Source organism: Zingiber officinale, chromosome 7A, assembly GCF_018446385.1.
Source record: "Zingiber officinale cultivar Zhangliang chromosome 7A, Zo_v1.1, whole genome shotgun sequence".
NCBI lineage: Eukaryota > Viridiplantae > Streptophyta > Magnoliopsida > Zingiberales > Zingiberaceae > Zingiber > Zingiber officinale.
Window position 1 is genome coordinate 76839364 of NC_055998.1, and position 72089 is coordinate 76911452.

The 72089-nt window shown below is 39.9% G+C and overlaps 1 protein-coding gene and 1 pseudogene across 1 annotated transcript; one reads left to right on the forward strand and one right to left on the reverse strand.

The window, feature by feature from the left end:
* Positions 1-11099: 11099 nt before the first annotated feature.
* On the reverse strand, positions 11100-13203 carry LOC122000196 (flavonoid 3',5'-hydroxylase 1-like). The gene is made up of 3 exons (XM_042554681.1): positions 12685-13203; positions 12130-12591; positions 11100-11786 (listed from the first exon to the last, which is right to left on the reverse strand). The coding sequence occupies exons 1-3, from the start codon at positions 13129-13131 to the stop codon at positions 11154-11156; spliced, it is 1542 nt and encodes a 513-aa protein (XP_042410615.1). The 5' UTR covers positions 13132-13203; the 3' UTR covers positions 11100-11153.
* A 21092-nt stretch (positions 13204-34295) lies between these two features.
* LOC122003145 lies at positions 34296-34472 on the forward strand (annotated as a pseudogene).
* The last annotated feature ends 37617 nt before the right edge of the window (positions 34473-72089 follow it).

The following is a 72089-nucleotide window of genomic DNA, read 5'->3' on the forward strand; positions in this document are numbered from 1 at the left end:
TCCATGTTGATATTGGATTAGGGATTTTGGATTGGAAACTATGGATATGAGTGAGAATCTAGAGGCGAATCATGTTGGAGTTTGTGATTGATTGAGGTTTGTATTGGGTTGGTATTTGTGGATATGGTGATTGGTTAATATAGATTGTTATGTGATCATTCTTTGGATTATTGGATTGATTGTTGGTTGGGTTTTAAATATGATGAGATTGATTATCAGATTTGTTGGTTAGAGGTGGGTCATGAGGATGATTATGCATGTTTGATGTATGATGTGTGGTGGATAATAATGGGATGTAATGGATGGATAATTTTCTGAATTAGAGTAGTGTCCATCTTGGAGTTTGTATTATGTTATGGTTTGATTAATTAGGGGTTGGTTGCATTTGATGAGTTCATGATTGTTATTAAGGATCATTGGATTATGTTTGGATTTAGGAAGAGTTGAATTTAAGGATGTGCCTATGATTTACTTTGGGTTGGATCATTAGGTGGAAACTAAACAGGGTTACCTAATCGACGTAGGATTAGGTATTGGGTTTAGTTTGTTGTTGATTATGTGATTAGCTAAACATTATATATATACCGTGTGATCGCAGGACTTGGATTCGGGACGAGTGTCTCGACATGGGATTTTCAGATGACGATCGACAGATTTAAGGCGGGTATTTCTTCCTTGACCTCTATGTAGATTTTCTTATACTTAGTGCATGGTTATTATTGGATGAATTAGGCTGCTTTATCTTATATCATGATCGGTTGTTGTTTTTCCTGCATGATACTTATGCTTGACCCTTGTGATGATCTATTTAAATCATATACAGTCTCTACTCTTGATATCTACTCTGTTGTGATTACACGTGTAGAGTATGTCTTGTAGGGATTGTCGGGTTGTTGGTATTACCATGCTGATCGGGTATATGAGGTTGACTGTACATAGGTGGAGATGTGTTATAGGAGTCATCTTGTTGACCGTGCATTTACATGGGGTGTGTACATATGTATTTGTCATGTACCTTTGGAGGAGTTGTGTTGATTGTATGTTTGGGGTATATACACATGTCTGTTGTATTTTTATTGGAGGATACATGTTGATTGTACTTATATTTTTGTGTACATGTGTCTGGTGGGATTATTGGAGATTTTTGGTTGATTATACATGTGTAGTGTGTACATATGTTTGGTGGGATACGTGGAGGTATCATGACGAGTATACTCTTGTTGGTGGTATTTATGAGGTTTGGGGTTGTTGCATGGATGATGATTATATATATATATCATGTTCATCATTCATTGCATCTGATGACCATTGTCTCCCTTGTGGTGAGAGAGTCGTCAGTTGGTTTGGGAATAGCACCGCACACTCGGCCACTCATGGGTAGTGGTAGTTGGAGCAGTTGCTGCTAGTCCTGTCGTGCCACCCGGTCACGAGGTTTAGTGAGATCCGGCGTTGTGAGCAGTCAGGGACCCTGATGCTATGTAGTTAGATAGCTACTAGCGGACTGTCCGCCTCGACCACTATATAGTGGGCTGGAGGGTAGTACAGTCGTCACAGACCCAAGCCTCTCGGCCATACAGGGGTCGTGGTGTTCGGAGAGGTGGCGGGGGTGACCATGGAGCATGCATGCACTTTTGCATATGATGCACGGTGCATCTGGGGGTTATATTTGCATACATGCCTACTAGATACTAGTTGCATGTGTTTGTGGTATGTTGCATTTGTTTGCGATATGATTGTTGCATTTGGTTGCCATGCTGCATACATGTCATTTATTTTACATGTATATTATATTGCACAAGTGTCACGGGTATATCTGTTGCGGATCCGGTGAGTTTACTGATCATTGTACCGTGTGTCGATTCCAGATTGGGTATGTATCCGTCATTATGTTAGTTGTGGTTTGTACAGTTTATGTTAGGTTATTATGTCAGGTATGTTCAGATGCATTGATTATGATGGTATGATCATGTTCTTATTCCCTACTGAGACTGTATACTTGTGATCTCCATGTTTTATGTATAGACCATGCACTATCTTTTCTATTACCCGCTGAGTTACCTATACTCACCACCGCATGTATATATTTATGTTTTCAGGTAGATGGTTGGAGTGTCGCTCGGAGTATCCTGTCTGCCGGGTCCTACGTCACATCCGAAGATCGTGATTGTTTTCTTTGTATATTCTTTTCTTATTTTTGGCATTGTATTTGTGTATAGCCGTGTGGCTATCTTATGGTTTTGGTGTTGTATTTGTTGTATAAGCCTAGCCGGCTAGCAGTGTGTTGATTGTGTTGTATTGGGCTTTCCGTTTTCATTTTTCCGCTGTGTTGGTTTTTAGTACAGCCGTGTGGGCTGTTTTGTATATAACTGCGTGGTTGTGTATATAAATATTCCAGCCGCATGTGGCTGATGTATTTTGCTTGTAGTGATGCTTCAGATTGTCACCGGTACAAGGGAGGTTCTGCCGGATTTTTGTCTGACAGGAACTCCTTTGGGGGCGTGACAATTTAGTGGTATCAGAGCGGGTACGATGCCTGTTTTGTTTTTGTTTTAGATTTTCGAGATTTACCTGATACCAATTTTTGGTATCAGAGTAGGTACGATACCTATTATTCGTGTTTTGATTTTCGTGATTCGATTTTCTTGATGTGACTTTTCGGGTTTTGGGACCAGGCAGCAGCAGGACATCTCCAGGCTATAGGAGGTATGTTTGCATATTGTTATCATACATTTCTGTTGGTGTATGTATTGTTGCCTATATAGTTATAATGTGTGTTAGTGTTCTCTTGATAGTACTTGCCTATTTGTTTGTAGCATGTATTGCATGGTTTGGGTCAATTACTGATCACGGTTGACCTAATGGAGATCAAGGATTACAGTCTCACGGGATTCATCATATCATACTACTAGTAGTTTAGTGTCTATTACTACTAGTTGGTTGAGAGGTAGAGTCGTATACCAGTCTCGGTTATCATTAGTTGTGTAGTGAATGATATCTGTATACCCATGTTGACTCAGTTAGTAGAGTATCGGTTTACTCCTGTTGAGGATTGATTTACTTGGTTGACTTGGGTAGTTATGGTTTGACTTATTACCCTTGTTGACTTTGGACAGTTGGGGTTTGACTTATCTTAGTTGGTTTGGTGATCCTATTAGTTCGGTCAGTAGAGGATTGATTTACCCTTGTTGACTTGGGTAGTGATGTATCGATTTACCTTAGTTTCATCAGTGGATGATTGATTTACTTTTATTGGATCAGTTAGGAGATGATCGATTTATTTTGTTGGTCCGACCAGTAGGGGACTGACTTACTCTATTTTTAGAGATTCCTATCTGTGGGATGTTTCATACTCGGTTAGATATTTTGACTTGTACCGGGGTAGAAAGGACTGAATTAGCCATATACCAATATCGGCTTAGTCAGTCTGTAGAGGATTGTCGTATCCGATTCCATGGGGACTTTGACTATGGACTATCTGTACCTGGTAGGATGACTTAGAAGGTACATTCAGATAGGATACCACACGGTGGGGAAAAGTGTAAAGCTACGTGCTTAACACTTTGAGATACAACCGTTACAAGGGGATATTTTGGAGAGTACATTCGGATATGATGATCTTTGAGGGTAGAGCGTCGATTGACAGATATTTTGATCAGTTGTTTTAGTTGTAGCGTCCCTCTATCTTTGTGTTCATTGCTCGATACTGGAGGTTGCTGAGCCTCAGGATGGAGAAATCGTAGTTTGATGGGGTACAAGACAATGGTTAGACGACTCAGCTAACATTGTCTCTATCAGGTGGCTCAAGACCTTGACCACGTGATCATTTTACCAGACCTTGTAGTCTATATCTCATATTAGAGGGTTTGACCTTTTATCGGTAATTGTCGAGGGACATTTATAGATGAGGGTTGCGGAGATACTTGCTTGATGGGTAGATTCTTGGTCAGGAGATTGAGTGACCCTTTGACTTTGGATTGATATTCTTTTACTATGAATATTTGATTATCAGAAAGGATGAGATGATGAGATTTGGCAGACTTTATGGACACATTTAGTTTGTTGGCAGTAGGTGTTGAGGGTTGGATGCTTTCATTTTTCTCTATCATTGTTTAGGAGACTATCTGGTATGATTGATTGATATTGAGGATGATTGAGATTGGTGGATATTGGGAGATCAGGTGTGGTGATATGTTATCTTTTGATGATCTATTAGTGGATATTTGATTTGATGATTTATTGTTTAGTATTTGATGCTGATAGAGACATGAGGAGTAGCACTTGTGTGATATTTATGGATTTGGTGATTTGTAGTTAGTGATCAGATCACAGATTTGTTGGGGATCTTATGGTTGAGAGTGTTTGTTATACGGATATTATGAGTCCTTGGTTTTACCATTTAGGCTTACAGTGCCCTAGATGTTTTTATGGACTCGATGTACTTGGTATCATTAGGGTGTTTGGATCAGTTTTCATCGTCTTTATTGGTGATGTTGTGATCTATTCTCGATCCGAGGTGGATCACGTACACTAGCTTCGCATAGTTCTAGGGATGTTTTGACGGGGACATCTATATGCGAAGCTTAGTAGTACGTATTGTGATTATCTTCTGCGAGGTTTCTGGACGCGTTGTCTTTAGTAGAGAGATATTAGTGGATCCATGGGAGTTAGAAGTTGTTATCAGTTGGAAGTAGTCATAGTCTATACCGGAGATTCGTTGTTCGTCTGGCTGGATATTATCGGAGATTAGTTGAGGGTTTATTCAGCATTATGCCGTTGACTGGACTGTCTAGGAATGGTATGAAACTTTCTTGGCTAGATGCTTGCGAGATCAGTTTAGATAGCTGCACCTATCTTAGCCGTACTTTCTAGTGTAGACGGATTTGCACTCTACACAGATGTATCGTATTTGGGGTTTGGTGTAGTTCTGATGTAGCATGAGCGGAGTAGTCTCGTACCAGTAGTTAGAATTCTCGTGTAATGAGAATGAGATTCTTTATTGCCATGGGAGATTATGTGTGTTTCCGAGTCACTTCTTATCCGGGAGGAGTTACTGCAGGAAACACATTGATCGAGATTTGTGCTACATTCGATTGATACCTGATGTATGGAGACTTGGAGCATTCCCTTTGGTGGAACGATATGAAGAAAGACATATCGCAGATTTTGTAGGTTGATGTCTAGTGTGTCAGCAAGTGGAGGCTGAACATCGGATATCAGTAGGATTGTTTCAGTAGACTCGTATTTTGGAGTGGAGTTGAGAGTCTGTTATGACGGATTTTGTTGTGGGATTACCCAAGACTCGGAGAGGATATAATGGTTTGGGTAATCATTGTTGGGCGACGACTTGCTCCCTAGCTATCGATTTGTAGGACAGATTCTTTTGGATTGAATAGCAGGATTATATTCTAGAGGGATTATCGGACTGGATGATGTGTCTTTGAGTATTTTTTTTTTTTTTTGATGGGGATCAGTGGTTTCATATCATGGTTTTGATTATGGTTACAACAGACTTGGGATTATGAGTTTCACTTTAGTATAGATTTTCATCTCAGACTGATGGATAGCTTGAGCGCTCTATACATGTGTTGGAGGATTTATTGATAGTGGATTTTGGATTTTAGAGGTGTTTGATTTATCCACAGTTGGCTAGATTGCAGAGTGAGAGTGATTGCAGAGTGAGAGTAGCGGGAGTAGGGTGAGTTCATAGCTCACAGAGTTGTCGCTAGTCACTTGGAGGAGGATTATCATGTTTAGAGATAGGTTTATGATACTAGGGTTGGAGATTTGTTTATGATACTTGGATGAGTAGCATATGAGTATGTTGATTGGTAGTGACCGTGGAGGAGGGTCCCTGAGTTGACCAGTAAATTTGGGGACCAAATTTTTATTAGTGGGGGAGAATGTAAAATACCATAAAATTAAATAATAATTGTTATTGGACGAAAAATCTTATTGAATTTTTCTGGAATTTTTAGAAATTTTTCGGGATTTAAACGGGCTCCGTATGATCCGTTTTGAGAGGATGGATTCCGGGTATAGAGGAGGCCTGTTTGGAACACCATTTAAGTGGGAGTTGATTAAGGAGAAAACTTTGAGTTTAATTAAATAAAACCTAAGTATTTAACTAAGCCCTAATTTCTATTCTCTTTTCATTCCCCGATTCCCTCCTTCACGATTTCCTTTCTCCCGAGCCCCTCTCACGATTTTCTCCTCGCCCGATCGCCGGCCACCGCGAGCTCACCGCCGGCAACGACCTTCTCCTCCAGCGTGCCTCAGTCGGTTCTCCCTCCGATCTTTCTCCCTCTTAAGGTGTGGAGCCTTTCTCCTCTCCTCTTCCCTGATTCATTGCCCCTTCGACAACTTCTCGGTTCAATCCATTCTTCACCGACGACGACGCCACAAGGAAGCCGATCGCCGGCAAGTGAGCATGCTTCCTCCATCCAGCGATTGCCTTCTACCTTGTGCGGGCGATCGATTGCGGGCGAGCAATGGTGGTCCGGCGGAGTTAGGGCACAACGAGATTGGGATTGCGTCGCCCTAGCCGATTGACCTCCTTCAGTTCTCTTCGGGATCCGATCACGGTGCATGCTCTGTGCCCTTCCCTCGATGGATTGAAGCGGGTGATCGGGTTAGGTAAGTTTCCGTTGGACCCTAGTGGATTCAAAGGTTTTATTGTTGTGTGATGTTCTTCCTGCTCGTATTGGAGGAAGGCTTCGGATCGAAGTATTGGAGGATTGCACTGATGCCGATCACCGCCACTCCAATCCTTGAAGCTGTGGAGGTCACGGGTGAGAAGGTAAGGGGCTGTTGAGGTGAGTTTGGTACTGTGAATTCGGGTTTTAACAAATCCTTTGCTATATGATTGGATTTATGGTTTGATCTTGGAAGAAATTCGTGTAGGGTTCTTGGTAGCGGTTAGCAGAGGTTCTTGTGGGCTGTGAGATTCAGGACTTGCTACCAAAAACCTCACGGTAAGTGATTCCCAGAGAGGTATCTCTGTTATTCGCATTAGTAAGGGCTAAATTAGGTTTTATAAGGGGTTGTAGGGTTGTTCTTACTCAGTATGTGTGGTTGAATCCATGTTGATATTGGATTAGGGATTTTGGATTGGAAACTATGGATATGAGTGAGAATCTAGAGGCGAATCATGTTGGAGTTTGTGATTGATTGAGGTTTGTATTGGGTTGGTATTTGTGGATATGGTGATTGGTTAATATAGATTGTTATGTGATCATTCTTTGGATTATTGGATTGATTGTTGGTTGGGTTTTAAATATGATGAGATTGATTATCAGATTTGTTGGTTAGAGGTGGGTCATGAGGATGATTATGCATGTTTGATGTATGATGTGTGGTGGATAATAATGGGATGTAATGGATGGATAATTTTCTGAATTAGAGTAGTGTCCATCTTGGAGTTTGTATTATGTTATGGTTTGATTAATTAGGGGTTGGTTGCATTTGATGAGTTCATGATTGTTATTAAGGATCATTGGATTATGTTTGGATTTAGGAAGAGTTGAATTTAAGGATGTGCCTATGATTTACTTTGGGTTGGATCATTAGGTGGAAACTAAACAGGGTTACCTAATCGACGTAGGATTAGGTATTGGGTTTAGTTTGTTGTTGATTATGTGATTAGCTAAACATTATATATATACCGTGTGATCGCAGGACTTGGATTCGGGACGAGTGTCTCGACATGGGATTTTCAGATGACGATCGACAGATTTAAGGCGGGTATTTCTTCCTTGACCTCTATGTAGATTTTCTTATACTTAGTGCATGGTTATTATTGGATGAATTAGGCTGCTTTATCTTATATCATGATCGGTTGTTGTTTTTCCTGCATGATACTTATGCTTGACCCTTGTGATGATCTATTTAAATCATATACAGTCTCTACTCTTGATATCTACTCTGTTGTGATTACACGTGTAGAGTATGTCTTGTAGGGATTGTCGGGTTGTTGGTATTACCATGCTGATCGGGTATATGAGGTTGACTGTACATAGGTGGAGATGTGTTATAGGAGTCATCTTGTTGACCGTGCATTTACATGGGGTGTGTACATATGTATTTGTCATGTACCTTTGGAGGAGTTGTGTTGATTGTATGTTTGGGGTATATACACATGTCTGTTGTATTTTTATTGGAGGATACATGTTGATTGTACTTATATTTTGTGTACATGTGTCTGGTGGGATTATTGGAGATTTTTGGTTGATTATACATGTGTAGTGTGTACATATGTTTGGTGGGATACGTGGAGGTATCATGACGAGTATACTCTTGTTGGTGGTATTTATGAGGTTTGGGGTTGTTGCATGGATGATGATTATATATATATATCATGTTCATCATTCATTGCATCTGATGACCATTGTCTCCCTTGTGGTGAGAGAGTCGTCAGTTGGTTTGGGAATAGCACCGCACACTCGGCCACTCATGGGTAGTGGTAGTTGGAGCAGTTGCTGCTAGTCCTGTCGTGCCACCCGGTCACGAGGTTTAGTGAGATCCGGCGTTGTGAGCAGTCAGGGACCCTGATGCTATGTAGTTAGATAGCTACTAGCGAACTGTCCGCCTCGACCACTATATAGTGGGCTGGAGGGTAGTACAGTCGTCACAGACCCAAGCCTCTCGGCCATACAGGGGTCGTGGTGTTCGGAGAGGTGGCGGGGGTGACCATGGAGCATGCATGCACTTTTGCATATGATGCACGGTGCATCTGGGGGTTATATTTGCATACATGCCTACTAGATACTAGTTGCATGTGTTTGTGGTATGTTGCATTTGTTTGCGATATGATTGTTGCATTTGGTTGTCATGCTGTATACATGTCATTTATTTTACATGTATATGCAGTCGTACTTATATTGCACAGGTGTCACGGGTATATCTGTTGCGGATCCGGTGAGTTTACTGATCATTGTACCGTGTGTCGATTCCAGATTGGGTATGTATCCGTCATTATGTTAGTTGTGGTTTGTACAGTTTATGTTAGGTTATTATGTCAGGTATGTTCAGATGCATTGATTATGATGGTATGATCATGTTCTTATTCCCTACTGAGACTGTATACTTGTGATCTCCATGTTTTATGTATAGACCATGCACTATCTTTTCTATTACCCGCTGAGTTACCTATACTCACCACCGCATGTATATATTTATGTTTTCAGGTAGATGGTTGGAGTGTCGCTCGGAGTATCCTGTCTGCCGGGTCCTACGTCACATCCGAAGATCGTGATTGTTTTCTTTGTATATTCTTTTCTTATTTTTGGCATTGTATTTGTGTATAGTCGTGTGGCTATCTTATGGTTTTGGTGTTGTATTTGTTGTATAAGCCTAGCCGGCTAGCAGTGTGTTGATTGTGTTGTATTGGGCTTTCCGTTTTCGTTTTTCCGCTGTGTTGGTTTTTAGTACAGCCGTGTGGGCTGTTTTATATATAACTGCGTGGTTATGATTGTTTCATTCCAGCCGTGTGGGCTGTTATTATAACTGCGTGGTTGTGTATATAAATATTCCAGCCGCATGTGGCTGATGTATTTTGCTTGTAGTGATGCTTCAGATTGTCACCGGTACAAGGGAGGTTCTGCCGGATTTTTGTCTGACAGGAACTCCTTTGGGGGCGTGACATAATGAGTTTGCACCAATTTGATGTTAGAAAGTAGAGCGAGTAATCTAGATCATATGACCATGGGGTCTCATGTGACAAGGGTAATCCTTTAAGAAGATTTTCTAGTATTACCATTTTGCTTAATAGTATTGAATTTGTGGTAGACACTATCGGTAATTTCGTTAAATCTCTACAAGTTAGTAAATATGGAAATAAGGAGATGAACAATACTTAGAGCATCAACTAACATTGTAGTGAAATCGAAGTCAAAGAATCATTCCTCCAATTCAATTTCCCCCTTTGATTACATGCTTCTTTGGACCTTCGTTGCTCTAGACCATCTCTCACACAACTCTCCCTCTCTCTCTTGAATGCACACAACTTCAATTATTCAGATAACTCGTATTTCAACTACGAGCGAGATCGTCCGTAGCCACGAGATCAATAGTATTGGGAGAGATCATGCAGGAGCGACGATGAAAAATTCGTTCCGAATGAATTTTAAAATTCGTCCGTTCATTATTTGAGGATAGATAAAACAAGGGAAAATTTGCATGTAGTCCCTATTGACAAACACAACTTTGCATGCACTCCCCAATGAAAAAAATCTTTGTTTTCACTCCCTAGTCTAATATACTTACCTAATTGCACCTGATATTTTAAGTATAAAAGGTCTAAAAATGAGTATAAATCCTCTTAAATTTAGTACATTAAACTAGAATCTAATATATTTTCTATCAAATTGAGTATGATTTTTTTCCACCTCAATTGGATGGAAAATATACTAGATTTTCTTTAAATGGTACTCAATTAGATGGAAAATATATTAGATTTTCTTTAAATGATAATCAATTGGATGAAAAATATACTAGATTTTTTTCAAATGGTACTGAATTTAGGAGGAATTATATTAAATAGGAAAAAAGTCGTACTCAATTTAATAGAAAATATACTCGATTCTAGTTTAAAATGCTGAATTTAATAGGAATTATACTCATTTTTAGACTATTTATACCTAAAAAATATGAAGGACAATTTTAATAGAAAATATACTCGAATATACTAGATTGTCTTTAAATGATACTCAATTGGATAGAAAATATACTAAATTTTCTTTTTACAAGATGCTGAATTTAGGAGGAATTATATTAAAACAGGAAAAAAATATGCTCAATTTAATAGAAAATATACTCGATTCTAATGTAAAATGCTGAATTTAAGAGGAATTATACTTATTTTTGGACCTTTTATACCTAAAAAAATTTGAATGGTAATTAGGTCATAATATTTGTATGAGGGAGTTGAAACAAATAAAACTTTACATGCAAAAAGTGAAAATAATATTTTTTATAAGTAGAAATTACATATAAAATTTAAATTATGATTGGAGATGTTTCTCTGTTTTACTCATAAAACAAAGGAAATTCACTGAATAAACAAAGGAAAAAAATTTCCAAAACGTGGAAACTTTTTCCTAATTTTTATTTCCGCATTCTGAAACCCAAAAAAAAAACTCATAAATAAATAGGAGCCGTCAGCCTTCGTACACATTCAGCGCAAGTCGAGGTTTGACAACCGCCAACACCGGCGCAGTCTTCTGCAAAGCGATACCAAACGTCTCGGCCATGTCCAGCTTCGCCCCCTCCGGCAGCTCCCAGTCGAAGGCATGGATGAGGGACCCCAGCATGTACTGCACCAGCACCACCCCCATGCGGACGCCCGCACAGATCCGACGCCCGGCGCCGAAGGGTATGAGCTCGAAGTCATTGCCGGTGGGGTCGACCTTGGCGCCCGGCCCTCCGGGCATGAACCGGTCTGGGTCGAACTCCAACGGGCTCGCCCACACCTTGGGGCTCCGGCCGATGGCCCAGATGTTGACCAGGAGCTTGGTGTTCGGGGGGATGTAGTAGCCGCCGACCTCGCAGGCTTGGGTGGAGAGGCGAGGGAGGTTGAGGGGCGTCGACGGGTGCTTCCGGAACGACTCTTTGCAGATGGCTCGGAGGTAGGGGAGGTTGGGGATGTCGGATTCTTCCAGCCGCCGGTTCCGCCCCACCACCACGTCCATCTCGGCCTGGGCTCGTCGGAGGATGGTCGGGTTCAGCAGCATTTCCGCCATCGCCCATTCTATCGTTCCGGTGGAGGTGTCGGTGCCCGCAGTGAAAAGATTCTAAAAATAAATAAATAAATAAATAAAATAATTATTTTAAATAAAAAAATATAAATGAAAAATGATATTTAGACGATATTATCCCACGAATCGTGGTATCGGTTGTGGAGCTGCTGAGTGGGAGACTCCACTTAAAAAAACGCATTCTCGCCCAATCTCAAATTTTTAGAAAAAACTACGTCTTACCGTTGCAGGGTGCCGGGGGCAAAGCCTGTCGTTTGTGATAAGGAGGGTTTCTTATTTTTATATTCTATCAACATTGTCACTCGTAACGGTTCGAAACACGTGGAAGTCAACGGAGAGCACGTGACCAATATGTAAAAAAAGGCCATTTTTGTCTTACCAAAAGAAGAGCCTTGATGTTGTCCGGCGTCAGCTTCTCCTCCTCCGCCGCCGCCGCTGGCAACGCCGATTGCCTCTCCATGAAGATGTCGAGCAAGTCTGACCTCCCCCGGCGCTCCTTCCTGGTCGCCTCGTGCTCCTCCACCATCCGTTCCAGCACCTTGTCGAACCGCTTGTGCACCCGCCGCATCTCCCCCTCCAGCCCCTGCAGGTCCAGCCACGCCACCGCCGGTATGAAGTCGCCGATGTTGAACTGCCCCGCCAGCGTCATCAGCTCCACCACCATGTCTTTGAACTCGTTCGACTCCGACCCTTGCTCCTCGAACACTCGCCGGCTCAGGATCACCTGCCCGATCATGTTCGCTATAGTGTAAATCAGCGTCGCCGCCACCGCCACGGGCTTTCCCTCGCCGGACGCCGACAGCATCCCCTGCAGCATCCGCCCCACCTCCTCCCGCCGGTACTGCCACAAAGCGAAAAAAAAAAACGCTAGAAAACTCCGGCGTCGACGCAAATTAAAATCACATTCACAGCACTGGTCTACACATGCACGCACCGGTCCCCAAGCGTTGAGCGCGCCGGCGCCGAGCATGTGGAGGTTGCAGAGCTTGCGCAGGAGCTTCCACTTGGGGCCGTAGGGCGCGAACACCATGTCCTGTCCTTCGTACGCCAGCCGGATCGGCGCGGCGTCGACAGGCCTGTCGGCGAAGGCCGCGTCGAGGGTCTTCAAGAACACCCTCGCGGCCTCCGGCGACGACGCCACCACGACATCCGAGCTCCCCAGCCGGAGCCCCATCACGGGGCCGTACCGCTCCGCCATTCTCGCCAGAGACACGTGCGGCGCACGCCCCAGCAGCGGCAGAGCCCCCACCACCGGGAACCCCCGCGGCCCCGGCGGCGGCCGCCGCCCGCCGCCCGCCACCCGTCGCCCTATCCACCGAACGAACCAGAACAGAGCCACGCAGAGCAGGACCTCGCGCACCAGAAACATCACCGCCGCCATAGGGAATCTCACACTTCTTGGCGATAGAATTCGTGGAAAGGGACGCGAATTTATAAGAAAGGGAAAGGACAGACGAGTTAATCGAAATTAATAATTAGAGTGCCATCGGAAATTTATATATAATTTTTGAGCAAAAACTTAAATAATATATTTTCCAAGTAGTAGATATGCATGTGCGCTCGCGTCTGTTGCACCTACCAAATAAACAGTGACAACAGTTTATCGGTAATAAAAAAAATAAATTAGAAAATATTTAAGAGTGGCGCATATACAATAAATTTTAATTTTAATTGATTTATTTGTTTCGATAATAATTATTATTATTTAAGTAATAAAACAGAATTAATATAATCTCTGTTGAATGATCCTATTTTTTATTTAAAAATATTATTTTCATATTTATCATCGGGTCAATTTCTTATAAGATTATTTCTTATTTGCTCCATGTAGTTTAGGTAAATTACTTACCCTTATAGTTGAAGTTAACAAATACCTAAACCCATACATAAGTTTTAAAATGATTAAATCACGTATCAAATTTTACTTTTTACCCCTTTATATTTACTCACACCTACCTTAAGCGATTGTTATATATAGTAATCAATTCTAAATAGTTATAAAATGGACAACTACCGTCTAATAATTGATTTAAATTTTTAATTAATAATTAAAAAATTACTGATCTCAGTATGGATGACTAGATAAACACATATAATATGATTTTATTTCTTATTTGCTCCTTGTAGTTATAAGATTATTTCTTATTTGCTCCCTGTAGTTTAGGTAAATTACTAACCCATATAGTTGAAGTTAAAGAATACCCAAACACATCTAGATAAGTTTTAAAATTATTAAATCATGTATCAAATTTTACTTTTTACCCCTTCATATTTACTCACACCTATCTTAATCGATTGTTATATCATAACAATCAATTCTAAATAAACTACCGTCTAATAATTGATTAAAAATTTTAATTAATATTTAAAAAATTATTGATCTTAATATGGATGACTAGATAAATACAAAATCTGATTTTATATCTTTTCGAACGCTCTAGGTCCTTTAATCACTTTTGGTTGAAATCAATTGATTAATTGATTGACTAGTCATTTGTATTCGTCTAATTTTTCTGATTATATTCATTTCTTCGCCCATAAATGTAAGTATTAATCTTTGGAAGGTTGTCCTGAGGCTATGGTGTAATGGAAGAATGTCTAGTTGTTAGGAACAGATTTAAGATTTTATATTTGAGGGTTGCATATTAAGTGATGAGTACCATCGGATCAATTATATATATTTAAGAGGAGCCAAAGTGAATTTCAAGAGAAATCTACCGATTAAATTGGTGAAATTCGTCTAAGGCTGAAGATCCTTTTCTTTATGATTTTTAAATCAAGAGTAATTGTTCTTTAAGCAAAAATGATATTGCTTATCTAAAACATCATAATTTCGTCGATTTCACAGTAAGATTATAAATAAATAAATCATGAAGGACATTTTACTTAATACATCGATTTTTTGTATGAAAGCGATCATACAACCAACAAAACATTTTACATATATTGAAATTTGATCTCATGATCTATTCAATTAAACATTATATATGTACTAATTATACCGACACGTGGAGATAATAATTATTTTTTAATAGATTTATACTAGTGGTCATCATTCTATGAATAATTTTCATCATTGTGTCACTTTCAATCGGTCAGCACAAATAATAGCCGAAAGAAAGCGACTCGTATATTTTATATATTTTGAATCTACGAGATTTCTGTTCCATTCCTGCCGATACTCACTGTATTTAAGACCACTATAGTATGATGGACTAGGCGTCCCCAACTGCTACTGCTTTTGACTTTGTTTTGATACCAGCGAATGCTCTTCATAAGATCCACGAAGCATTGCGAAGGGCATGTGATCATCTTTGCTTTAGTACTGCACGCACAAAGCTTTATCCTTGTCAAGAGGCCTCACTACCTTATTCGCAGATGGTCTTTTAACCTTTGCTATAGGCGCAAGTGTTACTCTTGCATGGACGGTTGCTAAAGACTGCTACCCTGCGGAGGCTAGATTAAATTAATAAATTCTGATTTTAAAGCCTATGTTCTATGTTAGTGTGAAAATTTATGTTAATTATTATGTTCGATGTTGATAAATATTTTTCATTGTCAAGTAATACATTCTTTTCAGTTCAACATGTATTATTTTTCTAGCGGTAATTTACGAAAAGACTTATGTAGAGATTTAAATTTATCAAAAGACATATATTATTTTGATATTTACTAAAGAACGTACTTTTTTAAGTACATTTCCTATTTTATCCTCCTAATAATTTGATTTTTTCTATCGTTTTCTTTTCTTCACTATATTTCTCTCTCTTCTCTTTTTTTATCAACAGAACGTATGGACAACATTAGACATTTTTTCATAACATTTTAATATATTTGAAAAAATAAAAATAAACAACGAATAGCATATTTGAACTCCTTGCAATTTCAGAAATCCACTGGAACTAAAATGAGTGCAACCGGAGCTCTCTAGGTCGATCAGTGAGTTTCGGTCAAAACTCACTCATGGACCTAGAGAGCTCCGATTGCACTCATTTCAGTTTCTATGGATTTCTAAAATTACAAGGAGTTCAAATATGGTGTCCATTATTTATTTTGACTTTTCATAGATGTTAACATGCAAAGTCAAAGAATCGGTAAAAAAGCTCACGTTGGGCCTGATATGGACTCCACGTTGGGCCTAATATGAGTCCATATCAGGCCCAACGTGTAGTTTTTTGTCGATTCTTTGATTTTGCATGTTAACATCTATGACAAGCTAAAATAAATAATGGACACCATATTTGAACTCCTTGTAATTTTAGAAATCCATAGAAACTAAAATGTGTGCAATCGGAGCTCTCTAGGTCCATCAGTGGATTTTGGTCAAAACTCACTAATGGACCTAGAGAGCTCCAATTGAACCCATTTCAGTTCCTATGAATTTCTGATGTTGCAAGGAGTTCAAATTTGGTGTCTCTTATTTATTTCAACTTTTCATAGTTGTTAACATGTAAAATCAAAGAATTGGCAAAAAACTACATGTTGGGCCTGATATGGACTCATATCAGGCCCAACATGGGCCCGATATGGAATCATATCAGGCCCAACGTAGACCTGATATAATTCCATATCAGGCCCAACTTCCATGTTACAAAAATTCAACAGTCTTTTTTGATAGTCGTGGTTTACATGTGACCCGGTAATACTCAATGTACTTTTTACAGATTGAGTTTAGAGATTATACATGCTTTGTGTATATGAAAAACAATAAAAAAGATTGATTATGAGAAAAGGCTGTCGTTGTGGTAATTTCTCTGACTATGACAGCTGCAAAATAGATAACTAACTTTGGTTATAACTAGATGATTAATCGTTCAGGTGCAATTTAATCATTCGAGATTTTAACTGTGCTTAAACCAACAAAACAAGAGGATAGTAAATTAGTTTAAACTTACATGTTAGTCAGATCCTTACATCATTCAAGCAACCACCTTTCACAAATTTTCAAAGCTCTGCTTTATTTTCCCTCTCTTTTTTTGTTACCAAAATTGAAGGTATTTAGAATGACCAACAAAGTGCATTTTTAAAGTTTAGGATGTAACCAATTTAGTTAATCTTTAACAAGAACTTACTAATTCATTCATAATGAAACATGAATCTTACATACCAATATTTTCCTTTGCGGAAGGAAACATACTAGAAACTGAAATCTACAACAATAAAAAAGTTGAATTTTTGTAACATGAAAGTTGGGCCTGATATGGAATCATATCAGGTCCACGTTGGGCCTGATATGATTCCATATCAGGCCCACGTTGGGCCTGATATGAGTCCATATCAGGCCCAACGTGTAGTTTTTTGTCGATTCTTTGATTTTACATATTAACAGCTATGAAAAGTCAAAATAAATAAGAGACACCAAATTTGAACTCCTTGCAACATCAGAATTCCATTGGAACTGAAATAGGTTCAATCAGAGCTCTCTAGGTCCATCAGTGGGTTTTGGATTGCACCCATTTCAGTTTCTATGGATTTCTAAAATTACAAGAAGTTCAAATATGCTGTCCATTATTTATTTTGGCTTTCCATATATGTTAACATGTAAAATCAAAGAATCGGCAAAAAAGCCCACGTTGGGCCTGATATGGAATCATATCAGGCCCAACGTGTGCCTGATACCTAATATGATTCCATATCAGACCCAACGTGAGCTTTTTTGCCGATTCTTTGATTTTACATGTTAACATCTATGAAAAGCCAAAATAAATAATGGACACCATATTTGAACTCCTTGTAATTTTAGAAATCCATAGAAACAGAAATGGGTGCAATCGGAGCTCTCTAGGTCCATCAGTGGGTTTTGACCGAAACCCACTAATCGACCTAGAGAGCTCCGATTGCACTCATTTTAGTTCCAGTGGATTTCTGAAATTGCAAGGAGTTTAAATATGCTATTCGTTGTTTATTTTTGCTTCTTCAAATGTATTAAAATGTTAAGAAAAAATTGTCTAATGTTGTTCATGTTGGTGCAATATTCCCTAGGTCAAGGTTGACCTGGTTGATTGAGCTTGAATTGAGTCAAGCTCGAGTCTTGATTTTTGGGTTTCGATGTTTGACAATACATGTAGACAACACATGAAGATTGCAGGTGTAATTGTTCATGTGGGGAGATTGTGAAGGAGAGTCAAGTAGGTCAAGGTTGACTGGATACTTGACTTGAAATCCTAGTGAGTAAAGCTAGGTGAAAGTCCTGGTGAGTGAAGCCAGGCAGATGGAAAGTCCTAACTGGGACAGATGGAAAGTCCTAACTGGGAAGTTAGGCAATGGGAAGTCCTGGTGAGTGAAGCCAGGCAGTTGGAAATCTTGGTGAGTGAAGCCAGGTGAAAGACCTAGTGAGTGAAGCTAGGCAGAATGAAATCTGGTGAGTGAAGCCAGGTGAAAGACCTAGTGAGTGAAGCTAGGCAGAATGAAATCCTGGTGAGTGAAGCCAGGTGAAAGACCTAGTGAGTGAAGCTAGGCAGAAGTGAAAGTCCTGGTGAGTGAAGCCAGGCACGAGGAAATCCAGATAGATCAAGGTTGATCGGACATCTGGTGTTGGAAAGACCAAGTAGGTCAAAGGGATTGACCAGATACTTGGCACGAGAAGGAAAGTCCAAGTAGGTCAAAGGGATTGACCGGATACTTTGCACGAGGAGAAAAGTCCAAGTGGGTCAAAAGGATTGACCGGACACTTGGTGAGTGAGTCCTAGCAGGTCAAGGGTGACCAAATGCTAGGCACGATGAACCAACAAGTCATGGTTGACCGGATGTTGGTTTAGGAGGCTTTAGACTTGATTTTGGGCAAAATCATAAGCTGGATCGATCAACCGATCGATTGGCTCGGCTGATCGATTGGGAAAGTCTTTGCATCAAGCCTCCTTCCAATCGATCAGTGGATCGATTGGGAGAAGTGTGTGATTGCACAGAACAGCTCTAGATCGATCGACCGATCGATCCAGAGCCCCCAATCGATCGGGTGATCGATTGGTAAGTGCGATTCTGTGCGATAAGCCCTGGATCGATCAACTGATCAATCCAAGCAATTCCTGAGAGCACAGAGGTGCTCTGGATCGATCAGTAGATCGATCTAAAGCCTCCCCAATCGATTGGGAGCAATCCAATCGATTGGGATCCGACCGTTGGCGCTGGATAAAGATGTTGGCGTGCGATTTTGTCGACAGCTCTCTCGGACTTCAGCTCAGATCTTAACAGCGCTTCCAAAGCTTCTCCAGAGAGTTCTCACCGCCAGTTCTTGAAGTTCTTGAAGGTTTTCCAAGTCAAGAGGCGGATATACAGCAAGAAGAAGAAATCTAGGGTTAGGGTTTTTCTTGTCCAAACTTGTAAGCTTTTGCTTGTATTTTGTTCCCTTTCCCTTTCTTATTGTAGTGTGAACTTGTACGGCTTCTCCACCTTCGGTAGTTACCGTAAAGGAGTGTTTTATTAGTGGAGGGTGTGGATCCTTGGATTAGTCACCTCTTGTGAGGTGGATACCAAGTAAATCCTCTTGTTAGCATTGTGTATTTTGTTTCTTTGTATTTTCCGCTGCATATCCTTGAAGAAACAAGCAACGTCAAGCACGAGATCGCGCCGAGCTATTCACCCCCCCCCCCTCTAGCTACATATTTGGTCCCAACATGTGGTATCAGAGCAAGGTTGCTATTCACCGGAATCATCGTCGGAAAGGGCAAAAAGCTAGAGGGTGAAGAAGTTGGAGCAAAATTCTTCAAGTCAAAGATTTTATCAAGCTCAACTTCAACATGAAATTCCAAGACAGGCTTGGATTTGATACAATGGTGCCTCCATCATTTATTTCAACAAGCTTCGATCTTTGAAAATCAAGGATCGAGAATTCTTGATGATGGAGATAGAGCAATGGTTTGCTCTCATGGAAGGATTTGAAGCTCCAACAAACTCCAAGGGAAAGCCTCTCAAGAAAAGCAAATGGAGTCAAGAGCAAGTTCAAAGGAGCAAGGCAAATGATAAGGTGACCAAGCTTTTGGTCAATTTATTGCCAAGCAATATTTTGGCTCAAGTTGGAGAATTCAAGGATGCCAAGGAGCTTTGGAGCAAGTTGGCAAAGATTCATGAGATCCCCTCCATTGTACCAATTCAAGAAGAATCCAAAGAGGGAGACTCATTGGAGCACGATCAAGAGGAGGAGGACTCCGAAGTTGAGAGATGCTCAAATTCCAAAGAAGAAGTCCAAGAAGTCTCATCTTCAAAGGAGTACAATGAAAAGGGAAAAGAGTGAGCATACTCTTTGTTCCATATACAAGATGAAGATGAAGAAGCTTCCACCTCCACAAGTCAAGTCAAATCTATTGGAGGAGCATCATTATCGGATCAAGAGGAAGCCTCTACCTCCGGAACAAAAGGAGAAGATGTCATCCCTACACACGAAGGTATAACTAGTTCAATTAAGAATAAAAATCATATTATATATTTTGAGTGTAGGGAACATGGGCACTACAAGAGCAAGTGCTCCAAATTGACCAAGAAGAAGGGTCAAGTGGCACTAAAGGGCAAGGTGAAGCCTAAGGAGACCGTCCTCACAACAAAGAAGAGCAAGGAGCACATTGTGTGCTTCTCTTGCAATCAAAAAGGATATTACCGGAGCCAATGTCCTAAGGAGAAGAAAGCGGTCAAAACTAAAGGAGAAATCATGGATCAAGGGGGAGCCTCCAAAGTAAAACGAAAGGTATCATTTATTGAGCCTATCCCCTTAAATAATGGTAAAAAGCATGCTAGTTATAATTTTTTTTTTTATCATTTTAATGCAATTTACCATAAGAATAGAAAGCATGAGAGCTTTAAGGAAAAACATGTGGCTCTACATGCTAAAAGTACCACACCTAGGTTTAGGAAGGTAGACAAAAATTTAGGCAAGAATTCTAAAGATTTTAGTTACAAGCCTAAAAATAAAATTGCTCATGGATTTAATGAAAAACCAAAAACTAAGGACTTAAGGATGGAAAATCAAGTCTTGAGGTCAAGACTTGATAAGTTAGAAAAGATCCTAAAAAGGATGGAAAATATCCTAAAAGGGTAAAATGAGCAAAACCTAGGTTTAGGACAACAAAGGTCATCCAAGGGCCATAGGGGTTTGGGATACAAACCTAAAACCAAAAGGGGTGTACCTTCTTACCATATGGTTCCATATAATTATGGAACCAACCCTAGGTCAAATGGTCAAGTCAAAAATACAAGGGAAGTTATCCCTAGAAGTATTTTTACAACAAATGTGACTAAGACTTCTAAGAAGTCTAAGAAAGTCACAAAGAAGGTCACAAGGGAAGAAATCCCTAGGGTTGACCTAGAAAAAGTGACCAAGGCTTCTAAGAAGCCTAACAAGGTCACTAGGAAGGTATCTAGGGAGGTTATCCCTAGTGAGTACCTAGAGCATCTAAGGAGAACCAATAGGTTTTGAGTTCCTAGGAGCATTTTCTCTACCCCTTAGATGGGTTAGAGAGTGTTAACTCAATTTGAAAGGGTACTTAACCCAATATGATGAAGTTGGCACTCTAAGAGCATTTTCAAGGTTATTGTTAACTTTTGAAAATGATAAGGGTTATTTGTTTACTCTTGGGAAGAGTAAAATGTGTCACATTTTGAGAAATTGGATGATATTTTAAGCGACACAAATTGAGAAAATCATAAGAACTACCAAGTTGGGAGTTTGGTATGTTCTTAGGGAATTAAAGGTAATTTATGCCTTAACTCAATTGGTTACTCTTGGAAGAGTAAATTGTGCCAAAACTTGAGGAGTATGTTTTAAATTAAGTTGGCATAAATTAGGAAAAGAAAAAGAAATGTAAAAAATTGGATTTTGGCATTTTTCTTGGGAAATAGTGGGCAATCTAGGTTTAAACTTTAAGATTAGCTAAGGTTTCAGGATACTTAGGATAGTTAACCTAGGTATTTTATTTATGCTAATTTGCTATGCTTTGTTTGCCCATCATATGTCATGACAACATAATTGTTGCATTCATGCCTTATCATGAAAAATATAAAAATACCATGTCATGTCATACATACATCATGTAGTTATAGGAAATTTTCTTTTACAAATTATTTCTTTTTGATGTGTGCCATAACACATCATGCATTGTTTTTAATTCCTTGCAAACTATGGACAAATGACATTTACTTACAAATAACATCCTTGGTGGATGTTCATAATTCAAAATGCCTAGATAGATATGTATGATCCCTAGATTATGGCAAAAACCAAACTTTACATCTCACAAAAGAACTATAAGGTGCCTTGTATGTGGTTTCGTACACATTAAATGCAAGTGAGATGTTAGGATGATGAACCAAACTCAAGATGTTGATTTAGTGCATTCTTTTGAGTTTTAGGTTTATCAAAACACATAGTTATGTGTTTTCCAATCATTGGGAAAGCTAATGTACAAGTCATGTGCATTGAGCCCAAATAACATGGTTGGATATTAGTTTTGAAAAACATTTTAAAATGCTTTTAGAAAACCTTGATGAAGACTATCTTTTGATAGTAATCATCATTGAAAAGTTAGACACAAACTAGAAGAAAATACTAAAGTTTTTACAAGTTTTCAAGTTTGTGTCAATCTTGGAAAATATGATGTATTTTCATAAAAAAAAACTATTTTTCCTTGATAGTATATCCTCTAAGTAGTGTCTACATGAATTTTCACAATTTTTAGAATTTTGTAGAATTTTTGGGTAGTTTCTGAAGTTGACTGAAATGGAATTTCAGCAATTTCAGAGCTTCAATCGATCACCCGATCGATTGGAGTGCCTCAATCGATCGGGCGATCGATTGAGAAGGCATTTCTCGTGAGTAGAAACTCGCTGGATCGATCAACCGATCGATCCACACAATCTGAATCGATTAATGGATCGATTCAGATGTGTTCAATCGATTGGAACCCAACTCCAATCGATTGTGAATGCTGATTTTGGCTGGGAAAGCCTGATTTCAACATTTTGAACCATTTTTAGTCTATGGAACCATTCCTTACCCCTTGAAATATATTTATATACATTTATGGAGAGTTTTCATGATGAAAACAAGGATGGATTGGTTAAGGAAGACTAAGTAGAGGTTTAGGTTGAGGTTTGGTTTCATTATTGAATTTTAGAACCTCAAAACTTCTAAATTTGGGTTTCCTAAAGTTTTAGGGATTCCAAGTCATTGTTGGTGCAATGACAGAAGTTACGCGCATGTCTTTAGGGGGAGTTACTCTTTAAGGACATGAAAATTTATTTTTCATACACCTCGGAAGGTGGTTAACCTTCTTTCATGAAAATGCTCAAGGTTGGGCATTTGAATACAATGGAGAATGGATATCTTCATTATTCAAGTGGTGTATGCTCATGGATGAGCATTTGATGACAATGAAGGGTATGAGACCTTCATTTGAATCGTGTGTGAATATACCAGGTGGTATATGCTCAAGGTTGAGCGTTAAGAATAATGAAGGGTATGAGACTTTCGTTATTGTGTTGTGAGCAACGAGTGAAGTTGTAAACAACGTTGGGTAACTCTTCAGGGGGAGAGTTTGAATTTGATGTGTGTCAATAGGGGGAGAATGTAGGGTTTAAGTTAGGCCTTCATTCCCTACATAGGGGGAGAATGTGCATCACCCTATGGCAAAAAGGGAAGGATGAAGGGAATCCTCATTCATATATTGGCATGAAAGAGGTTTAGGTTATGGGATTAGCCTAACTTAAATGAGGTATTGTCAAATATTAAAAAGGGGGAGATTGTTGATGCAATATTCCCTAGGTCAAGGTTGACCTGGTTGACTGAGCTTGAATTGAGTCAAGCTCGAGTCTTAATGTTTGGGTTTTGATTTTTGACAATACATGTAGACAACACATGAAGATTGCAGGTGCAATTGTTCATGTGGGGAGATTGTGAAGGAGAGTCAAGTAGGTCAAGGTTGACTGGATACTTGACTTGAAATCCTAGTTAGTAAAGCTAGGTGAAAGTCCTGGTGAGTGAAGCCAGGCAGATGAAAAGTCCTAACTAGGACAGATGGAAAGTCCTAACTAGGAAGTTAGGCAATGGGAAGTCCTGGTGAGTGAAGCCAGGCAGTTGGAAATCCTGGTGAGTGAAGCCAGGTGAAAGACCTAGTGAGTGAAGCTAGGCAGTTGGAAATCCTGGTGAGTGAAGCCAGGTGAAAGACCTAGTGAGTGAAGCTAGGCAGAAGGAAATCCTGGTGAGTGAAGCCAGGTGAAAGACCTAGTGAGTGAAGCTAGGCAGAATGAAATCCTGGTGAGTGAAGCCAGGTGAAAGACCTAGTGAGTGAAGCTAGGCAGAAGTGAAAGTCCTGGTGAGTGAAGCCAGGCACGAGAAAATCCAGATGGATCAAGGCTGATCGGACATCTGGTGTTGGAAAAACCAAGTAGGTCAAAGGGATTGACCGGATACTTGGCACGAGAAGGAAAGTCCAAGTAGGTCAAAGGAATTGACCAGATACTTGGCACGAGGAGAAAAGTCCAAGTGGGTCAAAAGGATTGACCGGACACTTGGTGAGTGAGTCCTAGCAGGTCAAGGGTGACCGGATGCTAGGCACGATGAACCAATAGGTCATGGTTGACCGGATGTTGGTTTAGGAGGCTTTAGACTTAATTTTGGGCAAAATCATGAGCTGGATCGATCAGCCGATCGATTGGGCATGAGCCAATCGATCGGCTGATCGATTAGGCAAGTCTTCGCGTCAAGCCTCCTTCCAATCGATCAGTGGATCGATTGGGAGAAGTGCGTGATCGCACAGAACAGCTCTGGATCGATCGACCGATCGATCCAGAGCCCCCAATCGATCGGATGATAGATTGGGAAGTGTGATTCTACGCGATAAGCCCTGGATCGATCAGCCGATCGATCCAGGCAATTCCTGAGAGCACAGATGCGCTCTAGATCGATCAGCCGATCGATCCAAAGCCTCCCCAATCGATTGGGAGCAATCCAATCGATTATGATCTGACCGTTGGCGCTGGATAAAGACGTTGGTGTGCGATTTTGTCGACAGCTCTCTCAGACTTCAACTTAGATCTTAACAGCGCTTCCAAAGCTTCTCCAGAGAGTTCTCACCGCCAGTTCTTGAAGTTCTTGGAGGTTTTTCCAAGTCAAGAGGCGGATATACAGCAAGAAGAAGAAATCTAGGGTTAGAGTTTTTCTTATGCAAACTTGTAAGCTTTTGCTTGTATTTTGTTCCCTTTCACTTTCTTCTTGTAGTGTGAACTTGTAGGGCTTCTCCGGCTTCGGTAGTTACCGTAAAGGAGTGTTTTATTAGTGGAGGGTGCGTGAGTGTGTGGATCCTTGGATTAGTCACCTCTTGTGAGGTGGATACCAAGTAAATCCTCTTGTTAACATTGTGTATTTTGTTTCTTTGTATTTTTCGCTGCATATCTTTGAAGAAACAAGCAACGTCAAGCACAAGATCGCGCCGAGCTATTCACCCCCCCTCTATCTACATATTTGGTTCCAACAGTCCATATGTTCTGCTGATAAAAAAAGAGAAGAGAGAGAAATATAGTGAAGAAAAGAAAACGGTAGAAAAAAATCAAATTGTTAGAAGGGTAAAATAGGAAATGCACTTAAAAAATATGTTCTTTGATAAATATCAAAGTAACATACGTCTTTTGGTAAATTTAAATCTCTACTTACGTCTTTTGGTAAATTACTATTTTTCTAGAGCATTCTATAATTGTTTTACCACTGCTCCTAAAGGATTCGTCCTTGGGCTCCCAAATTCCAAGTCAATCACAACTTCCAAGACAATCAGATGACTATCATTGAATTTGACAATCTCCCATTTCTTTTAATACGTAGTTGCTTTCGCATATAATGAAATTAACACTAATAATTAATTATTTTTTATTTTTTGGGGGAGGGGTAGGGTCCCCTAAGCCTTAAGCTAAATTCGTCACTGTTAATTATCATTCAGATATTCACGATTTAATTTTTAATTACGATATTTTTCTAGAAATTTTTTCTCCAAATGTGACTTACGACCAAGGGATACTAAGCTTTTGGACTACCTATCAGGAGCGCTTCCTAATTCACCCTAATGGCCGGTGGAAAATTTCTGTTAGACCTGATTGATCACCCCAGATTCAATGTTACCTTACCTACTTAATCATTATTTTTTGGAAGGTTGATCCATTCCAATTTGATGTTTTGATGTATATAATTTCATACCATAAAAGAGAAGAAATTCATGGATCATGCATGTGCACCTGAATTAAATCCATCTTACCTCGAGGCACTGTGTGGTCTGCATAGTTAGAGTTGTCAATTTAGATTAGTCCCATCGAATTTGTTGGGACCTTTGACACCGGCTAGAGGAAGGGTGAATAGCTCCTCACCTAAATTGTCACTTCTTACGTATTTGTTAGCGCAACAAAAATACAAACAAATATGAGTACAAAAGCTAAACCCTAATAGACAAGAAAGAACACCAAACCTCACACGTTCATGTAACGTAGTTCGAAAATAACTTACTCATACTCCACAGCATGTTAGTAAGGTGGACGACCTCTATGATCTTTCGATGGATCAATCCCCGAAAAACCTCCAGTTAGCACAATCACCTTGTGGGTGGAGAAATCTCACCACAATCTTGCTCAAGAACACTTGAGCACAATTTGGATTGTTAGAGCATTTGGGAGACTTCTAATAGACTTTAACCAAACTTATTTCATCACCAAGACTAGCCACCTCGAGCTCTATTAAATAGAGCTCGGGGAGAATAGAAAATTTGTTCCTGCTGTTATCAGTTGACTGACCACACCACCAGTCAACTGGTCCTCTGTGGAATTTGACCATTACAACCCAACGACTTGATACCAGTTGGCTGGTGCCAAGACCAGTCGACTGATCCACTTTGATTGAGAGAAAAGAAACATTCGTTTGTCTCCCAGTCTAATCACCAGTCGATTGGTACATACATCAGTCAACTAGTAAACCCTAAACTAGGGTTTACCTGAGTACACTCTCTCATGCACTCGTCCTCGCCCGCACAACTTTGACCTTGCCTTCTAGCCTCCTCTATCATCCTTGAGTCCCTCAGATGTTTCTCCATCCTTCACGCTTTGCCTTCAAGAGCTTCCTTCGACCTTGTCCTTATTATCGGGTCTTACATTGCCAAGAGACTCCTCGCTTCGAGACTTCAACCTTGCCAAGTCACACTTGGACTTACGTTGCCAAGACTATATGCTTGGACTTAAACCGCCAAGACTCCACTTGAACTTTCACTTTTGCCAAGATTATACTTGGACTTTCCTTATTATACCTGCATCCTACACACTCATAAGTGCATATCAAATGTAATAAATAACCTAACTTAAATCTTTGCCTAAATCTCAAAACCTGGGGTCACACGAATTGCTCCATCAATCTCTCCCTTTTTGATGTTTGATAATCCGTTTAAGCTAGGAAAATAATATAGCAATACATATGCAAAACAATATGCAAGTCAACTCATGCATAAATCATGGAACCTAATCATCGGCTCCCCTTTCACCTAAGCTCCCCCTTGATCTAGGATTTCTTGTAAAGGTATTAGGTTTCCCGCTTAAATCTAAACTTCTTCCCCTTTTAATACATCAAAAAGAGTTCTAATAATATCCTAATTATTAGACTCTTTAACCTCTAATTATTATAATTATTATGTATTAATCCCCCATAAGATTATATACATGTATATAATTCTTTTGGTCATTTTTTATTGCTAAAAAATAGTTTCAGATTGTATCAATCGACTACCCTATGCCCCAATTGACTACTCTCACCAAAATAACCTCATAGAACTATTTTGTGTTCAATGAATATTGTTACCAGTCGACTGGTATCTGAGCCAATCGATTGACACCTATTTTTAGCCCAAAACTACATTCTGAATCTAATTTTATAAATGTACCAAAAATTTTATAAATCTCTAAAAATCCTCAAATTTTTTGGAGATGTCTGTTTTACTATTTTCTACTTCATAAAAATATATTTATCATGAATCCCAATATTGACATAAAATTCAAAACTATCTGAATGGTTCAATTGAATCTTTGACCTAAAATCCTAGTTTTGGTTTTCTCTTGGTGTATTGACTCATATTAAACCACAATGCATCCCTAACATTAGTTTATATGACATTTATATATTTAAAACTAATTTTTATGTAATATGAATCTCATTTCTTATTTTCATGTATGAATCACATCCCAAATGTCCCAACCAACTAGATTAGAGATTCAAGTCCATCTCTAACCCCTTGACATACTTCATGACCCATTTAGAATCCCAAGCATGGTTCTCTTGAGATCTATTGACCATGAGTCCCAAATTGACTTTTTGAGCTCCTCCTAGAGCTCTTAATCTTAACCACCTCCCTAAGTGACTCCTCCACTATGGCTAGGCTACATTGGTGCACCTCGGGTGACACTTGGCCTATAAACCTAACCTTCTTAACCTTAGACATCTCGTCCTTGGTTAACTTCTCCTTATTCTTAAATAACTTTCCCTTGTCATTTCTTGACCTCTCCTTACTGTATTCATATGTTATCCTAGTATACGATTCTCCATTTGCCTTGGAGCATTCCCCTTTGTCATTTTCATTTGCAATTATTGCATGTGGTATTCTTTTGGCCTTAGGGACCTCTACTATAGCATAACTGCTAAAGTGTTCCATGGGTAAGTTCCCCTTACCCTTGTTTGATAAAGACCGGTATCCCAAACCGGATCTATCACCCTTCTTGGGTCTTTGACTACCCAAAATTCTATCAAGTCCTTTAGATCCACCAATGAATCTATCTAGGAACTTTTCTACCCTATCAAGCTTCTCTCTCAAGGCATGATTTTCCAATTCTAGATTTCTAACTCTAGAATCCACTTGTCCACCATGGGCATTCCTAGACCTATCCACCTTTCTAGGCATATGTTTCTTGGGATTAATGCCTAGGTTTTCACTCACTTTCCTTCCCTTAGTCAAAGTAGTTTGGGTTTTGTTTTGTCTACTTTTGAAAATGATTTCCTAGGGTTATCACCTATTTTAACCTTATTTCTATCATTATATCTAAAATCATGATTTTACATAGATAAATAACAATTATTCCTACCATGCATGAAAGAATTTAAATTTATATTCAAATTTAAACTAGGGTTTATCTTACCCTTTACCTTTGAAGCTCCCCTTTGACTTGAACTCCTCTTCTTCTCCCATTTCTTCAAGTGTGCCAATTTCTTGAGCTCTCTTTTCCTTGGACACTTCATGTGGTAGTGATCACATTCACCACACGTGAAATATCTAATATGCTTCTTCTCCTTCTTCTTCTTACAACTCATATTAGTTTATAAATTAACTTTTATGAGTTTAGGAGTTACCTCTTTACCTTTTTAGCAATGGACACCTATCTTGTAGTGTCCTACTTCACCACACTCTAAGCACTTGATGTGGGTTTTCATATTCTTCTTGGTAGTTGAGGTGATTGAGGATTCGAAGGCCTCTTCTTCACTTATCTTGGACTCTTCTTTCTCACTTGAAGATGTAGACGGTTCTACTTCTTTCTCCTCTTCGGATGTCGAGCTCATCTCCACATCCGATTGATCCTTCTTCTCTTCTTGGACCAATGAGTCATTCTCCTTGGGCTCCTCCACTTCTCGTTCTTGTATAGGGTATTCATGAAGAGCAATCACTTTTCTCCATAGCTCATGAGCACATTTATACTCACCTACACGTGACACAATATTAGGAGGTAATAAATTCAACACAATTCTCAATTCTAGTTGTCTCCTTATCTGTCTTCGATTTCTCTCTTTGCTCCTTGATCCAATACCAAGGTCAGAGATGCTTCCTCTTCTTGTCTGTTGGAATTTCGAAAGGAACTTCCAATGTGGTTCAATGGTCCTAATATATTTGGAACCACATCTCCTACCGCTTCCTCTAATACTCGAAATCATCTCGATTGTATGGAGGTGGGATTCAGATATCCCATCCTAGTGGTCATTACGACTCCATCTTCTTCCTCTAGCACTTGCTCCTTCTGGCGATTAGTCCAATAAAGAGAGACCCTGCTCTGATACCAATTGTTGGGACCTTTGACACCGGCTAGAGGGGTGGCTAAATAGCTCCTCACCAAACCGTCGCTTCCTACATTTTCGTTAGCGCAGTGGAAATACAAACAAATAAGAGTATGACAAGCTAAACTCTAATAGACAAGAAAGAACACCAAACCTCACATGTTCATGTAACATGATTCGAAGATAACTTGCTCCTACTCTACGGCGTGTCCTTAAAGTGGACGATCCCTGTGATCCTTCGGTGGATCAATCCTCAAAAAACTTTCGGCTCTCCTTGTGGGTGGAGAAACCTCACCAGAATCTCGCTCAAGAACACTTGAGCACACCTTGGATTGCTAGAGCACTTGGGAGACTTCTAATATACTTTAACAAAGCCTATTTCATCACCAAGGCCAGCCACCCTGAGTTCTATTAAATAGAACTTGGGGAGAACAACAAAGTTGTTCATTTTGAAATGTATACTAAAAGTCTAGCTTTTTGTAAATATTTATTTAGAAATAAGAATCACATTGGTCAAATATCTACATTTATGCTAAGTGTAGTTGTTCATTTAATTTATATTGTAGATAACATGGAGTGAGGAGACATACAGAAGATCATGTTATCAGATCCTTATAAATTATAAATAGTAGCTCACAACCAAGATGGAATGGGACAAACATTGGAGTGATTGTAGTGTAATTTGGTAATAGTTTAGCTTAACTACAATATTACACTAGTACACTATGAGTGTATTGAGTATGACCATTTGAGGTAGTTTCTTTTTATACTGACTATATAAAAGAACAAAACCTCTGTTATTATGGAAGTGCGTACTCTTAATCATGATATAATAACAAGCACATATTTTAATATTTATTCCTTTAATTTATCAAAGGGTGCAATTTAGTTCATTAAATCAATAGGCTCGATAAGTTAGGAAATGATATTATTTATATGGTGTGTTGTTGATTATAGAATGAAACTGTGTTCTAGTAATCTAGGTTGATGATGCTCTCTTGAGGAGTTCATAAGGATTGTCATGTAAACCCTGCAGGTTGACTTAGTCCGACATGATGATAAGGTTGAGTGGTACTACTCTTGGAGCTAGATATTAATACTAAGTGAGTTGTCAATAACTCATTTAGTTAGTGGGCATTCAATATCTTAAACACAGGGAGACTAACACACTCATGATAAGAAGGAGCCCATATTGTAATATGGGATTGGCGCGGTAGTGCAATAATAACTCTTTAGTGGAATGAGATATTATTGATGAACTTGAGTTGGATGTTTGGGGAGAACAAGGGAAGCTCAAGCTCATCGGGAGACCAAAAGTAATTCCTCCTCTAGGTCCCTATTGTAGCCTCTTATATAAAGCCTTATATCCACCCAAAAGCCTAGCTTCTTAAGGCCCAAGCTAGGGTCGGCCAAGTCGTTCTTGGAGACCAAGCAAGGGGTTTGCCAAGCTAAGCTTAGAGCCCAAGCTAGGGCCGGCCAAGCCTTGCTTGGTGCCCAAGCAAGGAGCCGACCACACACAAGAAGAAAAGGAAGTTTTATTTTTTGTAAAATCTTTCCTTTTATAGAGATCCATAAAAAGGATTTAAAAGGATGATTTTAATATAAAACTTTCCTTTTTTAGATGGGTCACCAAAGGAAATAAAAGGAGTTTTTATTTTGTTAAAAACTTTTCTTTTATGATGGTTTTAAAAGAGAGTTTTAAATTTTAAAATTTTTCCTTTTATAGCTTTCTACAAAGGAATAAAAGAGAGATTTGAAATCTTTCCTTATTTGTAGTTATCTATAATGTGAAAGAAAGATTTTAATTTTTGTTATAAAACTTTCTTTTTTATAACCAAATTTTATTTTAAATCTTTTCTTTTATAGATATCCATAAAAGGATTTAAAAGAGAGAGAGATTTTAATTTATAAAATATTCCTTTTATAACTATCCAAAAAAGGGATTTTAAAAAGGAGATTTTAATTTTGTTTAAAATCTTTCCTTGCTTGGAGCACAAGCTTGTGGCCGACCATGTCATGGGAGAAAAGGAAGTTTTATTTTTTGTTATAAAACTTTCCTTTTTTGACAAGACCAAGGAATATAAAAGAAAAGGAGGGGGTGCCTCACCTCATAACACATCTTCTATTCCTCTCTATTCTTCCTTGGTGGTCGACCCTTGTTCTTTCTCTTCTCTCCTTTTGTTTTCTCTCTTGGAGGTTGGTGACATCAATTGTGGGAGATCTCTTGGTGGTCGGTTGCTTGAAGGAGAAGAAGAAGAGAAGGAAGCTCTCTTGTCTAGCATCCCTTGGAGGTTATTTGGTGGCTGGATCTTGGAAGCCTTGGAAGAAGCTTGACTGAATTTCATCTTGGAAGATCGTCACCCACACGACGCCCAAGAGAAGGAGAGGAATACAATAGAAGATCAAGAGGTCTATAAGCTATAAAAGGTATAACTAGTTATTAGTTTCCGCATCATAACTAGTTCATCTTTTGTATAGATTTTGAAAAACCAAACACAAGAGGTTATTAGTTTTAAGTTATCGTTTTGTTATCGATTTTATTTTTCGATTTCATGTTTCGATAATGTGTTTCTATTGAGGTATTTATAGTTAAACCTAGTTTACTGTAAGAAGTTAAATATCCAATTTCTTTGTGAGGATTTGTTTAGGAAGTGGTGGATGATCCCATACCCAAGAAGGTTTAGAGCCTCGCCATGTTTAACCTGGAAGCAGATCTTTGAAATAGATATTTGATAACTTCTGTAATATGGTTTAACTTAGGAAGATCACATCGGTTGAACTTGGAGTAAGAATATTAAGTTTTGTTCCCAAACCAAGTTTAACTTCTAAAGAAAAATTTGGATTAATAATGTCAAACATCGTTTGCAATCCAAATTTAACTTTAGTAGAGCACATGGGTAGCTAGGATAGTTCTATGCTTGTACAAATTTTTGTATAGGGGAACTAGGACGGTATTCCGAGTAGCAACCAACAGTTCCTGCCATTACCAATCGACTAGTCCTCTGTAGAATTCGACCGTTACAATTCAATGGCTCGATACCAGTCGATTGGTGCTAAGACTAGTCGACTGGTCCACTTTGGTTGAGATAACAGAAGCATTCTATTTTCTCTCAGTCCAACCACCAGTCGACTAGTACATACACCAGTCGACTAGTACATACACCAATCGACTGGTAGACTCTAAACCTAAGGTTTACCCAAGTACATTCTCTCATACACTCGTCCTCGCCCGCACAACCTTAACCTTGTCTTCTAGCCTCCTCTATCAGCCTTGTGTCCCTCAGATGCTTCCCCATCCTTCAAGCTTTACCTTCAAGAGTTTCCTTCAACCTTGTCCTTATTGTCGGGTCTTCCATTACCAAGAGACTCCTCTCTCCGGGACTTCAACCTTACCAAGTCACACTTGGACTTACGTTGCCAAGACTACATACTTGGACTTATACCACCATGACTTCACTTGGACTTTCACCTTTATCAAGATCACATTTGGACTTTCCTTATTGTATCTGCATCCTGCACACTCACAAGCGCATATCAAATATAACAAATAACCTAACTTAAACCTTTTTCTAAATATCAAAACCTAGGGTCACATCGATTGCTCCAATAGGGTTGGCCCATCCTGCTAAATAACTTCAGCAGATTAAGTTGAAATTTTATCAACTCAAGTCCACCATGAGCCGATCCGCCTAGGCCTGCCACTCGCGTGAGTCAACCTGTAACGGGCTTGGGCTGATCCGCTGATTGAGAAACACATATAAACTAGGTTTTATGTTGATTTATTATCTTTCTTCGTTATAATTTTTAAATAAAAATAGTACTTTTTATCAAACATGAGTACACGTTAGTGTCCATATACATTTAAAATACTTATTTATAGATACATTTGATTGATGAAATCTTTCTGAAGTAAAATATTGAAGATATGAAACTTATTATTATTATTCTTTTAAAATTTTTGATGGATCCATGGGTTGGTCCGCCTAACCCGCAACTTGCCTTAGATTGGGTTGGAGATTTTCCAACCCACCAAGATAACGGATCGGCCAACCCCACCAAATAGCTGGTCCGTCATGGGTTGACCCGCCCTGCCACGAATTACCTCGTCTAACAATTCTATGCACAATTGGAAGGTTCAAGGTTTGAATTTCTATTACACGATGGATTGTTTGTATATCTTATTATTATTATTATTATTATTATTATTATTATTATTATTATTATTATTATTATTATTATTATTATTATTATTTAATTAATAATTTGAACTCTTTAATAACTAATTTTGGTGAACCCTAAAATAAAATTATATTAATATCATTTTTTCTTTTCATACTAAAAATAATTGTAAGACTTATTAGTAATTTTCTCTGATTATTTGATATATATATATAAAATATATTTATACTATCATAGTTTTTTTTAGTTTTACATCTTAGGATTGACAACAACGTGAATGAAGAAACTTTTATGAATATCTTGGGCCAACAATGTTAGAAAGCATACTTTTCTCGACCTTTTGGCTAAGATTAAGTGTAGTATATGTTCTTATTAGTTTAATATTTAATATAAAAAATTAAATTATTTTTTTATAAGGAAGAGTTTTATGGTAGCTTACTACTAGAGTTTTTGAATGTCTTCCTTACATTGTACTACTGCATGGGTCTAACGTACCTTTATCAAATTCAATTTATGAGCTTAGAGTGCTAATTTATATATTTTTTTCATATATTATATTATATTTGTAATGTGTGTACCACGATGACTAGTAGTTTATAAAATAGTAGTATCACATATAAATTTGGGTCGATTGTTAGTGGATACAGAAGCTCTGTAGATTACTTACCTTTACAAGTGTTATTATTATTAGACGAAGGTCTTTAATCGGGACTGAATATACTAGACCATCCCAGATAAGTATTAACATTTTACTTTCCAAATTAATATTGATACAGTGCATAATGGTAGGGTCTGATAAAGTTGTGACAATCAGAAGTTAAGGGGGCGTGACAGTAAGAAGTCAAGGGGACATGACAGTCAGAAGTCAAGAGGACGTGGCAGTCGGCGATTAGGGAAAGGAGAAGTAGGGTCGTGGGATTACGTCAGCCACCTGATTCCCGGTCGGGTTCTCACAGTCCGAGATCCCAGATCTGAAGCGCCTGGGTCCAAGACATGGGAAGTAGTCAGGGTAATATCTGACCTGAATCTAACTGGTCAGGTTATCACGACTCAGTTATATCTAGGCCTGGTTCTCTCAGTGAGCTAAATCACGATCAGCCAACTCCTGGTCTGCTCCTGGACGATCTCGCCATAGCTCCCGACCCCTCAAGGTTTAGGTTAGGTGTTATACCCAACAGAATAGTCTGAGCTACCCTATTCATTCCTGGCCAGGCTAGAAGGCCAGGACAGGAGGTGCTACATGACAACAAGGTCAAGGAATTGTAATCGTCTGTCAGAGAATAGCTACTGAATATCAGGGAATATTCTAACGGTATATGGTCACCTACGAATGGAAATGTTTTTCAGTCTATAAGAGGATGCCACATGTCCCCCATCACCCGACAAGTCCTGACACCCGACATTCTCTAACATCAGTCAAACTCCAGAAGGTATTCACTGTCATATAAAAAGGGGGGGTCCTCTCCCTTGCGTAGGTACACTCTCTCGCACATTCACACTTGTCTTCTACTTTTCTTTCTCCTTCGTACACTATTCTTCTAGGAAAAAAGTATTTGACTTAAGCATCGGAGGGCCTTCTCCGGGGACTCTTTTCCTGATTTCTGACCTCTAACGTTTCGTGTGCTTGTCTGAGTGTGCGCAGAGGTCAAGTACCACTGGTGTAGTCATCGTCGACCGTCAGCACGTGGGAGTCCATTCTTGTAGGCGCATACGAGAAAGGTGTCTCAGTTGTCCCTCCGTCAACGTTAGCAACAACTCATCCGACCTTCATCCAACTCAGATTCCAAATAGAATCAATTTGGCACCGTCTGTGGGAACTTTCTTCACCTATTTTGGAGCGTGAAGATGGAGGACACTGGACAGATCAACGTGACCATGACGGCAGGGGAGTACAAACTATTCAAGGAGGCCAAGAGGCGAGCGACTTCTGAGAAACAGACCACTGCTTCGTGACCGTATAAGATGCCTACAGTTTCCAAGGACCCGATTCATGTTTCGAATAGGGGATCTAAGAGGAAGCAGCTCGAGAAGTTCCCCCCGGCCTTCTATCGGGAACTGGTCCCAGACTACTACCATAAGGGTCCGGGCTACTATAATAAGAAGGAGCAACGTCAGACCTCTATGGCAGAAAGCTCCCCACTGAGGGACTCAAAGAAGGGAAAAGCTATAGTCCTCAGGGAGGAGCCCTGAGGGGAACCCGATGAGCAAGTGCCCTTTGTTGGTGCGGGAAGCATCTAACGATCGAACCTGAGTTTTGATAATGGCAAAGGATTCAAAGTTAAGGTGTGTTGTGATCTAACATGTTGAATGAGTATTTCAGGAAAAGTCCTAACTGCGGTTAGGCAGGTGAAAAACCCTAGGGGTGGTAACCCTAGGTCCTAGGGGGTGGTAACCCTAGGTGGAGAAAAGTTCTAGCTGCGGTTAGGCAAAGGGAAAAACCCTAGGGGGTGGTAACCCTAGGTCATAGGGGGTGGTAACCCTATGCGGAAAGTCTTGGCAGGTCGGTGGCTTCAGGCAAAAGTCCTAGGGGGTGGTAACCCTAGGTGGAAAGTCCTGGTGTCGCGAACCAGGTGAAAGACTGGACTAGCCGGGAAGCGGATGTCCAGCAGAAAGTCCGGAAGCATCGAGTGCTGAGCAAAAGTCCAGTCGATCTGGAGGATCGCACTGGCAACAGGTAAATCTCCTGAGTGGAGTAGGTGAGGACGCGTTCCCCGTAGAGGGAACAGTAGGCGTCGAGTCGACCTAGGGTTTCCGGTTGGAAACCCGAAGTCAGGCTCGGATAGTCCGGAGACTATCATTATCACTTCTATTATGTTTCTGTGCTAACTTTGTTTTGCAGGGTATGTGTTTGGGACTAACACATTTTGCAGGAACAAAGGAGCAAGTTACAACTCGGATGAACAGTGTCCGAGGCGCCTCGGGTGCGAACCAGGAAAAGCCAGCGCAGAAGGTTGGAGGCGCCTTAGATGAAGTTCAAGGCGCCTTGGGTCGAAGGTTGAAGGCGCCTTGGGTAGGCTGAAGGCGCCTTGAACTGGATGAAGTTCGACCAAGTCTGTGCTGATCTCCGCGGGTGACTCGGCCTGTTTAAGGCGCCTTGAAGGGCTTCAAGGCGCCTTGAACACCCTTTATAAGGGATCTCGAGCAGCAGCACCAGAATAACAAGTTTCAAGTCTTCTGTCTCCAACGTGCTGCTCTAAAAGACATCCGGAAGTGCTGCTACAAGTCTCCGACGACCCGAAGCTCCAAGACTCTGTTCTTGTCGTCGGTACCATTAGTTTTCTTTATTTACTTGTACTTCAAAGCTGTAACTCTTTTTCGTACTTATAGTTGTTGCCCACGGAAAGCGATCAAGGATCGCGGGCCTTCGAGTAGGAGTCGCCACAGGCTCCGAACGAAGTAAATCTTTCGTGTCTTTGTTTGTATTTGTTTCTATTTCTTTCCGCTGCGCTTATACTCGAACGACGTACTTGATACGATTCCGATAATCGAAAAACGAAATAGCCACGAGCGCTATTCACCCCCCTCTAGCGCATCTCGATCCAACAATTGGTATCAGAGCGGGGTCGTCTTGAATCAGTGCAACCACTATTCAAGACAATTTTTTTCGTGGTTTTGTTCGGAGTCAATTAGAATTTAGCCTCATAGCTATATTCTAATTTCTTTTTACGAATCGATTTTTTTTGCCCGAAGTTGGTGCAACACCACTCGAGCTCGTAATTATTACTATTCTCTTCCCACACTACTAATCCAAGACTCAGTCTTGGAATAGATCTTGTTGTTTTTTGTTCTTTTAGATCTAAATGGCCCAACTAGAAGGATATAGCACCGTTCGCCCCCCACTATTTTCCGGAGAAGACTTCGGATATTGGAAGGGGCGAATGGAAATATATCTAAAGATCCAGTTCGACACCTGGATGATCGTCAGAACAGGACTACAACTACCAACTGGTACCGATGGTAAGCCTACATCCTGTGAAAACTGGGAGCCCGCATTTATCAAGAAGGTGGAAGCCGACGCCAAAGCCACCTGCACCATCCAATGCGGTCTGACCAAAGAAGAGCTCAACAGAGTCGGTCCATTCTCCTCCGCAAAGGAACTATGGGAGAAACTGATCGAACTACACGAGGGCACCTCGGAAACCAAGGTAAGTAAGCGTGATTTGTTATTAAATAAACTATACAATTTGAAAATGCAGGAAGGCGAGACAGCAAGCTCTTTGCACGCCCGAATTCAAGATATCCTGAATTCTCTACATGGAATCGGGCAGAAGGTAGAAAACAGAGATATAATAAGGTATGCCCTTAACTCATTCCCTAGGAGTACACTATGGGCATCAATGGTAGATGCCTATAAAGTCTCTAAGGATTTGTCTTCCTTAAAATTAGATGAATTGTTTAGTGAATTCGAACTCCATGAACAGACTAATGCACGGCCATCCGAGAAAGGGATTGCTTTGGTTGCAGGAACGAGTCGAACACGGGAATCAAGAGGACGGCGAAAAATTGAATCGGAATCAGAAGACGAATCCGATTCAGAAGATTCAGAAGATGAACTGGCCGGCGAATTTGTGAATCTTGTAAAGAAACTCTACAAGAAGAAGAAGGGATTCAACAAGAAAGATCTGAAGAAGGCAGTTCAATCCAAGGAGGCCCAATCAAAGACAAAATTTGAAGTCACATGTTACGGGTGCAACCAGAAGGGCCATATCAAGGCCAACTGCCCCAATCAAAAGGAAGCCAAGAAGCAAAGAAGAAAGAAGGCTCTAAAGGCAACCTGGGATGAATATTCTTCGGAGGACGAAGACGACGAACTCAACCAAACAAGTTTACTCGCATTGATGGCCCGGGACCAGATCAGCGAGTCAGAAGCCGACTCTGAGCAAAGCCACGGATCCGCATCCGTTTCCGAAGGACCAGACTCCGCTGTAAGTATTCCTAGACTCAATAATTTAGTCAATTATTTACTTCGCAAATTAGCTAAGTCAAATTTGAAAATTAAGTCACTTTTAAGAGAAATAACCACTCTTAAAGGAGTAACTAACTCAAAATCTTTAACTGAAGATTCAACTCAAGTACAACGACTTGAGAAAGAAAATTCAAATCTGAAAAATCAGTTAAACGAGTTAAAAATTACTCTAGAAAAGTTCTCTCTGGGTTCCAAGAATTTGGATCTAATTCTTGGGACACAAAGAGCTGTCTACAATAGAACTGGGCTAGGATACAAAAGTAAAAAGAAATATAAATCCTATTTATCTTTAATAAACAAACAAAGTAGTAAATCAGTCCAAGCATGGGTCCCCAAGTCCAACTTGGTCAATCAAGTTGGACTTGGTCAATATTGGGTCCCGAAGGATCAAATACACTACCTCGATAGACCATATCGAGGCTATGATCCAGGGGGAGCAAAAAGAAAAACAATCTTAAAAATTTGAAATTCAAAATTAAATTTAAAATTCGAAATGAAATTAAATTTAAAATTCAAAATTCAAAATTTGAAATTCAAAATTAAATTTAAAATTTGAAATGAAATTAAATTCAAATTTCAAAATTTGAAATTCAAAATTAAATTTAAAATTCGAAATTAAACTATAAATTCAAAAATTCAATTCAAAATTCGAAATTAAACTATAAATGAAATTCAAAATTCGAAATTAAACTATAAATTCAAAAATTCAATTCAAAATTCGAAATTAAACTATAAATGAAATTCAAAATTCGAAATTAAACTATAAATTCAAAAATTCAAATTCAAAATTCAAATTTAATTTAAATTCGAAATTCTAAATTCGAAATTCTAAATCAAAAATTCAAAATTCTAAATCAAATTCGAAATTCTAAATCAAAAATTCAAATTCAAAATTCAAATTTAATTTAAATTCGAAATTCTAAATTCAAAAATAGATGGTGGATCCAAACTAGCTGGCACCTACAACTGAACTACCCGACAGGGTAACTGAACCTAATTTACCCGAAATGGGTAAAACAAGAGTAGATTACCCGGCAGGGTAATTAAGGACAGTTTAAAAAGGGCTGAGTTTAACTTTAACCACAGTACCGGTGAAGTTTTTGGATGATAGTACGTTAGGGAAACTTGGGCATCGCATGTCTAGGAAGATATGGCTTCGACCTGGTGCATTTGGCCAAGTGGAACTGACCGAAGCTACCCTTAAATGGATCCTAACTAGTTAGACCAGGGTTTAGTATTAAGTTTAATGGGCAGGACTATTTGGGAAACCTCGAAAGCATGGTTACTTTAATGAGTTCCTTGTGACTCACCATAGCCCAGAAGTTTATCCAAAGAATGCTTACTTGTTGAACCCAAAGCTAAACCTGAATCTAACACAAAGTTAAACCTTACCCCAAAATTCAACCATAATTCATCTCACAACAATTATAGGGTTCCCTGATTGACAATTTAGATCGAGTGAGATGACTAAGGAATTAAAAGTTCAAATTCAAAATTAAATTCGTAATTAATATCATGTTTTTTAATGAAATCAATTTAAAATTTATTTGAAAATTTTCAAAATCATTTTCAAAATCTTTTCAAAATTATTTTAAAACTCTTTTAAAACTTAATTTCAAAATCATTTTCAAAATCTGTTCAAAATTATTTTAAACTTAATTTCAAAATCATTTTCAAATTAATTTCAAAATTATTTAAAAAAAATTTTTTAAAAATCTATTTCAAAAATCTTTCAAAATTATTTCAAAATCTTTCAAAATCAATTTAAAATCTTTCAAAATCAATTTAAAATCTTTTCAAAATCATTTTAAAAATCTTTTCAAAATCATTTTAAAAATCTTTCAAAATCAAATTCAAAATCTTTTCAAAATCAATTTCAAAATTATTTAAAAATCTTTTTCAAAGCTATTTAAAAATCTTTTTAAAATTAATGTAAAAATTATTTAAAACTTAAAATGCAAAGTAATTTTTTTAATTATCTTGAATACAATGGAATAGAAAACATAGTGTCTGCTTCAATCACGCTATCTTTAATCCATTAAAAAGAAACCAATTCAACTACTTCATGTGTAGGAGTTGGATCAATGGATGTTGGATAGTGGATGCTCCAGACATATGACTGGAGATAAATTGAAGTTTTCAAAGCTCAAATTAAAAAATTTAGGATCAGTTGCATTCGGCAACAATGGTCAACTTAAAGTAATCGGAAGAGGTAATATCGAACTCAGCTCCGAGTTTATTATTAGAAAAGTTCTGTTAGTTGATAATTTCAATTTCAACTTACTAAGTATAAGCCAATTATGTGATAACGGATACTTAGTCACTTTTGATAAAACTAGGTGTTTAGTCAAAAATATTGAAAATCCTGAAATTACACTTAAGGGACTTAGGAAAAATAATATGTACTCAATTAATCTACCCACATCCCCAATAAAATGTTTAATAACACAAGAAGAGGAGACTGACTTGTGGCACAGAAGGCTGGGTCACACTCACACTAGACTCATTTCAAGAATGAGTCATAACGGTCTAGTTAGAGGTCTGCCCAAACTAAAATTCATTGAAACCTCAATCTGTAATGCTTGTCAACAAGGAAAACAAACTAAGTCAACACACAAACCAACAAATCTAGAAAGAACCAACTCATTACTTGAGCTCCTTCACCTTGACCTATTTGATTCACATGGAGCCAAGTCATTAAGCAAGAACCAGTATTGCTTAGTAATAATTAATGACTATTCTAGGTTTACATGGGTAAGATTCCTAAAAACAAAAGATGAAACCTATGAAACATTTAGTAATTTTTGTAAATTAATAGAAAATGAAAAAGATACTAAAATTAAAAGAATAAGAAGTGATCACGGGGGAGAATTTGAAAATCATAGATTTACTCAATTTTGTAAAATAAATGGATATCTACATGAATTTTCATGTCCTAGAACCCCTCAGCAAAATGGCCTGGTGGAACGTAAAAATAGAACACTACAAGAAGCCGCCAGAACTATGTTAAATGAATATAATTTAAATCACCAATTTTGGGCTGAAGCCATAAATACTGCAAATCATATTCAAAACAGAATTTTAATCAATAAATATCACAAGAAAACTCCTTATGAACTATATTATCATAAAATTCCTAACTTAAACTATTTAAAAGTATTTGGTTGTAAAGTTCACATTTTAAATACTAAAGATTACTTAGGAAAATTTACACCCAAATCTAACCAAGGAATATTCTTAGGATACTCCTCTACCAGTAGAGCCTTTAGAGTATATAATCAAAATACCTTGAAAGTTGAAGAAACAACTAATGTAATATTTGATGAAGAAAATAATTTAACTAATGAAAATATTGACACTAATCCAAGAGCAGTAGACGATGATGAAATCCAACCTAATCTTAATGAGTCTGAAGAACAAGGTTCTGACTCACAGATAAGACCAACTAGAATAAGCACTTCTCACCCACCTGACCAAATTTTGGGTGACCCAAACCTTGGAGTCAGAACAAGATCATCCTATAGAAACCTTAGTCAGATCGCTCTAATTTCTAAAATTGAACCTAAAACTATAGAAGAAGCCCTACCTGATCCAGACTGGATTATAGCAATGCAGGAAGAATTAGCCCAATTTGAGAGAAACCAAGTCTGGGACCTTGTACCTAAACCCATAGATAAATCAATAATAGACACCAAATGGGTTTTTAGAAATAAGTTGGATGATCAGGGTGATATCATAAGAAACAAAGTCAGACTAGTAGCCAAAGGGTTTAGTCAAGTTGAAGGATTAGACTACGATGAAACCTACGCACCAGTAGCTAGACTCGAATCCATTCGAATGCTATTAGCCTATGCAGCAAATAAAGGGTTTAAATTATTCCAAATGGATGTTAAGTCAGCCTTTTTAAATGGTTTCATCAAAGAAGAGGTCTATGTAAGCCAACCCCCAGGATTTGAAGACTTAGACAATCCTAATCATGTATTTAAGTTAAAAAAAGGCCTTGTATGGACTTAAACAAGCCCCTAGGCATGGTACGAACGGTTATCCAATCACCTTATATCCAAAGGCTTCAACCAAGGTCAAATAGATCCAACTCTATTTGTAAAAACTATAGATAAAGACATCTTCATAGCTCAAATCTATGTTGACGATATAATTTTTGGATCTACTAACTCTAAATTTCTAAAAGAATTTGTTAGACTAATGGAAAATGAATTTGAAATGAGTATGGTTGGTGAACTTAATTTTTTCTTAGGATTACAAATAAAACAAACTAAAGATGGAAGTTATGTTTATCAAACTAAATATGCTAAGGAGTTAATTAAAAAATTCTGTATGGAAAATTTAAAAATAATAAATACTCCAATGGCAACCAACATCAATATTGACTCTGACCCAGTTGGAAAACCAGTAGACCCAAAATATTATAGAAGTATAATAGGTAGTTTACTGTATCTAACTGCAAGCCGACCTGATATATTGTTTGCTGTAGGTATGTGCGCAAGATACCAATCCTATGCAAAAGAGTCACACTTAACCTATGTTAAAAGAATACTTAGGTACATTAAAGGTACTCTAAATATAGGACTCTGGTACCCTAGAACTTGCACTCTTGACCTTCATGGCTATTCTGACTCAGATTACGCTGGATGCAAGTTAGATAGAAAAAGCACAAGTGGCAGTTGTCAATTTATAGGGCAATGCCTTGTAAGTTGGTTAAGTAGAAAGCAACATTGTGTTGCTTTATCTACCACTGAAGCTGAATATATAGCCTTAGGTGAATGCGCATCTCAATTGCTATGGATGATGCATACTCTTAAAGACTATCAACTAGAATATCATAAAACAAAAATTTCAATTGATAATATAAGTTCAATAAATCTAACAAAAAACCCAATTCATCACTCAAGGACTAAACATATAGAGGTGAAGCATCATTTTGTAAGGGATCATGTAGCTAAGGGTGATATTATACTCAACTATGTTGAGTCAAAATCAAATCTAGCTGACATTTTCACAAAACCCTTACCTCAACTTGAGTTCAACTCTCTTAGAAGACAAATAGGTATGTGTTGGGTAGAATAGATACTATAACGTTATATTCTTGCATTTTTTATAAATTCTAGGTAAAATCTTGATTTTGTCAAAATCCCTACTTTTCTAGAATTTCAAAAATTGGACTTAGCCTAGGATTTTCCCCTAGAAATCATGTTCCCCTAGGACTCAGCCAGAGCATCTCACAAACACCTAGGTTTACCTTGATTGTGTTTGTAAAACATAGAACGGCGTGAGATGCATAGGGTACAGCCTGGACTCAAGAATGCTTATATCTGTGCATCGATATGAGTCTGGGCGTTAAATATGCAATAAATATTAATCAAGTTAAGTTCTCCAGCTCTAGTCAAGTCTATCTGGAACAAAATAACTTAACTTGACTAACCAAGTGAAAGCTATTGTCCTGTAGACAATCAGCAAGTAACTCAAGGTTAGACAGTTGGCAAAGGATACTCAATCTTTTAGTTAAAAAATATCTATACTTTAGGGCTCTGATACCTGATCAACACCAATTACATTGCTATTCAACTTGACTCATGCTTGGACTTAACGACAAACTGAATTTAACTTAACTAAACATTTAGCTACTCCCTCTTTGCTAACAAAAGACTTTAAACTAAATATCTTTCACACTTGAGAATGTTTTTAAGCTAAAATACTTAAAACCTTAGCTACATTTTCTAACTTTTACATCTTTTCAAAATCACCCTTGAAGACTCCTTCAAAAGTCAAGTTTGCAAAAGGCTTAGCTAAGTGATTTCTATGAAAATTAAAAGCTAAGTCAATGTTTCAAAAGAAAAATTCTTATTTTTTAATTTTTATTTCACTTAGCAAAAAGTTTAACAATGAAAATTAATTATAACAAAGCTAAGTGTTATAAAAGCTATTTCAAATTTTTCTAAGTATTACTAGTGTTTAAAAATTTCAGATTTTTTAAAAAAAAGGTGATAAATTTTCAAATCTTGTCTACTCTTATCCCTCTTTAAAAAGTTAAGCATCAAACTAACTTGCTCTTCTGAAAAATTCAGACTTCTTTCACACTGGTATATTTTGATATATGGCAAAGGGGGAGAGTAGGAAAATTCAAAAGTAGGAAAATTCAAAAAACAAAAAGGAGGGCTTTTATTAAGGGGGAGTTTAGTATTACAAAGTTAAAAGTTTCCAGCTTAACTGTGCTTGCATTTAAAGTTTACTTACTTAAGCTTGGTTAAAACTTAATGCATCTATTTGTTATCGCATGTTTTTTTACTTAACTTTGAATTTGGGTTGCCATAATCAAAAAGGGGGAGATTGTTGGTGCGGAAAGCATCTAACGATTGAACCTGAGTTTTGATAATGGCAAAGGATTCAAAGTTAAGGTGTGTTGTGATCTAACATGTTGAATGAGTATTTCAGGAAAAGTCCTAACTGCGGTTAGGCAGGTGAAAAACCCTAGGGGGTGGTAACCCTAGGTCCTAGGGGGTGGTAACCCTAGGTGGAGAAAAGTCCTAGCAGCGGTTAGGCAAAGGGAAAAACCCTAGGGGGTGGTAACCCTAGGTCATAGGGGGTGGTAACCCTATGCGGAAAGTCTTGGCAGGTCGGTGGCTTCAGGCAAAAGTCCTAGGGGGTGGTAACCCTAGGTGGAAAGTCCTGGTGTCGCGAACCAGGTGAAAGACTGGACTAGCCGGGAAGCGGATGTCCAGCAGAAAGTCCGGAAGCGTCGAGTGCTGAGCAAAAGTCCAGTCGATCTGGAGGATCGCACTGGCAACAGGTAAATCTCCTGAGTGGAGTAGGTGAGGACGCGTTCCCCGTAGAGGGAACAGTAGGCGTCGAGTCGACCTAGGGTTTCCGGTTGGAAACCCGAAGTCAGGCTCGGATAGTCCGGAGACTATCATTATCACTTCTATTATGCTTTCTGTGCTAACTTTGTTTTGCAGGGTATGTGTTTGGGACTAACACATTTTGCAGGAACAAAGGAGCAAGTTACAACTCGGATGAACAGTGTCCGAGGCGCCTCCATGGAGCTTGGAGGCGCCTCGGGTGCGAACCAGGAAAAGCCAGCGCAGAAGGTTGGAGGCGCCTTAGATGAAGTTCAAGGCGCCTTGGGTCGAAGGTTGAAGGCGCCTTGGGTAGGCTGAAGGCGCCTTGAACTGGATGAAGTTCGACCAAGTCTGTGCTGATCTCCGCGGGTGACTCGGCCTGTTTAAGGCGCCTTGAAGGGCTTCAAGGCGCCTTGAACACCCTTTATAAGGGATCTCGAGCAGCAGCACCAGAATAACAAGTTTCAAGTCTTCTGTCTCCAACGTGCTGCTCTAAAAGACATCCGGAAGTGCTGCTACAAGTCTCCGACGACCCGAAGCTCCAAGACTCTGTTCTTGTCGTCGGTACCATTAGTTTTCTTTTTTACTTGTACTTCAAAGCTGTAACTCTTTTTCGTACTTATAGTTGTTGCCCACGGAAAGCGATCAAGGATCGCGGGCCTCCGAGTAGGAGTCGCCACAGGCTCCGAACGAAGTAAATTTTTCGTGTCTTTGTTTGTATTTGTTTCTATTTCTTTCTGCTGCGCTTATACTCGAACGACGTACTTGATACGATTCCGATAATCGAAAAACGAAATAGCCACGAACGCTATTCACCCCCCCTCTAGCGCATCTCGATCCAACACCCTTCTCTCTAAGGGTACTAGAGGAGAAGCTATCGAAGGGGTACAAACTCCCGACCATTAGAGAGTATAATGGCAGTAAGGATTCGGAGGATCATCTCCGTAAGTTCCGAAACGCTGCGCTGTTGCATCAATATAGCGACGTTATTAAGTGCCGAGTGTTCTTGAACACTCTATCTGGCTCAACACAGAAATGGTTCGATGGATTGTCGAACGGGTCCATCACCTATTTTCATGATTTTAAAACTGTCTTCCTGCGCCACTTCGCTAGCAGCAGATAGTACCAGAAGACAGACCATTGTCTCTTCGCTCTTAAGCAAGGGTCGGTCGAGCCCTTGCAAAGTTATATCAAGTGCTTCAACCAGGTGGCCCAGGACGTCCCATCTGCTACCTCTGAAATATTGATAAGCGTCTTCTCTCATAGATTAGTAGAGGGGGAGTCCTTCCGAGATCTCATCCGAGACCCCGTGAAGAACTTTGATAAGATGCTCAGGAAGACCGCTAGCTATATCAACGTGGAGGAAGCTCAGGCGGCTCGGCGAAAAGCAGACAAGGCGCCTACTCTCGCCAACAACCCAGAGAAGAGGTCGCCCCAACCACCAGCTCAGCCTCTTCCATGCGATCGGGATGCCCGACCGCCTTTCCCTCCCGGTCAAGATCCCAGGCTGGCCCAACGTGTGGCATCTGTTCAAGCCCTAAGGCCTGGATTGTGGGGGCCGCGTTACTGCACTTACCATAGGTCACACTCCTATGCCACAAGTTATTTCTTCCAGTTCGCCCGAGACTCTTGATGCACAGCTGAGCTAGGCCTGCCTCCACCTGAAATCACGTCCAGGATTCAGCATAGGATACTGGACGACCAACAACCCAGGCTGGGTCAGTTTGACAGACCCCTGTCCGACAATGTGGGACAAGGAAATCAGCAGCCTGGTCGTAACCAGGAGCCAGGGGAAGCCCGGGAAGAGGAGAACAGGGGAAACATTGTCATCCACGAGATTGGTATGATCTCTGGAGGGCCCACGGATGGAGACTCCGCTAGGGCTCAGAAGTCTCATGAGCGGCGACAGGAGATACACGTTGTATGATGCAGCCGGGAGCAAGCTGCAGGGCCCATCATAGCTTTGGGCTGCAAGACCTGGAGGGGCTGGAGCTTCCTCATGATGATGCCCTAATAATCAAAGCCGTTATCACCAATAGTCGCGTGGCCAGAGTTTTCGCGGATACCGGAAGCTCTGTCAACGTGCTGTTCAAGAGTGTGTTTGAGAGGATGCAAATTGATGCCAGTGAACTCCAGCCCGTGGCTACTTCATTGTATAGCTTCATTGGCAATGAAGTGCGACCCATGTGCCAAATCAAGCTAGCCATATCTTTGGGTAATGAGCCCTTGGTGAGGACGAGGAGGAGCACCTTCATAGCGGTGGATTCGCCGCCCTCATACAACGTCATCTTAGGGAGACCAGCACTACACGAGTTCTGGGCGGCAGTCTCCACTTTTCATCAGAAGATCAAATTCCCTGTGGGAGACCAGGTCGGGGAAGTTAGATGTGAGCAATTGGTCTCTCGCAGGTGTTACATTCACATGGTGAAGGTGGAGGCTCGCAAGGCTCAGCAAACCCAGGATGGCAGGATCCACATCATTCAAGAGGAGTCTTTGCCTATAGCAGAGGAACCCATCCCTTGGGAGGAGGTCCAACTCTATCCTGAGCGCCCGGAGAGCCTCACCCGCATATCAAGCGACCTGCCTATCAAAGTCAAGAAGGACTTGATCCAATGCTTGACTCGCAATAGGGACGTCTTCGCTTGTCCCCCAAAGAACCACCTGGGGTCAAGCCCGAGGTGGCTGAGCACAGATTACACCTTCTGCCTGATTCTCGACCGGTCATGCAAAAGAAGAGGAACTTCTCAGCCGAGAAAAATAAGATCATCCGAGCTGAGTTGAATCAGCTCAGGAAAGCAGGTCACATTAGAGAGGTGCAATTCCCGTCCTGGCTCTCTAATGTTGTCCTGGTAGCTAAACCCAACTATAAGTGGAGAGTTTGCATCGGCTTCCAAGATCTCAACTGCTCCAGCCCCAAGGACTGCTACCCACTACCCAGGATTGATCAGATGGTGGACTCGACCTCAGACTGTGAAAGGATTTGCATGCTTGATGCTCATCAAGGATACCACCAGATCCCTCTGGCACAGGAAGATCAGGAGAAAGTTAGCTTTATTACGGCAGATGGTACCTTTTGCTATACCGTCATGCCTTTTGGATTGAGAAATGCCGGAGCTACTTATTAAAGGATGATAGACAAGATCTTTCGGAAGCAAATAGGGCGAAATGTGGATGTCTATGTGGATGATATCCTCATCAAATCCACTCTGGCTATAAATTTGATTGCCAACATAGAAGAAACCTGTGACACATTACGACAGTTTGGGCTAAAGTTGAATCCCTTGAAATGCTTATTTGGAGCTCGATGGGGAAAGTTCTTGGGATACCTCGTCACTGATCGAGGGATTGAAGCTAATCTAGAGAAGGTCCGAGCACTTCGAGATATGAAGGTGCCTCAGAATCTGAAGGAGGCTTAGAAGTTGGTGGGAAGAATAACTACGTTGTCTCGATTCATATTCCGGTCTGTGGATAAAGCCCTGCCCTTCTTCAAAATACTCAGAAGAGCAGCCAAGTTTCAATAGGATGATGAATGCAACCATGCCTTCGAGGAATTAAAGAAGCACCTAGAGACCTTACCCTCGCTGCTCAAGCCTATTGCTGGAGAGCCGCTCTGGGTTTATCTGTCAGCCACCCCTGAGGTCGTGGGGGTGGTGTTGATAAAAGAGCAGGAGATGTACAGAGGCCAGTGTACTTCTTTAGCTATTTATTAAAAGGGGTTGATTCCCGATACACGACCTTGAAAAAATTGGTCTATGGATTGGTACTCATGGCTCGCCGCTTAAGACTCTATTTCCTGGCACACCCTATCATAGTCCTGACTAACAACACCATGGGTAAGATTCCCACTAATGTGGAAGTAGCAGGACACCGCATTAAATAGGCTACTGAGTTGGGAGAATATAACATACAGTACCAGCCTCGAACGACGATTAAAGCGTAGGCTTTAGAAGATTTCCTGACAGAGGTTCATCAATCTGACTCTGAAAAAACTTGGAAGGTCTATGTAGATGGGTCATCTACCCAGTAGGGAAGCGGGGTGGGGATACTTTTGATATCCCCTCAGGAAGATGACCTTCAACTGGCCGTTGGTTAAATTTCAGAGCCACGAATAATGAGATGGAATATAAAGCACTATTGGCAGGGCTACAAGCAACTTGGCATGTTGAAGCCATTCGGGTGGTTGTTTATTCAGACTCTCAGCTTGTAGCTCAGCAAGTAGCAGGCAACTTCGAAGTTAACAGTAACAAGCTACAAGTATATCAGGAAGCATATGAGAAGATGAAAGAGGATTTCAAGGAAGTCACGGTGACCAAGATTCCCCGAGCAGATAACCAAAGGGCTGACGAACTAGCTAAAATGGCAAGCTCTTTGACCACTTGGGTGTTAGACAGGTTGATAGCCCAAACCTTCCTAATGGCTCAGATAGACCTGTAGAACAATGTTGAGGAGTCGATCGACTGGAGGGCCCCGATGATCATTTATCTTCAGCAGGGTGTCCTGTCTGCTGATCTAGAAGAAGCAAGGTTGATCAAGAAAAGGGCTCATGTGTATACCCTGATCGGCAATCAGTTGTACAAACGGGCATTCTCCAGACCGTTGCTCAAATGCTTAGGAATGGAGGAGGCAGAGTATGCTCTGCAAGAGGTACATCAAGGATGCTGCGGTAACCACGCAGGGGGAAGGATGTTGGCTCGAAAAGTATTGCTGGTCGGATATATCTGGCCTACTCTGCAGAAAGATGCTCAACGACTGGTGAATACTTGTTTATCTTGTCAAAAGCATCAGAATCTGACCCATCGATCAACCGACATGCTGAAAACTTCAATAGTTTCATGCCCTTTCGACCAATGGGGAATGGATATTATGGGACCATTCCCGATGGTGCCAGGTTAGAAATGGTTCTTGCTCGTAGTAGTGGATTACTTTTCTAAATGGGTAGAAGCAGAAGCTTTGGCTAGGTTACGGAAGGAGCAGTTATTCAATTCTTATGGAAAAATATCCTTTGCCGATTTGGAATACCGCACAAGTTGGTGTCAGATAATGGAAGAGAGTTCTAGGACCGTAAGATCCAGGCCTGGTGTTAAGGGTTTTGCATAACTCAGGCCTTCACGTCTGTAGCTTACCCTCAGAGCAATGGGTAGATCGAGGTTACCAATAGGGAGATAGTTCAGGGATTGAAAGTCAAGTTGGATCATGTTGGAGGCGATTGGGTGGAGGAGTTGTCCAGCGTTCTCTGGGCCTACCGCATGACTCCGCGACAAAGCATAGGACTCACCCCATTTCACCTTGTCTACGATAGTGAGGATGTGGTGCCTATAGAGGTCGGGGTGCCCTCAGTTAAAAGAATGCTATGTGACGAAAGAAATGTCGAGCGACGACTTTCAGAGTTGGATTTCATTAGTGAAATTCACGAGTAGGCAATTGCCCGACTAATCGCATATTGACAAAAGATACGTCAGAATTACAATAGAATGGTGATTCCCTGGTTCTTCGGAGAAATGAACTTAGTGTGGAAGAGGGCAAAGCCCGTAGGGGAGGTAACCAAATTGGCACCTTAGTGGGATGATCCATATAAAGTTGTTAAAAGTTTAGCATCAAGTGCCTAGTATCTACAGGACCCTCAGGGTCGGAACCTAGACCGTCCTTGGAATGCTAACTACCTCCAGCCTCATCATTTTTAAGTTGTTACTTTGTAAGACTTGAGTTCAGGAAGATATGACCGGTCGGGCATGAAATGCCAGGTCGGGATACCTAGGTCCAGAACACTCATGAATCTTCTTTAAGACTTGATCAGATCCCCGTGCTCGAGTTAACAGTTGAGGCCCCACTAAGTTAAGACTAAGGGGAAGGCATATGACCTTAAAAAGTAGTCACAACAATAGTGAACATTAATAGAGTATAATAAAATATTCACACACAAGTCATTTGAATTCCGCAAATACATCGTCAGGAATCTCCCCAAGGATCCGACGATGATCCAGAAAATCCTCAGGCAGGGTAGAGGGTAGATACCCTTGTTCCTCGAGTTGCTGAAGTGCCCCCACCGCACCATAGGCCACATATGTGACAAAGCGATCTCCCACTTGTAAGCCGAACTCTGAAGAGTGTAAATATTCTTCTCGGCTCGCTTGCAGATGGTCGCTCTTCCCAGCCTTATAGGTCTCCAAGGCAATAACGGAGCTCGATAAAGCAAACTGGGCCTGAGACAGCTTTGCCTGCAAAGAACCCAACTCTGTTGCCTGAGACTCCAGATCTCGTCTCTGATCCATAATAAGCAGGTCCCGAGAATTCAACTCCTGGGCCATACAATCCAGCTCTTGTTTATGTGTAAGCTTAAGGTCCTCTAGCGCTGTAGATCGCTGAGTCAGCTCTGATTGGGTCTCTTGACACTTAGCCTTAGATGTTTTCAAGAGAGCTTCAAGCTTGCTCTTGTCATCTCGGAGATGACTGATCTCTGACTGAGACTGTTCCAAGGTTTGTCTCTGGGCGGCGGTCACTTTCTTCAAGGTCTCCACCTCCACCTTGAGTCCAGACACGACTACAGCAGGGTTGGAGATTTGAGACTCCAGGTCTGCAACTTGGTCTTTTAAGATCTTATTAAATCAATATATGTGCAGGATTGTCTAGTTCAAGCGGAGTGATTGGGAAAACATTTGTTCATAATCACAGAGTGAGAATAGAAAGACAAAGTAGGGGGAGTATAGCCGCAAAAGAGAGCGGAAGCTTACCATAGTAGCAATTTGAGAGGACAAGTCCACCAGGCTAGGCAAGGTGCAAGTGTCCATCGCCTGCATGGTGTGCTCCCATTGAGATGCTAATCGACCCCGCAATAGGATATTGCGAGCAGGAGCAACGAGAGAGCGACACAATCCCCACTCTGTGGGTAGAGTGGCACGGAAGTGGAGATACCGAGGCCAGGAAGAGTCTGGAGCAGTCCTGCTCGAGCTAGGCTGGGTGGAAGCAGATCTTGATTGAGTAGATGAACCAAGCGGGGTAGAAGCAGATCCTGGTTGAGTAAATGGACCAGGCAGGGTAGGAACAAATCCTGGCTGAGTAGAAGGGCCAGATGTAGAAGGGGCAGGCCTAGGATGAGTGGAAGCACCCATTTGAGAGGAAGTGATCGGTTGAGGAGAAGGCCTTACTTGGGCACTAGATCTATATTGCCACCTCAGGTCAATTTCTTCTTTAACCACGGGCCCTTCCCTTGCTCAGCTTCAGCCCTGGTTCAAGGTGGCTTGATAGGGTCGCTGGGGGCGGTGGATCTGGAATGGAAGTAGAAGCCAGTCGAGACAATGGAGTGGCAGTTGGGGCCTCGGACGCCAGGCCGGGTCCCACGGGTTGACATCTTGTCCATCGTGAAAGCGGTTGCTCATTTGAATCCGACTCCTCTGACGAAGTTTGGGTCCAACGAACAGGAGGCACGGGAGGATCGTGCCTTGAGGGCTCGGGATCGAAGCAAACGTGCGAGATTGCTTGGGCAACCGACTGAGGAGCAGTTGAGGCAGTCGACCCCTATGGGAAGGGGAGCAAGGTGCGAGAGACCCCTCCTATCCAGCATTATGCGTCCTCGACAGTTTATCTCCAAATCACTCAAGGGAAGAGGCTTGATCGGGATGCTCGGGCTAGAGTGTCGACTGCAAGAAGAGCATCAAAATTAGAATAGGGGGGTCAAGGCCAGTTGAGGTAGGATAAGCCTTACCTAAGGAATGTGGTAGCTCGAAAGAGATGTAGCTCAACCTGAATAGAAATAGTACGTTCTCTGTCAGCAGTCTGAGCAAGTCCAAGCGCTAACAACCCAGTTGTGCGAAGGCCTCTGTAAAGTTAGGGTCCGTTTGAAAATCCCTTAAATGTGGTGTTGGAGGTAGAGCTGAGCGCCACTAGGTAGGTCATTCCACGACTTAGGGAAAGCTCAGGAAGAAATATTTTTCTTTCCACTCCAAATCTGAGGATGGGAGGGGAATAAAAAAGGTAGTTCGAGTGCGGGCCTGGAGACGGAAAATGCTCTCACTGTGACGGCGGGGCGGGGGGGGGGGGGGGGGGGGAAAGAAGCAATGGAATAAGTGGAGGGTCCAGGATATGTCGCACACTTCGCAGAGGAGGATAAATCCGAACAAAATTCTCATAGAATTAGGGGTAAATTGACAAAGGGAGATGCAAAAATAACGACTCATGTCAGAAAAGAGAGGGTGAACGGGGAAGCGAAGGTCGGCAACAAACTGCTCTTTGAAGAAGGTCACGTACCTTGTCGGAGGGGAAGAGACCCTATGAACCTTAGAGGGAATGATGATGTGCATGACCATAGGGATTTTATACGAGAAGCAAAGATCGTCCAGATCCACGTCAATGAAAGTTGAAACTCCAGGAGTGTGGGTAGGCATAGGGAAATCCATGGGATGATGCAAACGTAAAACACAAGGGGCAAAGCACAACTGACACTAGAAACAAGAGGAAGGCTTACGGTTGAGATGAAAAGTTCAACAAAACAGAAGGCGAAGGATATTTATAGTTATCACGGGGGGCATAAAGGGCCTCGTCTTCAACGCCCATTAAGCAGTTCGTATTTAAAGTAGCTGGCGTCAGCCATAAACTTAAATGCAATGGTAGCCATAGGATCTTTCTAGAAAACCGCGTCAATAGGGAGTGTCAGAAAAGGCGGAGGTGAGAGACGTGAGGGGAATATAGGTTTGTTGTAGCTTCGGGAATAGGCGATGCTACAGTGTCTCCCTCTCGAGACTCTCAAGTACTGTGGCTCACGACCATGCGAGTAACTCGATCGCGTGAAACTCGGTCAGGGCGCCCCAAAGTAGACTGGCCAGGTAGAGCGACTGATCGGGTAGCCCAAACATCAAACCCGATCAGGACATTAGACGGGTTGGTCAGGATGCACGCCCAGTCAAGAAAAAGAACCCGACTGGTTGTATGCCTTTACGTCTACCTAAATGTTAAGTCAACAAGACACCTGCAAGAAGAGTAAGTACTTAGCAAACTACACGGACATATCCAGTAAGAAAGTAAGTACATAGCATGGACCATAGGAGAATGTACTAAATGAACTATACAATGATACATTACAAAGGTAAGCTGCCCAAGGACAAGTCCTTCACAAGGATTAAATCAAAGTCAGGAGAAAGGAAGTGCAAACTAGTCGTCGAAAGAAGGAAAGGCATCGTCAGGAAGCTCCCGGAGAAGGCGACCCCTGTCCAGGAAATCGTCAGGAGGCGCTGATCGGAGGTAGCCTTTCTCACAAAGATGTAGCAGGGCACACCACCGTAGCAGACCATTCGATCGATAAGACTGCCTGTCTTTGCTTCAAATTCTTTGGAAGCAAGGTAGGTGGCCTTATAGGCTTCCAGACGAGCAACTTCACCAGCCTGATAATCCTTCAGCTTGTCCTTGGTCTTGTCTGCATCAACTCGGACCAGGGCCAACTCCTGTTGTGTGGTGGCAGCTTCATCCTTGGCCTTAGGGAGGTCCGCCTGCAAAGACTGGAGGGTAACCTTGGCTACCTCCCATTGCTTCTGAAGAGCAGCTTCCCAGTCGGTGCTAATGGACAGGTCTACCTTTTTTGCCTCCAGATCTCTCGCTAGAGCTAGTGTGCGCTTCTTGCAAATCCTTCAGTCGTCAAGAGAGGGCATCCACCTCAACTCCCTTCTCTTCCAAATCAGCCACGATATGGCCACGACACAGTCCCTCAGACTTAATCTTGGATTCGCTTGTCTTAAGAGCGGTCTGTAGGGTTTGCACTTTCTCGGACTCTGCTTGGGCCAAGTCCCTTGCAGTTTGGGATTTTTCCCCGACAGCTTGAAGATAGGACTGCATTGGGTTATCAGAGGTGGTCAAATAAAAAATGTGGCTGGTGGTCATAGGAGATTCTAGCTCCCGAAGGCGAGCCCTTAGAGACTCATTCTCTCGCTGCAGACCAACCACACATTGTGATATTCTCAGCCCCAAGGCGCAGGTATGTCAAAGGCAGGGGAGGAGGATTAGTATTAGCTTTATCCCAAGGGTATGAACAAGAAAGAAAAAACTCATCGATACTAGTCGATTGGAAAATAGGTCGGCTAGCTCCAATGGGGGGTCTTCTAAAATATGGTCGACAACAGTCTTCCATGACTCGACTAGGGCCCCATGAAATTTCACCTAACCACAGTGAGGAGAGGCGCTGGCCGATGGAATGAGGCCCAGCACTTGGAGAGACGGCAGCTGGAAAGAGGAGGTGAAAGCATATTTGCTCTTGAAGTGCTCCTTGGGGTGCGAAGAAGAGGCAGGTGCCGAAGTAAGAGCAGGAGGTGGAAGAGATGGGGTCGTGGAATCCCCGGGCTGGTCTCCCACTCGGGAGATAGTCTACTCCGGGACAAAAACGGGGACAGGAGAGGTCGCAACCTCTGTTACTGAAGAAGGGGTTACCCAGGTAGGGGTTTTTGCCTTGGCCTTGGAGGAAGCTTGCGAAAGGGGAGGCCTCGACGGAGAAGCTTGGATTGATGGGATTGTAGGACCGTTGGGTCGGCTAGGAGAGGGTTGTTGGATAGTCTTGTAAACACAAAAAGCAAACAACAACCTTCCTCGAACTATTAAGCTAACACTTGTATATATAAAGTAAGCCGATAAATTAAAAACATAAAGAAAAAGCGAGGCACCGGGATTTACTTGGTTACAACCGATGTCGTTGTTAATCCAAGGAAGATTAAGCTCACTAAAAACTCCTTCAGGAGGAGAAGCCTCGTACAACGTTGAAGCGCAGAAAACAAAAGCTCAACTCTAGACTAAAGCTTACAAGCGTTGGAATTACAATTCAAAGTTCGTTGAAAAGCTTCTGGACCAAGGCTATATTTATAGCCTTGGTCGGGGCCCCTGGAAGGGTTCCGAGTGCCCTGGGTTCAGATCGCGTAAATCGCGATCCTGGTCAAAATCAAGGTCTGGGCGCCCGGAAATGTTCTGGACGCCCCGGAGCCCAAAGTCAATAGGTGTTGACTTTTTCATCCGGGACCTCTTCTCTGGTTCAGTCTCGCCTCGTTCCGGTTCTTCTCCTCCGGATCCATTCACTTGGGTGATCTCTGCCATCCGGAAAAGGGCTCACCCGAACCCAACTTCCGATCTTCTCGAAAAGCCTTCCGCTCCGGCTTCTCGTCCCTCGGAATCGCTGCGTGTCTCCTTCTTGTCCACCAGCGTACTCATCCGCAGTTTTCGTCCCTCGATCGCACCCCGTGTCAACCTTCTCGCTAGCTGCGTCTCTTGCTCCTCGAGCAATCTTCCGCTCCGACTTTCGTCCCTCGGAACCACCGCACGCTTCCTTCTCGTCCACCGGGGTACTCTTCCGCAGCACCTCGTCCCTCGGACGCACCGCGTGTCGTCCTTCTCGCTAGCTGCGTCTTCCGCTTGAGTACCTGTGCTCCTAAGCTCCTGCACACTTAGACACAAGGTTAAAACAACACAGGACCTAACTTAACTTGTTGATCACACCAAAACTGTTGGTACAATCGACCTCCAAGGTTTTAATGTCAGACAAATATGTTTAAGTATGCTTAAGTATGTTTAAGTATGGAGTTTGATCTAGGAAAGTCCTAGTTGTAGGCTAGGGAAGTCCTAGTTGGAGGCTAGGCAAGGAGAGAAATCTCGGTATATCGTGGAAGCCAGGTGGATAGGTCTGGAGGACTTATCCCTGGGTAGCCAAATACTGAGTCCTAGTTGTAGGCTAGGTAAGGGAAATCTTGGTATGTCGTGGAAGCCAGGTGGATAGGTCTGGAGGACTTGATCCCTGAGTAGCCGAATACTGAGTCCTGGTGAGTGAAGCTAGGTTGAGAAAACCCTAAGGGGTGGTAACCTTAGGTAACGAGAAGTCTTGGAGGAGTGAACTCCAAGCAAAGTTGATCGGATGGTTTCCGGTCGACCGGACCAGCGGATCTCGGTAAATCTAGGTTTAGGTTTATCATTGTTTTCTGTATTACTATTATTGATGTTGGCTAATATGTATTGCAGAAAAAGTCTTAGTGGATCAGGCGATCAGACACTGAGCAGACAAAAGACCAAACATGTCTGGAGGATCATGTTTGGCAGGTAAGTTGAGGTATGCAACTGGAAGAGTGACAGTGAGGTCGGGTTCCTAAAGGGAACAACCTAAGGTCGCTGATCCAACTAAAGAAACCGGGAAGGTTTCCAGGTTGAGATCAAGACAGTCCTAACTGTCATACTCATGCATTATATGTTACTGTGCTAACCTTTGTGTTGCAGGGATACTTTGCTTAATACTATTATAGGTTTGGCTGGATCGGTCGACCGAACCAGAGGATCGGTCGACCGAACCAGAGGATCGGTCGACCGAACCAAGATGACTCAGCACAGATCAGTTTAATCAGCAACGATCAGATGTAGAAGGAAAATACACTGATCGGTCAACCGAACTCGAGGATCGGTCGACCGAACCATCAATATTAAAGGCGCAGTAAATGCAGATCACAGCAAATCTCGACGAACAGGGAAGGAACCTGTTCGGTCGACCGAACAGAAGGATCGGTCGACTGAACCATTGAAGTCCAGTTAATGCAGAATATCGAGCCAGCGTCAGACTCTAGCTGGAAGGGATCGGAGCTGGTTCGGTCGACCGAACAGAGGGATCGGTCGACCAAACATCCATCATACCTATAAATTGAGGCTCGAAGTCAAAGGCTAGTATAACAATTTTCTGATCAATTCTGGTGCTACTCTACAAGCTGCTCACGCTACTCATCTTCGTCAGCTCAGCAAGCAACATCGTCCGGAGTACCGACCTAAGCTTCATCTACAATACATTGTCGGTATAATTTAATTAAAGCTTGCTTTGTACTTTTATTTAAGCAAGATAGTAGGGTGTTACTATCTTGCTCCATTGTACGATTCACTTCTTTTCGAGGATTTCAGAAAGAAGGATTACAGTGCTTTGCCCATCGGTGCGGTCAAGGACCGCGGGCCTTCGAGTAGGAGTCAAACTAGGCTCCGAACGAAGTAACCGAATTATGTCTCTTTCTTATTTCCGCTGCACGACTTTGATTTCAAAAGGTTAAAAGAAAAGGTTTTAAACGTGCGATATTCACCCCCCCTCTATCGCTCCAAATGATCTATCAATTGGTATCAGAGCCTCGTTAGCTCTGAAATAACTTAACCATTTTTTAAAGCATTTTAAAACTTTTTTCTTTTCTTTTAGTATATTTTTTTTCTTCTTATCTTTATCTTTCAAGCACTACTAATCCCAAGGCGAAAGTCTTGGAAATATTTTTCTTTTAAATATTTTCTTGCAAGAATGTCGATATCATATCAAGAAGGACGAAGTATGTACGACCCTCCACCGTACGATCAAGTCTACTTTAATTCCTGGAGGCAAATGATGGAATGCTTCGTTGGAAGCAACAATTTCGACAACTAGATCGCACTAAGACAACCTTCTCGAAACTCAGAATCGAACACAAAGGTATTGAATATGTTGATATATATTTTGCCTATCATTCTCCGGATTTAATTGAACACCGACCGATCCCTCTGTTTGGTCGACCGAACAGGCTCCTTCCCTGTTCGTCGAGATTTGTCGTGATCTGCATTTACTGCACCTTTAATATTGATGGTTCGGTCGACCGATCAGTGTATTTTCCTTCTGCATCTGATCGTTGCTGATTAAACTGATATGTGCTGAGTCATCTTGGTTCGGTCGACCGATCCTCTGGTTCAGTCGACCGATCCGGCCAAACCTGCAACAGTATTAAGCAAAATATCCCTATAACACAAAGGTTAGCATAGTAATATATAATGCATAAGTATGACAGTTAGGACTGTCTTGATCTCAACTTGGAAACCTTCCCAGTTTCTTTGGTTGGATCAACGACCTTAGGTTGTTCCCTTTAGGAACCCGACCTCACTGTCACTCTTCCAGTTGCATACCTCAACTTACCTGCCAAACATGATCCTCCAGACATGTTTGGTCTTTTGTCTGCTCAGTGTCTGATCGCCTGATCCACTAAGACTTTTCCTGCAATACCATATTAGCCAACAGCAATAATAGTAATACAGAAAACAATGATAAACCTAAACCTAGATTTACCGAGATCCGCTAGTCCGGTCGACCGGAAACCATCCGATCAACTTTGCTTGGAGTTCACTCCTCCAAGACTTCTCGTTACCTAAGGTTACCACCCCTTAGGGTTTTCTCAACCTGCCTTCACTCACCAGGACTCAGTATTCGGCTACCCAGGGATCAAGTCCTCCAGACCTATCCACCTAGTTTCCACGACATACCAAGATTTTCCTTACCTAGCCTACAACTAGGACTCAGTATTCGGCTACCCAGGGATAAGTCCTCCAGACCTATCCACCTGGCTTCCACGATATACCGAGATTTCTCTCCTTGACTAGCCTCCAACTAGGACTTCCCTAGCCTACAACTAGGACTTCCCTAGATCAAACTCCATACTTAAATATACTTAAGCATACTTAAACATATTTGTCTGACATTAAAACCTTGGAGGTCGATTGCACCAACAATCTCCCCCTTTTTGATGTTTGACAAATATGCTTAAGTTAGGTCAATTCAAAAAAATTTAGATTTCTAACTTAAACCCTTCTTCTCCCCCTTTTGTCATACAACAAAAAGAACTCTTCATAAATGACTTTAATTGCTAAGGATCCCTAAGTTTTGCACCAACAATGATGGAATACTTTTAAATATTTTCAAGATATTCCTAAGGTATTTCCTCACCCATTTGAAAGATAATAATAAGATGTATATTTGGATTTTCAAAAATGATTCATAGATATTTTGAAAAAGCATCAATCCATGATTTGAGTAAATTTCAAATATTTTTAAAGAATGCACTAAGTAATGTCTTTCAGGAACATATTCAAAAATATTTGAAAATAGTTTTTTCAAGCTTTCAAAGATTATTTCAAAGTTGGGTTCAAAATATTTTCAAGTAATTTTAAAGGAATTATTTTTTAAACTATGATTTTTCAAAAAGGTTTCAAAAACTATGAGTTTGAAGAACATGATTTTGAGTTAAACTTTTGTAAGAAATTTTTCAAAAATCTTTTCAAGCTAATTTTCAATGAATTCTCTAACAAATAGTATTTTGAGTTTTGTAAGTAATTTTTCAAAAATATTTTTAAGTTAATGTCAAAACCAGATTTCTTTAAATAAGTATGTAAAGATAATTTTCAAAAAGTATTTGATTAAGAGATTTTAAAGATAATTTTCAAAAATATTTGTAAAGAAGTTTTATCAAGCAATTTTTTTTTAATGTTTCAAAAGCAAGATTTAAAAAAAAAATTCCTTCAGTCAAGTCTCTCCCCCTTAATCAGACACTCCTTTTAGATATCCTTGTTACCCACAAGAAAGACATTTCTATGTGTATCTTAAGGTTCTAAAGACTTAGGCGATGAACAATAATAATTTATATACACCCAATCAATCATCAATCAAGATTTGAAAAATATTTTCTTAAGAAAAAAGATTTATAAATTTTCAAAATAATTTAAAAATGATTTAAATTTTAATTTTCTTAGCATCTCACCCTTTCTAAGTTTTCAAGTATAGTAATTCTATAATTGTGTGAGATGACTTTATTGATTTTTAGTTTGTTGAAATTTAAATTAAATTTTAGTTAAACTTTGATAAATAGATGGTAACATTTATTTTGTGAATTAATTGAATTAATGTTTAGTTTAGAAATTATAAAATTATTAAGTGGATTTGGTTAAGAATTGTTTTTAATAGTTGCTAGATTATTGATTGATTTAAACATAATTTAAATGCTAGTTTCAATTGAATTTAGTATTATTATTAATTAGGGATTAAAAATTGGATTATTAATTTCATAATTAGATTTTGTTTAAGTTTAAAGTACTTTTGATGACTAAGGTTAAGATTTAAAGCTGAAATTTATTAAGAATTAAGTTAAGTTAATTTAATTAAGTTAGTATTATTAGTCATTGATTTAATATTAAAGTTAAATTAATTTAGTTTTATTTTAAAGTTGTTTTAAAATAAATTTGATTAAGTTTTAAAATAATTAAGTTTTAGAATAATTTTGATTAAGTTTTAAAATAATTTTGATTAAGTTTTAAAATAATTAAGTTTTAGAATAATTTTAATTAAATTGTAAAATAATTTTGATTAAGTTTTAAAATAATTTTAATTAAGTTTTAGAATAATTTTAATTAAGTTTTAGAATAATTAAGTTTTAAAATAATTTTGATTAAGTTTTAAAATAATTAAGTTTTAGAATAATTTTAATTAATTTGTAAAATAATTTTGATTAAGTTTTAAAATAATTTTGATTAAGTTTTAAAATAATTAAGTTTTAGAATAATTTTAATTAAGTTGTAAAATAATTTTGATTAAGTTTTAAAATAATTTTGATTAAGTTTTAAAATAATTGAGTTTTAGAATAATTTTTATTAAGTTGTAAAATAATTTTGATTAAGTTTTAAAATAATTAAGTTTTAGAATAATTTTAATTAAGTTCTAAAATAATTTTGATTAAGTTTTAAAATAATTAAGTTTTAAAATAATTTTGATTAAGTTTTAAAATAATTTTGATTATGTTTTAAAATAATTTTGATTAAGTTTTAAAATAATTTTAATTAATTTTTAAATTTAATTGAGTTAAGTTTGAATTGATTTAGTTTGAATTTAAGTTTGAATTTGAATTAATTAAGTTTAAATTTAATTGAGTTAAGCTTGAATCGATTTAGTTTGAATTTGAATTAATTAAGTTTAAATTTAATTGAGTTAAGTATGAATTAATTTGAATTTATTGAAAGAGGTTATTGAACTCATGTTAGATTCAAACTTAGCTTTGGGTTAATCAAGCAGGCATCCTAAGGATAAGTTTCAGTTCAGTGGCGAGGCATATGACCTACTTGAATATCATTAGACCACTTGCTGAAGACTTTCCAAACTGTTCCTGCCCAAAAAACTTAATACTAAATTTTGGTCTAACTAGCCCATGTTTGACTGGGGTAGCTTCAGTCAGATCCACTAAGTCTAGTGCATCAGGTAGAATTCCATATTCAGCCTAGACATGCCTTCGACAAAGTTTCCTTGATGTACTATCATCCCAATCTATTCCGGTGCTATGTTGTTAGGGTTTGGTAAACCTTTTTCATCTAACCGTTCTAAATTAAGAAAAGATGAATAACATATTATATAACAGTTAAGTATGCATGATCATGACAATTCAAACAATTCATGCATAATACAAATTGTTTGTGTTGTTGATGTTGTTGTTGTATATTTTTATTAAGTTATTGTTATTGTTATTGTTATTATTATTATTTTTTTGTTGTTGTTGTTGTTGTTGTTTTATTATTATTTTTATTATTGTTATTATTATTTTTTTATTGTTATTATTATTATGTTCCATAATTAAAAGGTACATGATTATAATTAGGTTTGTGGAGATTTTGTTTTAGATTTGGTTTTGATTTATAACTTAAATCTAGATTATTAATAATGTTTTATAATATATTAATTTTGTTTTTCAAAATATTATTTTGTTTTTCTAATTTTCTAAACTTTGATTTATAATTTAGTTTCTTATTTTTATTTAAATTTTTTGTTAAATTATGTTTATTGTTATTTAATTCTAGATAATTATTATTTTGATTTAAATTCAAATTATCTTGAATAAATAAACTTTGATTAACTGAATCGGGGCCTTGATTAAGTTTTTGGTTGATTTGGTCAATTTTAGTTATATTTGAATTAATTAAGTTTTTATTAGCTAGATTCTTTTTGTTAAGTAATTTTAATGTTGGATTTTCATGCATTTTTAATTTCATATTACAATTCAAACAAGAAGGATCTAAAACACGCAAATTTTCTATAATTTAAATTTATTTACCATACTAGCTCCCCCTGAATCCTTGGGTCTTCTCTCCGGGCATTGAGATTTGTAGTGTCCCATCTTTTTGCACTTGAAACATTTGATGTGGTCTTTCCTTTTCCGGACTCTAGGCTTAGGCTCCTCCTTTGCCTCCGGTTGTGCGGATTGGTTCATTGGCCATTTATTTTTGTAATGTCCTTTTTCTCTGCAACTAAAACATGTTATGTGTTCTTTAAACTTTGAATTTAAAATATTACCTTTTGAATCCTCATTAGGATTCTCCCCCTTGATCATTGTCACTTCGGATTCAGGCTCGAACATTTGGTTGGGCTTAGGTTCAGGTTTGGACACTTGTTCTGATTCGAGTTCGGATCCATTAGCCTCCTCCTCAGCCACTAGTGCGATGAAGTTGATTTGGTCTTGTTCTTCTAGATCTGGCTCTGAGGATAGCTCTGCGGATTCAGACTAGGATTCGAACTCACTTTCGTCTAGATCTTCTAGCCTCGACGAAGTCTCGTGAAGCTTGATCAATTTGGTCCACATCTCGAATGCGTTCTTGTAACCTTCTAATTGACACAAGACTTCATTAGGCAAGATATCTATCAACATATTCATTACCTTTGTGTTCGATTCTGAGTTTCGAGAAGGTTGTCTTAGTGCGATCCAGTTGTCGAAATTGTTGCTTCCAACGAAGCATTCCATCATTTGCCTCCAGGAATTAAAGTAGACTTGATCATACGGTGGAGGGTCGTAGATACTTCGTCCTTCTTGCTATGATATCGACATTCTTGCAAGAAAAGATTTAAAAGAAAAATATTTCCAAGACTTTTGCCTTGGGATTAGTAGTGCTTGAAAGATAAAGATAAGAAAAAAAATATATACTAAAAGAAAAGAAAAAAGTTTTAAAATGCTTTGAAAAACGGTTAAGTTTTTCAGAGCTAACGAGGCTCTGATACCAATTGATAGATCGTTTGGTACGATAGAGGGGGGAGTGAATATCACGCGTTTAAAACTTTTTCTTTTAACCTTTTGAAATCAAAGTCGTGCAGCGGAAATAAGAAAGAGACACAATTCGGTTACTTCGTTCGGAGCCTAGCTCGACTCTTACTCGAAGGCTCGTGGTCCTTGACCGCACCGATGGGTAAAGTACTATAATCCTTCTTTCCAAAATCCTCGGAAAGAAGTGAATCGTACAATAGAGCAAGATAGTAACACCCTACTATCTTGCTTAAATAAAAGTACAAAGCAAGCTTTAATTAAATTATACCGACAATGTATTGCAGATGAAGCTTAGGTCGGTACTACGGGCGATGTTGCTTGCTGAGCTGACGAAGATGAGTAGCATGAGCAGCTTGCAGAGTAGCACCAGAATTGATCAGAAAATTGTAATACTGGCCTTTGACTTCGAGCCTCAATTTATAGGTATGATGGATGTTCGGTCGACCGATCCCTCTGTTCGATCGACCGAACCAGCTTCGATCCCTTCCAGCTGAAGTCTGACGTTGGCTCGATATTCTGCATTAACTGGACTTTAATGGTTCGGTCGACCAATCCCTCTATTCGGTCGACCGAATAGGCTCCTTCCCTGTTCGTCGAGATTTGCCGTGATCTGCATTTACTGGGCCTTTAATATCAATGGTTCGGTCGACCGATCCTCAAGTTCGGTCGACCGATCAGTGTATTTTCCTTCTGCATCTGATCGTTGTTGATTAAAATGATCTGTGCTGAGTTATCTTGTTTCGGTCGACCGATCCGGCCAAACCTGCAACAGTATTAAGCAAAGTATCCCTACAACACAAAGGTTAGCACAGTAATATATAATGCATGAGTATGACAGTTAGGACTGTCTTGATCTCAACTTGGAAACCTTCCCGGTTTCTTTAGTTGGATCAGCGACCTTAGGTTGTTCCCTTTAGGAACCCGACCTCACTGTCGCTCTTCTAGTTGCATACCTCAACTTACCTGCCAAACATGATCCTCCATACATGTTTGGTCTTTTGTCTGCTCAGTGTCTGATCGCCTGATCCACTAAGACTTTTCCTGCAATACCATATTAGCCAACAGCAACAATAGTAATACAGAAAACAATGATAAACCTAAACCTAGATTTACCGAGATCCGCTGGTCCGGTCGATCGTGTTTTGATGTGATCAACCCAAGTTAAGCTAGGGACAAAAATAGATATGAAAAATGAAATAATTTCTATTACAATAACATGCAACATGATAGAAAAAATTAAATTTCAAAAATTCCAATTTTCAATTTCTACCTCCCCCTAGACTTATACTTTTTCTTCTCCCCCTTTGATCACATAAAAAATTGGGGTTGCAAGAAAAATCTAAGGGTTGATACTTAGAAACATTATAAAAATTTATTTCAATGATTTTCTGGAAAACATTTCTAAGTCAAGAAAAATTCCTAAGTCAAGAAATAACTTTTTTTTTTAAATTTCTAAGTATTCGTCATCAATAAAAAAACTTTCTAAGCCGAAAATTTTATGCAAGAAAATTTAAGAGAATTGATAACATTAAAAGAAATTTTCTATGCATTTATTTATTTATATATTTTATTCTAGTGCTTTTATCAAAGAGTTTTAAATTTCCATTTTAACTTATTACAATTTCTCAAATTTGAAGTAAGAAAATTTGAACATGCAAAGAATTGTATCATGTTAATTTCTGCTAATAGTTTGTCAAGATATTTTAATCGACATGCTATTTCTCTCAGCTTTAAAGTAACAAATGTTAAACATGCAAGAAATTGTATTGGCAAGATAAATGGTAAAGATTCGTTTGACAATTTTTCTAATTTGCAAGATTCATTCGACAAAATATTTTGTAACTTGTAAGAATCTTTTATCAAATCATTTTGCGATTCAAAAAACTTTTTCAATGAGATAATTTGTAATTCAGAAAAAATTTTAGATTCGAAAAAGTTTTCGAAAAAATACTTTGTGATTCGCAAGAATCTTTCGTCAAAGCATTTTTAATTCGAAAAATTCTTTTGATGATTCAATTTTTGATTCGCAAAAATCTGCAGGTAATTTGATTAATTGAACTAGTTGTTCAGAGGGTAGAGGTCATACCTTACTTACCTCGTCGGCCTTTGGTTCTCCCCCTGTTGAGTTGCTTTCTTCCAATATCTCTCCCCCTTCATTGATGCTCACCTGGGATGAGCTTTCTGTGTCCTCGGGATGGAGATCGACTATCTCGACATTTTCCTCATTCTCGGACTGTTCTAGCGTTGAATCGGTGTTGGATTCAATTTTGACTTGTTCTTCGTAGAGTTTTAAGAACTTTTCCCAAAGTTCTTTTGCGCTTTTATACTCTCCGACTTTGTCAAAATCTTTAGTTGGTATTGTGCTTAGAATGTGAAATGTTACCTGACCGTTTGCCATTGACTCGTCACATTGCTTCTTGTTCTAGAGGTGTAAATTGAGTTCTTCACCATTCGCGTTCTTCAGTTCATCGTAACCAGATTCCATTATTAGAAAAATACAATATCTGAGTTTAGATATACCTCCATTTTTTGTTTCCAGACGAAAAACTCCCCCTCGAATGCTGGTGTATATTCGCTAGCTCTGGCCATCATTTGGTTGCTTCAGACGGTGGTTAGTCCTTATGAGGCGTCTCGGCTCTGATACTACTTGTAGGACCGTTGGACCGGCTAGGAGAGGGTTGTTGGATAGTCCTGTAAACACAAAAAGCAAACAACAACCTTCCTCAAACTATTAAGCTAACACTTGTATATATAAAGTAAGCCGATAAATTAAAAGCATAAAGAAAAAGCGAGGCACCGGGATTTACTTGGTTACAACCAATGTGGTTGTTAATCCTGTTGGTTAGTCCTAGGAAAATGTACCGGTTCCACTGTACAAAAATTTTTGTACAAGTGTCGAACCTTTCCTTAAATAACCTATTGTGTTCTTTAGAAGTTAAATTAGGAATCGCAGACGGAACTTAATATCATTGATTCCAAATTTAACTTATCTGTTCTTAATGGTTTAGATTTGAATCGCAAGCGGAACTTAATAATATTGATTCAAATCTACCTAAGTTATTAATTCCATAAATATTAATTTCTAAAATTGGCTTCCAGGACTGCATGGCAAGGCACATGGCATTCTTGGATATGGGAGCAACTACCACCGCCTAGGCAAAGCCTTTTAAGGAAAGATAATATTTATTTCCTTAAATAACTCTAGGTTAACCAAAAAGAACAATCGAATCACAAATTCGAAAAAGAAGAAAAACACAAACTCGAAAAAACTATTTCGAAAATCTAGATCTAATTACCTCTTGTATTAAGAATTCTTACAAAGAAAATAACTAGTATGATGCGGAAGAAAATTACTAGTTATACCTTCTCTTTGTAAGCTAATGATCTCGAGATCTTCTGTCGTATTCTTCTCCTCGCCTTGGGCGTCGTGTGGGCAATGATCCTCCAAGATGAACACCCAAAAGAGTCCTTCCTCTTCCTCTAGAATTCGGCCACCACCACCACCAAGGAGAAGAGAGCAAAGGGAAAAGGAGAAAGGAGAGGGTCGGCCACCAAGAGATCTCCAAGCAAGAGAATAAGAGTTGTGTCTCATGAAGCCCCCTCACCCATTCTTTTATATTACTTGCCCAAGGCAAATAAGGAAAATTTTTTTACAAAAAATAAAATCATCCATGAGTTTTTTCCTTTTCCCTTTTAATTTTTCCTTTTCTTTCCTCTTGATTGAATCAATCACCAAATTTAATTTTGTGATGATTTTAATTAAATTAATATGGCCGGCCACTTGCTTGGGCACCAAGCAAGGTGGCCAACCACCTCATCAAGGGGAAAAAGGAATTTTATTTTTATAAAATTTTACAAGAAAAACTCTTATAAAATTTTACAAGCTCTCTTTCCTAAAGTAGGAGTTAAAAAAGGAAATTTTCTAAAAATTAAAATCATGTTTTAAAATTTAAAAACTCTCTTATAAAATTTCCTTTTTTAACATGATGATAGAAAATTTTAATTTTAAAACTTATCTCCCTTTTTTTCTTAAACCATGAAGATGGTTAAAAAAGGAAAGTTTTAAAACTTTTAAAAACTCTCTATTAAAACATGTGGCCAAATTCAAATAAGGAAAGTTTTTAAAATTAAAATCTCTCTTTTAAAACTCATAGTTTTCTTCAAAGAGAAGATTTTAAAAATTCAAAACAACCATCCTATTTGAATTATTCTTGGCCGACCCCTACAAGCTTGGTCACCAAGCAATAGGGTCGGCCCCTATAAGAGGATGTGGCCGGCCATTGCTTGGTCACCAAGCAATGGTCCGGCCCCCTTCTTGGACACCAAGAAGAGCCTTACATTTAGATGGACTTGAGGCTATAATGAGGCTACGACAGGGACCTAGAGGAGAAATTGGTTTTGGCCTTCCGATGAGCTTGAGTATCCTGTGTTCACCCTGAACACACAACTCAAGTTCATCGATAATAACTCATTTCACTAGAGAGTTATTACCGCATTACCGCACCAATCCCAAATTACATTATGGGCTCCTTCTTATCATGAGTGTGTTAGTCTCCCTGTGTTTAAGATTATGAATGTCCACTAATTAAGTAAGTTACTGACAACTCACTTAATTAATATCTAGCTCCAAGAGTAGTACAAATCAATTTTATTGTCATGTCGGACTAGGTCCACCTGCAGGGTTTAACATGGCAATCCTTATGAGCTCCTCTTGGGGAAATTCTCAACCTAGATAACTAGGACACAGATTCCTTCTATAATCAATAACACACACTATAAGTAATATCATTTCCCAACTTATCGGGCATATTGATTTATCGAGCTAAACCTCACCCTTTGATAAGTCAAAGAAATAAATATTAAATATATGTGCTTGTTATTATATTAGGATTAAGAGCACACACTTCCATAATAACTAAGGTCTAGTTCTTTTACTAAGTCAGTACAAAAAGAACATACCTAAATGATCCTACTCAATACACTTAAAGTGTAACAGTGTAATTTATTAGTCAAGATAAACTAATATTTAATTACACTACGACTATTCTGATAGTTTGTTCCTTTCTATCTTAGTCGCGAGCAACTGTTTATAATTTATAGAGAACCGACAACATGATCTTCTGAGTGTGACACCACACTCCATGTTGTCTACTATATAAATTAATTGAACAATTACATTTAATAAATAAATGCAGATATTGACCAATGTGATTCTTTTATTTCAACAAATAAATGTTTACACAAGCTAGACTTTTAGTATACACTCTAACAAATCCAAGGAAGATTAAGCTCACTAAAAACTCCTTCAGGCGGAGAAGCCTCGTACAGCGTTGAAGCGCAGAAAATAGAAGCTCAATTCTAGACTAAAGCTTACAAGCGTTGGAATTACAATTCAGAGTTCGTTGAAAAACTTCTGGACCAAGACTATATTTATAGCCTTGGTTGGGGCGCCTGGAAGGGTTCCGGGCGCCCTAAGGGGGATAAAACATTATCCCCCAACGTTCAGATCGCGTAAATCGTGATCCTGGTCAAAATCAAGGTCTGGGTGCCCGGAAGGGTTCCGGGTGCCCCGAAGGGCTCCGGGGCTCCGGGCGCCCCAGACTGCTCCGGGCGCCCCGAAGCCCAAAGTCAACAAGTGTTGACTTTTTCGTCCGGGACCTCTTCTCTGGTTCAATCCCGCCTCGGTCCGGTTCTTCTCCTCCGGATCCGCTTGCTTGGGTGATCTCTGCCATCCGGAAAAGGGCTCATCCGAACCCAACTTCCGGTCTTCTCGAGCAGCCTTTCGCTTCGGCTTCTCGTCCCTCGGAATCGCTGCGTGTTTCCTTCTCGTCCACCAACGTACTCATCCGCAGTCTTCGTCCCTCGGTCGCACCCCGTGCCGACCTTCTCGCTAGCTGCGTCTCTTGCTCCCCGAGCAATCTTCCGCTCCGGCTTTCGTCCCTCGGAACCACCGCACGCTTCCTTCTCGTCCACCGGGGTACTCTTCCGCAGCACCTCGTCCCTCGGACGCACCACGTGCCGCTAGTTGCGTCTTCCGCTCGAGTACCTGTGCTCCTAAGCTCCTGCACACTTAGACATAAGGTTAAAACAACACAGGACCTAACTTAACTTGTTGATCACACCAAAACACCTTGGGGTTCCAACAGGGATGACTCGCTTCCTTTTGCGTTGGAGGTGTAAACGCTTCTCTGGAGGCGGAGAGGGGGCCCTCTCACCCACGCCCACTTTGATAGGGAGTGATTTGGTTCCAAGAGTCTCGGGGTCCCCGGACGGTTAAGAGGAGGCCTCTGCTGAAGCGCTGGCCTGCGGGGCCTGAGGAACCTCATGACCCTCCAAAATTTCTGGGCCTAACTTCTTCAAAATATCGCTAGGCAGCTTAGAAGAATCAAGGGTGTAGGCGCGAAACATGACGGCCTCTACAAAACAGAAAGAGAATACCTTAGCTAGTGAAGACCAGGAAGTGGGGGCATTGGATCTTACCAAAGGGAGCACCCAAAGGCGTCCGAATAGGGCTGAGCCCAAAAGTGTGTAGCATGCTCTCTCGCAGTAGCATGGAGAGCTGAAGTTGCACACCCTCCAACTTTTCGAAAGTCGTGTGGCAATGTGGTTGATGTTAGTGGTCGCGCAGCTCAAAGGGAGTTGGAAGAGTGTAGCGTCACTCAATAGGCCAGGAGGCTGGCTTGGGCAATTGGACATAGAAAAATCTAGATTTCTAACCCTTGTTGGAAGAAGTCATCCCTTCAAAAAATTTGTACCTGACCTTGGACTGCACCATGAAAACACTCTGTTCTAAGCATTTAAGGGTGTAAAAATGGTGGAAAAGCTGCAGGGTCAGGGAGATTTGATATAGCCGATAAAGGATCATCATTTCGCACATAGCATGGAAGGCTTTGGGGGCGAATTGGGACAACGAAACACCCAAGTACCTGCTCAAAGAGGAAAAGAACGGATGGATAGGAAAATGAAGACCGCCAAGGAGATAATCCTTGAAAAAGATCACAAAACCAGCAAGAGGGGAGGAAGGATGGTCATTAGGCCCCAGAGGTCGGAGCTTGTAGGCTTCAGAAAGTTACAAGCTCGACTAAATCGCCTTAATGTCACTCCTATCCATGTCAGAACGAAAGTATGCATACCAGGGCATCTCCATTTCACCAACCATTCTAGGATTGAAAGGAGTGGGAGATGAAGAAAGAATAGTACTTACAGAGGACAAAGGAAGTGCACGGAAAAGAAGGTGAGCAAGCGCAAGCAAGAAGGAAAAGAAAGGTCGAAGGAAGTTGAAGCGATAGGGAACAACGACGGATAACCTTTAGGGTTTTTAAACCAAAACCCTTAGGAAACATTGGGAAGTGAGCTAGACCACTGAAATGGCATAACACGCGCCAGTTTTCAGATCGAGAAGAGGAAGTAATTTGGGGTTACATGCAAAAAGTGTGCGTCATACATTATGAC

Bases quoted from the DNA above. Each gene is read 5' to 3' on its own strand.
- LOC122000196 (XM_042554681.1), bottom strand. From the start codon at position 13,131: ATGGCGGCGGTGATGTTTCTGGTGCGCGAGGTCCTGCTCTGCGTGGCT. The intron at 12,592-12,684 runs GTGCGTGCATGT...GCTTTGTGGCAG, and splicing joins CGCTCAACGCTTGGGGACCG to TACCGGCGGGAGGAGGTGGG. The intron at 11,787-12,129 runs GTAAGACAAAAA...ATTTATTTTTAG, and splicing joins ACATCAAGGCTCTTCTTTTG to AATCTTTTCACTGCGGGCAC.